Source organism: Arachis ipaensis, chromosome B4, assembly GCF_059453495.1.
Source record: "Arachis ipaensis isolate K30076 ecotype BB chromosome B4, ASM5945349v1, whole genome shotgun sequence".
Taxonomy (NCBI): Eukaryota; Viridiplantae; Streptophyta; class Magnoliopsida; order Fabales; family Fabaceae; genus Arachis; species Arachis ipaensis.
In genome coordinates, this window is record NC_142439.1 from 131,182,430 (window position 1) to 131,254,518 (window position 72,089).

Genomic DNA, 72,089 nt, shown 5'->3' on the forward strand with positions numbered 1-72,089 from the left:
GAAAATAAAACTTAACAACAAGTTTCTTACATTATTTATTTACATGAATACTTAACAATCTCACATATTAAACTCTTCCATCATTAATCAAATGACCAATATTTCCTTCAGGATCCTCAAAGAAATCAGATACATCATAATGAGTGGTGGAATTTTCAGTATCATTTGAAACAAAATTCGACTTTTTTCCTTTATCGTCCTTTTTCAAAAATGCTTGATAAAGATCGACTAGATGCCTTGGGGTATGACAGGTACGTGACCAATGGCCCTTTCCACCACAATGGAAACACTTATCCTCTGTTGATTTATTTTGCCCAGAGTTTCTTTCTTTATCCCACTTCTGGTGAGATCCTTTCTTATGACCATAATTCATTTTCCTTCCATAATTTTTCTTGTTACTAAAACCTTGCCATTTACCTCTTCTGGGATAATTTGCCGTATTTACTTCAGAAAATGGGGTGGCGCCAGTTGGGCGCGCTTCATGATTTTTTAAGAGCAACTCGTTGTTGCGTTCAGCAATAAGAAGGCAAGAAATTAACTCAGAATAATTTTTAAATCCTTTTTCTCGATACTGCTGCTGCAGGAGCACATTCGAGGCATGGAAGGTTGAGAAAATTTTCTCCAACATATCATTATCAATTATCTTTTTCCCACATAATTTCATTCGTGAGGTGATTAGAAACATTGCAAAATTATATTCATTAATAGACTTAAAATTTTGTAGACACAAGTGCGTCCATTCATATTGGGCTTGAGGAAGTATCACCGTCTTTTGATGATTATACCTTTCTTCAAGGTCTTTCCACAGATCTGCAGGATCTTTTAATGTGAGATATTTATTTTTCAATCCTTCGTCAAGATGACGACGAAGAAAAATCATGACTTTGGCTTTATCCTTCTGGGATGCATTATTTTCAGCCTTAATGGTATCTCCAAGATCCATTGAATCAAGATGGATTTCAGCATCTAGTATCCATGATAAATAGTTATTTCCAGATATATCAAGAGTATTAAATTCAAGATGAGAGAGTTTCGACATAATGAAAATTGTTACCTAAGTCTTCCTAAAATTTGATCAAAGTCTCGTGCTGATAACGTGTTGTAAAATAAATAAATAAATAAATATAAAATAAAGAAGACTCTAGTATTAATATTCACCACAATTAATATCTCAATATAATAGATATGATTAATGTATTTACTAATATATTGTATATATTACTAATATATGTAGTATCTTATATATAAGAGAGAAGAGTATTTAATAGTATAAAGGAGAAATAGAGAATTTTTATTACTGTTCGTGTGTGTATTACTACTGCCTCCTATTTATACTTGTGTAAGATTAGCTTTTTCAAACTTTGAAAAAGATGGCACCATCTATATTAAAGATTTGTGCTAGTCAAGTATCTTTAATTGGACGAAGGGTTGGTGGTCATCCATATTATAACAAAAAGTAAGTTATAAAATAATAATAATAATAAATCAAAAAATATTTTTGATGGATGTTAAAAAATTTGATTTACAAAAGAGAGAAAAAGTGTAACAGAATTAACCAAAAAATGTAAAAAAATTTTATATTCACTTACAAAATTTAGATCTTTTTAAACTGACATTTAAGGTTGCAAAGCGAAAAACTGTTTATTTTTAAAGAATTATTAAGAGAAATCATACCACGAAAATTATTAATCCAAATCAAATGATTTACCTTTTATATATTTATTATTTATTTATCCGTCAAATTGAGAAATACTATGATAAATCAAAACATCAATTATATTATATATCGAAACTATTTTAAATTTATAATCTACACATAAAAGTAAAAAAAAAATTAATTTTAATATATTATCAATATAACTTTACACGTACATCGAGTTAAGCCCCTCTTTGATTTTTAAGATTGGCAAGTTACACTGATTTAGTCCTCAAGATCCCAATTGTATTAAATTAGTCCCCCATATTTTAAAAAATGCACTACATTAGTCTTTCTCCTATTTTCCGTCACCGGAGCACTGACGCTATCAATGACGTGGCCAGTTCTTGCCACACTGGACAGAGTAACAGTTAGATGACATGGCATTAAATTTGATTAGCTCCAATTTGGTCCTTGTCCCCTTTTATAACCTAAATTTCTGTCCTACCTTCTTCCTTTTCTTCTTCTACCCATTTTTTTCTGGTTCTTCGTCTTCTTCCTCGCTGTGCACCTTTTTTATTTTAGAATCATGAGTGCAAGTGGAAGCCAGAATTTTATACGGTCAAACAGAAGAATCTCCAGAGGAATCAGTAGAGCATCGAGTGTTCCAGAGTGGTGTGGGTGTGGCTGCCGCCCTGTTCTCCGGTGGTCCACAACAGAGGCTAATCCTAACAAATCATTCTTTGGGTGTCCTAACTACAATGTCAGCAGGAAGAGGTGGTGTGGATTGTTTGTCCGGGCTGACATTGGAGAAGAAGACATTGGTGGTAAGATGACTTCTACTGAGGATGTTGATGAACTGAGGGTCAATTTGGCTTGGAGAATTGGAAAGTTAAAAGCTGAAGTTAGGACCCAAAAATTGTACATGTTATTGGCTCTGTTTACAATGTTTGTTGCTGGTTTCATGTTGGTATTTAAGGTTTGAGGATGATTATGTTTTAATGTGATTAGGGTTATTGTAAAGTAGAAGAAAGAAAAAGTGTCATTGTGAACTGTTGAAGTTGCTAGTCTTGTTATAAACATAAACCAAGAACTTTGATTTTGTCATCCAACAAAATGATGAAAAAAATATTGCAAAAAAAAAAATCTATAGTAGCATAATTAAAGGTAGAACAATTTGTCATAATAATAATAAGATATTACCATAACAATGAGTTTCCAGAAAAGTAACCATGAGTTTTAACAAGTTTATAACACCTGCCATAGCAGTGACAACTCCCCCACAAAATTAAAAGCTAGTTCTAAATTCAAAATACACCAATAACAAGGATAAAGAGTGCCATCAAACCATACAATGTATCCAAATATAACAATTGGTCTACTGTCATATACTGAAGCTAAAAAATAAAAATATGATTCACAAAAATATTCTTAAGTCAACTACATCTTCATTTCTTCTTCCTTGGAGGGTTGAAGCCGGGCATTGGGACAAATTTCAAGCTGACCAGTCTGGAAGCTGTGGCTGAGCTTGTTCCTTGTAGTAGATTCATAATGATCAATCCTGATGGTGGTGAGTACTTCCTTCTCGTCTGCAACTTGGATGGCCTCGGAGATGGTGCCTATTCCAATTAAATAATACCTAATTTTAGACTGATTGTAAACTAAAATTTTAAATGTGGCTTGTTAAACTAAATGATTTATCTTTTGAGACTCTGGTGCACTAAAAAGTTGGGTTGAGAAAGGTCGATCTCAACTTTCTAAACATCAACGGGTTGGGGTGCAGGATCTGGAGGAGCTTGACTTGGGGGTGCATCTTGGTTCGTACTAGGTGGAGGAATATGTATAGCTTTTGGTATGACAGTGTTTGGATCAGCAGTTGATCATGGTGCTACATTTCTTTGCGCATTGGATTTAGTCTTAGCAGCATCGGCAGCTGCAGCTGCAGCAACAAGAGCAGCGGCAACATCAGCTGCTCTCTTCTTTGGACAACCCCTCTTTGTGTGCCCCTTTTGTAGGTAGTATTTGCAAGTGAAGGGCTTCAGTTGTCTCTTTAGAACTCCATTAGGCTTAAATTTTTTGCTTCCTTCATTACCCTTATCTGTATCCTTTCTTCTTTTCTTTGTAAGTGGTCCAGTCTTTTTCTTGGTCTTTGGTGCTTGTGGCCTATTGGACTCAGATTTTTCCCAAAGGTTTTGTCTAGGTAAAGAATTTATGTAATGGGCATAAGTGTCTCTATATGAGTCCATGGTGAGCCACTTATGACAGAAATCTTCAGGTCTCCTGTTTACCCTTGCAAGAGCCGCACAAGCATGTACACAAGGCATTCCTAAAGAAAATAACAAATATATGAATCATTAAAGTATTTAATTATTCAGAAGAAAGAGGATATAAATGCTTGTTAATTACCTGTTAACATCCAAAACTGACATATGCACAGCCGCTTGCCCAAGTCCACCACCATGTTTGTTGGATATCCATGCACTTCAAACTTCTCATAATCATCATCTCTAGTCCAGACTGGCATCCAATTTTTAGACTCCTTTCTAATCTTGTCCAGTCTACTTTGAACCACTCGTGGTAGCTTTCCTACATGGCTGGCAAGCTTAACCTTGTTTTTAGTTATCGTTCTCATCATGAACATCCTGACCTCCTCAAATAGAGTGATGATTGGCTTGGCCCTTGCTTCTTTAATTCTTGCATTAAAGACCTTTCATGCATTATTGCATATGTTGTCAGGCTTTGGGCTATGACTGAATGTTGACTTTGTCCATGACTCGCTAGGCCACTTGTTTAGATAATTCCATGCATATTCATTAATTTTCTTAATCTTGTTCATATTATCAGAGAACTCTTGATATGTGGTTGATTTTGCGCTTTCCAGAGTAAGCCCTTTAATTCTAGATCTTTCCACTGCTTGTTAAAGTTTCTCCATAGGTGCCACACACATAATCTATGGTGAACATGCGGCAGGACCTCCTGGACAGCGGAAATAAGGCCCTGCATGCGAAGACAACAACTTATTTCACTTTTGTTGTGATACATAATAGTCCTATGGATACAATTATTGAACCCATAATAGTCCCTAACATTTGTTTAATGAATCTGAAATGGTCCCCTACCTTTAAATCGTTCCCTGCTTTGGTCCCTATATTACACTACTCACATCGAATAATGACAATTTCATGCAAAATATTCCAAACAGAACGTAAATCCTAATCAGACCAACATGTTATACAACAGTAAAGAACCATACACAAATTCTATTCTGGGAACAAGTACAACTAATTTCAACTAAATAACAAACTTCACAACTGATCAATTCCATTTAGGCAACAAGTACAACTAAATTCAACTAAATAACAACAATAAATAATAAAATGTACTATCAAAACATTCAAGAAATAGTAGAGCATGTCAGAATACCTTTTGCATGTCACTCATAAAGCACCATTTACTTTCTTTATAGTCTTCGAGGTCCTCATAGAGCAGCTCCAGAAATCACTTCCAATTCTCCGTATTCTCCACATCCACAATTACCCAAGCTATAACATATATGTGATGATTTGCATCCTGACCCACTGCAGAGAAAATCTGGCCTCCAATTTATGTTTTGAGACATGCCCCGTCTAATCCAATCAGTCATCTACACCCTGTCTTAAATCCATTCTTACAGCAACTAAGAGAAACATACATCTTCTGAAATACCATCCCTCCATCTGGTTATGGAATGGTGCCGATTCTCACTGTTGATCCCGGATTACACTTTAGGAGTGTTTCACCATAGTCCCTCACCATTGCATACTAGGCTTTCTCATCTCCGTATACTACAGCTCTAGCATTTGCCAAGGCTCTAGAAATTGAATTTCTATTTAAACCAAGTCAGACTTAGACTTGAAGTACACAGTTGCCTCACATTGTCTAAAGTTAGGATACTTCCTAACCTTTTTCACTAACTTGCTAGTCAACCAATTCCTATTTGCAGCTTTGTTGGTGGCTTTTCTAGGACAGGTGTGGTCGTCATTGAATGTTTTAATTTGCCAACATGTTTTCTCATGATTCCTTGAGGCATAAACCACCCAATTGCACTCCTCAACCTTGCGCACAGCTCTACATCTGACAGCATCATTCTTAATAAACTGAATCCGTCTACCTTCTTGAATTGTAAACTCACTCACTCCCTCCCTGAATTCATACTTTGATTTAAACTTCATTTCCACCTCAAGTTTCAAATCGCCAAACCGAATTCCATCTCTAAATACTGGAAAAACATCATCGGGATCTTCTTCTGAAAATTCATCTTTTGAAGGGGGAGGAGTCTTCAACTCCTCAGAGTGCCAGGAGTTGGCCCCATCAGACTCTGCTCCTGGGTCCAAAGCGTTGTCCAGATCTTCATCCCCTGTCACAGGGACTCGTAAGAAACTTAAGTCTACCTCACACTCCTCATCATCCACCACCAATGCATCATCATCATTAATTAACTTTCTTTTAGACTTTGAAAAAGCCTCTGCGGGTGCATGCCTCAACTTAAAAGTCTTTTCTCTTGGCTTTATCAAATTTTCCAACTATGTCATCACCACTTGAGCTATCATCTCTCTCAAGTTCATATGAACTGTCCTCTGTGGTGTGTTCATCTTCAGAAGAAGACAATATCGGAACTTGTTTTTTCTTTTGTGTAATAGAATTTAGTGTTGGAATTGGGCTTCAAGTTTCTTTTGGGCTTGGACATACATTTGGAGCTGGACTTGGGCTTGGAAGAAGATGTACTGTTAGGTTTTAGCTTTGAGATGGCCTTTGCCTTGGGTTTAGTCTTTGGACAAGTTGGAGGTGTCTTGCTATTAGGCTTTACAGTAGTAGCTTGGTTAGGCTTAGTGTTGGATGTGGTAGTGGGTTCATTGTTGTGGGATATTGGGTTATTAGCACCATGATTTATTGGTGCTGTGTTGTTGGGTGGTAAGGTGTTATCAGCAGGGGCAGTGGACTTATTACCTTTCTTGGGATTAAAATTGGTTGTGGTTCTGGGTTCATTATTGTCAGACAAAGGGTAGTTAGCTTGGTTTAGGATCTTGCTTACTAGGGGTTCATTGCCAGGCATTGTTACATCTTTCTCATTAGGCTTGGCAGGGCTATCTGGCATGGGTGATTAAGTGTTGGTTTCATTTTCCATATCAGCACTGAGCTCACCAACCACTCTAAGCTCATCATGCTCATCATCAACATAAACAATAATTTCCTTCACCTCTAGAATTTTCGGTAATGACATTGCATGCTCAAAGTAAATATCAACTAGTCCATCATTCTCTTGAGCCATGAAACACATCTCTCTTAATTCATCATCAGAATTCAGAGCTCTTAAATCACTGTCTAAACTCCTCCTAAGAACATGCCACCAACATTCTTCTATCTTATCATATCCTAGTTCTTTATAATAATTCCTCACCCAAAATAAATCCAAAGTATCTTGATCAATGTCACCAACACATGCCTTCTTATCAGGGGAATAAATAGTTATCCCATTCTCATCTTTCTGAAACTTTTCCCCATAGTGGAACATAATATCTAATTGCACATCCATCTACATGGTTCAAAAGAATTTATTTTCATTAACAGTAACACACACTGATCATCTTAAGATAGTTTTCCTCAATAACATTGATAAAAGCCATAGAAAATTTGTTAAAAAAAAACTATCACTCATGCGAAGGTACTAATTGTTCCACCATCGGAATAGAGCATAAAAAGAAACCCCTAAACACAATCCCACAAAATATCAACACAAAATCCTAGCACAAAATCAGCTTCAAAACTTGTGGACTGAAAATATACAAAAATTTAACCATGATCAACAATCATCAAGGCATTGCTTTAAATTTGAAAAAATAATTTTTTTTATCCTCACTAACCTCGGTGACGAAACAGAACGTCTCTATAGTGGCAAACAAACTCTTCAGACAACTGTACAGTGAACGTCGTGCTCCAATTGTCTCCAGAAATCCTATTGCAGCTACCAGTTGCTATTTTGGGTCACTCATGGAAGAGAAACTTTTTTTTCTCTGTGTTACTCATAGAGAAGTAGAAGACGAAGAGTGGAGACAAAATAGGGATGCTAGCATTTTATTTCCCATCACATACAAACGATGTCGTTCAAAGGGGTGTTTAGTGCCAAATTCCAAACGACGCCGTTTCTTTATGTCCAGCATGGCAAGAACTGGCCACGTCACTGACGGCGTCAGTGCTCTAGTGACGAAAAATGGGAGAAGGACTAATGTTGTGTATTTTTTCGAATCTGGGAGATTAATTTAGTGCAATTGAAATTTCGAGGACTAAATCAATGCAATTCGCCAATCTCATAGACTAAAGTGGGGTTTAACTCTAGGTACATCTAATTACATAACGACATATAAGTGTGAATATATAATTTAATTTATTTATTTTTTAACAATCCTAAAATAATAAGATATCAAAGGAAACTTAATATAATATTCACATATTTCGAAAGAATAAGAACAAGAATTAATAGAATAAATGATAAAGAATAAATGTATGGTAAACAAGGTTTTTCAAAACCGAACCGTAATCAAATTAGTAGAATTAAAAATTCAAAAATTTAAAGGTTTAACCAAAATTCATCTAAAGTTGAACCGAATATAATAAAATAATATATTTATGTATAAAATATAAAAAAATAATAAATTTTTTCATAAAAATTTTTCATTTTCTATCCCCATATTCTTATAAAAATTCCTAATAAAAAATATTTTAAAAATAAAAAAGTTTAAATATGTATATATATAAATATACAAATACACTTTTTTTTAAAATTTAAAATAATAAATTAATTAAAGTTCAACATCCAAATCTAAAAAAATAAAATAAAATAACATAATATAATATAAAAAATAAAATAAGTCTTAACACAAAAAATATATATAATACATGAGATTATTACTAAAATACCTATAATAATATCTAAAATATTTAAGATAATTAAATAAATTCTTATTATTCAAAAACTATGGGGACGGAATCGAAATTTATATTTGGATCTCCACAGTTGTCTCGGGATAATTCTCTTTTTATCTTTATTCTTGCAGAAAAAAATTCTCTATCATTAATTCTCTATTTAAAATAATATCCAACATAATTTTTGCATCTCGAAAAATTTTGCCACCTCTAAATAAAAATGATCCTTAAAATCCTGCTTGAGAATGGATGCAAGTAGAGCTTGTTGTTTCCAAGTGTGATTATTGTTCAACTCACTTCTCACTCAAATTATCACCAATTGGATTATAAAAGAATCAAGGATTAAAGTTGTTGTTATGGATCTTTAAATCAGAGCTCTTGATGTCATGTAAAGATTGTACCAAACTATGAATGTGAACAATGAAGTATATTTTGATTATTAGTTGATTAAGAAAATAAAAATTATATCTATACACTCTGCCAAGTACACATTTATAGTACAGAATCAAAACAAAAAACTAGCCTAACACTTGTTAATTAATATACTACCAATAACCAAACAATAGAATTTCAGCTACAATTATCCATACTAATAGAATCTATTTTGACTTGACAATTATCCTTCATAATCTGGTTATATCCTATCCAATATTTAAATTTTATAATTTAAAAAAATTTAATTATTATTTTTTTTAAATCAAATTATGTTCAATTCAAATTTCATATTTTAAAAATTTATTATACCTATTATATATTACTAAATTCATTACTAAAATTAAATATGCCACACGTCATTATTTTTTCTTTACGATTGAAATTAAATATTTTTCTTTAAAATTAAAGAATTCTCTCTTCCTTTTTTTTTTATCTCTTTTATTCTTTCAGCTACTCTATCTCCTTTATATATTATTATTAATGACTAATTACAAATTTGACAATCAAAATGTGCAACATGACATTCTCTAATTATAATTAAGATTAAAATTAAAATATAGTTATATTATATTACTAATTTAACAACTAAAATGTGTCACATGGCCAGCGACGAATCTAAAAAATTTTGTCCGTGGAGGCAAAGTATACATAATATAAAAATAATTTTTATAATTAAAATTTGTTATTATAAACCATAATTAATCTTAAAATTATCTAATTAATAAATTAAAATACTAAAATAATAACATATAACTTCAAATTCTATTCTTTTAGGTTTCATATTTTGAAAAAAGATTAATTAATATTTTCGTTGTCAATATAATTGATAAACCACTATTTTATGGTTTATATTGTGTTTAATTATGTGGTTTTATCATGATCCTTACCCACTTATTTATTAAAATAGCATGCATTTATATTTCCTTCCTGAAATTATTACATGATTGAAAACTGCTTCCTAGAGACTTTTAATTATACATTTTACTTCTCCTTTATTCCATTCGATGCCGTGATCTGTGTGTTAAGCGTTTCAGGCTTTATAGGGCATGAATGAGTTGGAGATTGGAAAGAAAGCTAGCAAATATGGAAGGAACACAAGAAATTGAGGAGACAACCAGCGAGAAGTGACGCGGCCGCATGGCTCACGCGACCGCGCGGAAGAGGAGAAATCGCAGTGACGCGGCCGCATGGCTCACGCGACCGCGCGGAATGGAAAAGCACAAGCGACGCGGAGGTGTGGACGACGCGAACGCGTGGCAGGGAAAAACGCGAATGATGCGTCCGCATGGATGACGCGATCGCGTGACATGCACCCAGTTTTCGGCCCAGAACAGCAGACTAGAGCCAGAGAACATGCAGAAACCAACAACAACATCCATTCTACACAGTTTTTAGTTTTAGATCTAATTTTACTCCTCCTCTAGGTTTTCTCTCCATACATTCATAGTTCTTAGGATTAAATTTTCTCTTACTTTTTGGCATTGGAACACTGAGAAGAGTTATTACCTCATCAAGACTTCGTCATTCTAGTTCGTTTTCTTTACTTGGCTTTACTCTTCCATGTTCTTTGCTTTGTTTAATTTTACCATTGGAATATTTTTAGGATTATTTAATACAAGGATCACTTTTATTTTTAATTGACTATTTTGATTTTATTTACAATGTCTTTCTTTAATTCCTTTTTATATGCTATGGATTTTACATTCACAATGAGCGAGTAGTTCCCTAACTTGATGGGGAATTGATTGAAAGGAACCCTTGAGTTGGAAGGCTTGAAAGAAAAATTTTAATTGGGTTTATGGTTGGATTGCCTTCTAGTCACTAACACCAATCCCTTTTAATTAAGTGGATTGCAACTTGTGAACAGACGTAGCATTCCAACTTGTTTGACTTTCCCTTACCTAGTAAAGGATAACTAAACAGGACAGCCTTTAATTGTCAATTAATCCTGAGAGCATTCCAACAATAATAGGGATTCCAACTAATCAACTCCCAGTCAAGGCTTTTATTTACATTATTCAAATTCATCAATTTAATTTCCTGTTTACTCAACTCAAACCTTTTTGAAAACATCTGATTAATAAAATAGCACACTTTTCTGCAACTCGTTAGGAGACGACCTGGGACTCATACTCCCAGTATTTTAATTTCAATTTTCTGTGACACCTTTTTAAATTGATAGGCAGATTTCTGGCGAGTTAAGAATTATACTTGCAACGTATATAAATTAACAATTTTTAATTCGCCAATTTCTGCTCGCATCAATTTTTGGCGCCGTTGCCGGGGAGTTGCAATAGAGTGCTAAAGTTATTAATTAGAATTTATTTATTTGCATTTTATTTTATTTTGCTACTATGAGCTGCATGTTTCTTTCGTCAAATGACGCGTTCACTTCCTGATCCAAGCTTGCCAATATTCGATCCTGAAATTGAAAGGACTATTTCACGAATAAGGCGAGCTCGGCGTCGGTTAGTCCTCTTTGAGGGCGGATCTGAAACGTCAGTTGAAGAAGAAACCAGCCCCCGTTCTACTGATTCGGTTGATTTACGTACAGGTAACATGGCGACAGCCAGAAGAGTTACTATCCAGGAGGAAGGAGCCCCTGATTTTACAATGCAATGGTTTCAAGCGCATCACCCAGCGGTGGCTACAGATTTTGAAATAAAGACCGCACTGCTCAATTTGATGCCCAAGTTTCATGGCTTACCTGCTCAAGAGCCTATCAAGCACCTGAGAGATTTCCAAGCAGCCTGTTCTACTGTCAGACGTGATGGTGTTGATGAAACTTCAATTTTGCTGAAAGCTTTCCCGTTTTCTCTTGAGGGAAAAGCAAGAGAGTGGTACTACACTCAACCTCTAGCAAATGTATCCAACTGGGATACGCTCAGAAAAGAGTTTTTGGAGAAATTCTTTCCATCTGAAGTTACTGATAAACTGAGGAAAGACATTTCCACGATTGTTCAAGATGACAACGAGACTCTCTTTGAATACTGGGAACGCTTCAATAATCTTCTGGAAGCATGTCCCCACCACATGATTGACAAGATAGTGTTACTCAGCTATATCACACAGGGTATGAGGCCCCAAGATAAGACCACATTGGAAAGTGCTAGCAATGGGTCTATGAAGAAGTACAAGACCACTGATGAGGCATGGCAATTGATCAGCGACTTAGCTGAATCTACTAGGAACCACAGGCAGAAACAAGGCCGTTCAAAAGCCGTCACAAAAGTATCCTCTAGCAGAGAGACTGCTGCTCTAGCTCAGAGTATCTGTGAAATGACCAACTTGCTGAAGCAGATGCAGTTGAATCAACAACAAGTTCAGCAAGCTCAACCTTCTCCAGCACAGCAAAGCCAACAGTTAGTCCCACAGAGAGTCTGCGAAATTTGTGCTGATTATAGCCATTATATTGATGAATGCCCGCAGCTCCAGCAGGAAGACAACATGGTGGCATCCACTCATAACTTCTATGACCGCCCCAACCAAGGGTACAATCAAGGTGGAAATCATATTCATAACCATGGATGGCAGGACAATTCTAACCAGAATTGGAAGGACAACAATAACAGAGGAGGCTCTCACATTCACAATTTTAGGAGTAGATGTAGTTTTTAGAGAGAGAGGTTCTCTCCTCTCTCTTAGGATTAGGATTTAGGACTTCTCTTAGTTTTAGGAGTGACTCTCAATCCCAGGTTCAATGTTCCTTTTTATTTATTTTTCCAATTAAATTTATGAACTTTTCCATGTTATGATTTGAATATTTTATTTAAGATAATTGAGGTATTTCAGTTTATGATTGTTTTATTCTATTTATGAATGCTCTTAATTTAATTTAGATATTTTCTTCCTTTTGGCTCTGGTTAAGTAATTGGTAACGCTTGAGTTATCAGACGCGAGGTGTTGACTGAAAATTGGAATTCTTCAAGAATTAATTCGAGTTCCAATAACTCTAGCCTTTCCCAAGGAAAGACTAGGACTCGAGGAATCGAAATTAATTCATCCACTTAACTTACCTTCATAGTTAGAGGTTAACAAAGTGGGAGAAAAATCCAATTCTCATCACAATTGATAAGGATAACTAGAATAGGACTTCCAGTTCTTCATACCTTGCCAAGAATTTATTTTTATTATTATTATTTTATCTTTCTTGTCATTCAACTAACTTTTTACCTTAATCCAAAACCCCAAAACACACTTTTTCATAACCAATAATAAGAACACCTCCCTGCAATTCCTTGAGAAGACGACCCGAGGTTTAAATACTCGGTTATTAATTTCAAAGGAGTTTGTTACTTGTGACAACCAAAACGTTTGTATGAAAGGACTTTTGAAGGTTTAGAAGCTATACTTGCAACGAGAATTTATCCGCAAATTTCTAGACCACGCAAAGGTTTCTCTCATCAATAATCAAATGCTCTTTTTCTCTATATATCACTAAAAAATATTTAAAATTCATCTCCCATATAATTAGAAGCCGACTCTTTATTATATTCATAGTTGAAAAAATTCTTTCAACTAATATCATTACTAATTAAAAAAATAAATTCATGATATGTAATGGTGATATTCTTTTAAATATTTCAATAATACTAAAAAAATAAATTTATAAACCTAAATTAATTATTAATAAATATATTATTTTTTAATTATTTTCTATTAAATATTTAAAATCAAATTTTATATATTTATAAATGATTAAATCAAATATGACAAGGTAATCAATAACATTGTGGGTTTGTAGTTGTGAAAAGTTCAATAACATTATGTCCTTGTGGATATGGACTACAAGAAATTACTAGAATAGCAACCGATTTTAGCGACTGATATAAGATTTCTAGGACAAAAAAAGTTAGTCGCTAAATCAGTCTCTAAGTTTCATTTAGCGACCGCTTTTAGCGACCAACAAAATGGTCACTAATAGTAATAAATTTAACGACCGATAATATTTTTCTTTGACCAGAATGAAGTTGGTTGCTAAAATTGGTCACTATTTTTTAATTTAACGACCGATTTAGCAACCAAAATAGAAAAACTAGTCTTTGGTTCTTTTGGTCACAAAATGGGTTGCTATTTTTAATTTAGCGACCGATTAGTAACCAATTGAGAAATAGGCTAAAAATAGTTGATCGCTAATTCGGTCGCTACACTAAGTTAATAATCGATTTTAGCAATCAATTATAAACTACTATTTTAAAGATGTTGGTCGCTAAATTGGTCGTTATTTCTAAATTTAACAACAGATTCAATGACAGAAATATGAAAATCATCTTATAAAATAATAATCGGTTGCTAAATCGATTTCTAATTTAAATACACTAAGTTATCCTCACTAACCCTAACGCAATTACACCATCCTCACACTTCTCACTAACCCTAACGTGACCACCATTAGAAGCACTGCACAACACAACAACCTTTTCCATTTGTGCCGTCGTCGTCATCTACCTGAAGCCTTGAACCTTCTTCTTTGCTAGCTCACTGTCTCTCGCCTTCTTCATCGCTGGCTCTTATGCCATCTTGCCGAGCTCCGTTGCTGTCTCTGTTGCAATGTTACCGTCTTCTGCCACTCTCATGCACGCATAACAGCCTACCTAACTACTCATCAAAAATCAAAATGTGTTTATATTCATTGTCATTGGTACCTCTTGAAAATTTCTTCCCATCGAGAGGAACTAACATTAGGTTTCTAAATCAGTAATTAAATGCAACAAAACTATGCTATTATATATTGAGGTACGTTACCTTAAATGCTAACACATTTGTTATTTTTTGTTTCGATACAAAGTTTGCTAATCTGAAATTATTATTATTATTATTATTATTATTATTATTATTATTATTATTATTATTATTATTATTAGAACTGAGTATATAACAAGACATATTCTTTTTTTTTCTCTTCATAGTTCATACAACCTATCTGTACTCAAGGCTGTGATAATAGAAACGAATATTATTAAAGCTGCATAAAAAGGAAAAACAATAATGCAAGAAGAGACAATTAGGATTTGGTTTAGCACACCCTTGTTGTGTTGTGAAATGCGATGAGAAAGCGTTATTGTTGCTCATGCTGATCGATGTGATGGTCGATAAGGACAAAAGGGGAAGAAGATAATGATGATGCCATTTACTTATTTAGGGATAAGTACTTTTTTTGTCCCCAAGGTCTGGGGTCAAAATCAATTTCGTCCTGGATCTTTTTTTGTTATTAAAATCATCCTCAACGTTACAAAACGTTATAAAATCTTTCTTTTCTACATCAATTTTATTTTTTTTACCAAATTACCCTTAATAATTAATATAATAATAAAATAATATTAAAAAATAAAAACAAAACCCTCCCCCACCCCCACCCCACACCTGCACCCCCACTCCGTGTCTCTTCCCTTTCTTCTTTCCCCACCCCACCCCACTCCACTCCCGTATCTCTTCCCTTTCTTCCCATTCTCTATGCATGCCACCAATGGACTCACCATACTGCCTCAACCATAACTCACCACTAATTCCTTACCTTCACCTCCCTGACCCAACCCATATTCCTCATGCCCACCACCGTTACAAGACACTCCTCTGTGACGACGCCGTTTCTGAGCCGTTAACCGAAACGTTCTTCCCGAGGGACATCCGCTCTTCCCTTCCGCGGCAAGTTCTCTCTCTACCAGGCAGTTGATGCCTTCGACAACGACGATTGGTGGTCCGGCAAGATCACCGACAGGCTTGGGCCTCACCATTACTATGTTTATTTCCGTACAACCAACGAAGAGATCGCTTATCCTTATAATAAGATTAGGGTTCATCATGAGTGGGTTAACGGCGACTGGATTCTCTCCCAAAGAAAGCAACCACAGCCACAGCCACTGCAGAATCAGCAACAATAGCTAGGTCACCAAGATTAAAACCTTGAGCCCTGGCCCTCTGCCTTCTAGAGGCCGTGCGCTCCCACATCTCTGCCACCGCGAGGTCTATAGGATCTTCACATGCAACCGCATCCTCTTCAACCACGCGCAAAATCACATGGGCCATTGGCCGGATCAAGTTCGGGTCTGCAGAGAAAGCTCTTCTTGTCAGCGTCGAGCTCCATCACCCACAGCTGCGACAGCGCCAGCGCCAGCAGCAATAGGAGGAATTTTTTTATTTTTGTCACTTCCTTCATCTTTTCGTGCTTCCTTTTTTATTTTTTTTATTTTTGAAGAACATAAAAAATTTCTATTATTGCTGATTTTGATCTGAAGTTGCAACTGATGATTATTATTAAATTGTTAAATCTAAAGTTTCTGTTGATTTATTTTATGGTTGTTGTTGTTGAATTGGCTGAAAATACTGAATTTGTTGTTGCTAAATCTAAAGTACTTAACCATTGAAATTTATTTTGTGGTTGTTGTTGCTGAATTGGCTGAAGGAGAAAGGTTTTTTATTTAAGCTGAGAAGAAGAATTGGGGTTTGGGGAAGGGAAAATTCGAAGAGAGTAGGAGAAACGGCATGGAGAGGGAACAGGGAAGAGATATCGGGGTTGTTTTGCAGGTGTTTGACTTAATGCGAAAGCAGGAACAAACCCCCTTACAATTCTGTTTTAAATTATAGATTTCTTCATTTTTGTTTGGGTTACGGTTTTAAGATTGTTTTTGGTGCTGATTTTGTGGGGGTTTTATTTCTCTGTTTGGGTATTGCGTTGAGAATTCAATTGATGTTGGTGCGGGGGTGTTGATTTTGTTCAACCGATTGGGTGATATTGTTCAACCATTCAGATATTGATTTTAATGGATGAAGAGTTAGCAGGATTGGTGTTAGAGTTAAGGGTAGTGGGTGGTATGATGGTGGAGGTGGTGGTGGTGGTGGTGAAGAGAGAGAAAGAGAGAGAGAGAGAGAGAGAGAGAGAGAGATAGAGAGAGAGAGAGAGAGAGAGAGAGAGAGAGAGAGAGGTGGTGATGGAGAGGGAGAAAAAGATGGAGAAGGAGGTGGGGGCAGCGGTGGTGGGGTGGCGGAAAGGGAGAGAAGAGAAAGACTGAAAGAGAGTGAGAGATACGCCAGGGATGGAGAGGGTTTCTTTTGTTTTTTAATATTAGTTTTAATATTTTTTATTTTTGTAAAAGGGCAAAATTGTCCAAAAAATATTATTTATGGACAAAAGGATGATTTTATAACGTTTTCTAACGTTGAGGATGATTTTAATAAGGAAAAAAGGTTGGGGACGAAATTAATTTTGACCCCAGACGTTGGGGACGAAAAAAGTACTTATTCCACTTATTTATTTGTTTGTTAGTGAATACTTACATATAGATATCTTCATGTGAAGTGGATAGTTGAGAATCGTCAGATAATGATTTAATCAAACTTGTTAAATAATCTAATGATTCTCAAATAACAACTTCACGTGAAGAGACATGTGACGTTGATAGTTGAGAACCGGGCGTTAGATGATAATTTATGTATATATGTCAAATTGTCTAACGACTCTCAACAATCAATTTCACATGAATATAATTGCATATGAGTTTTTGTCTCATTTTAAATTCTACAACTATTAGTAACAATCAGGAAGATAATTTTATCCAAAAATTAAAAAAATAATTTTAAATGCTAAATTTAATATTAAAATCAATTTTAAAAAAAATGTTAAGACATTTTTAATTTTTATCCCAAAACATAATAACCAACGATGCTTATTCCTATTAATAAATTTACTTAATAATAATGTGTTACATGTCAAATGAAATCTAAATATGACCTTAAATATAAATAATTAACAAGCACAATTACAGTATTTTGTAGCTATTAACAGTAACATATATATAGTTAGGGCCATATATTTTTATTTTTGCTATAAAAAAAAGACTATTAATAAAAAAGTTCAACAAACATAAAACATAGATTTTTATTTGAAAGAAAGGGCCAAGAGTAATTGATAAACAATATAGAACCACTACTTTATTATTATTTGATAAATGAAAAATAATAGTACAATCACGCACTTTGTTTTTTGTTTGATGTGTTATTTGGTTCACCATTATTTTACTCAATAGAAGGTGAATACATATACCCCACAAAGAAAAAGGTGAATTATGTATGTGACGTCGATTTATAACATTGATTACATGGTTGTGGATAAGTACCAAGTACGTGCATAATTGTGTTACTCAATCACATATTCCTGTCACTTCTTACATGGTGGTGGATAGATACAAGTGCATTCTTTTGTTAATTTATTACATGCTCCTGTGGCTGATGAATTACCAAGAAAAAATATGCACTTTTTATAGCATGCATCTGGTTTTGAAGGTGGAAGACAATCACTGCTGCCTACTGGTGTAATGCAATATTTGTTTGCTTGTCCTACTACTTGCAATCGATTATTTCCTACAAATATTCAGACATAAAATATACTATTATTAGCCAAGAAATTAGAATCATCATAAGACAATTATTGAAAACAATATATGTTGAATTTTATTGATTTGATGTATACCAAAACCAACGGAAAGAACTAGTAAGAGGATGGAGAAATAAAAAAAGATTTTCATGATGTTTAATTTCGTATGAAAATTTTATTTTCGCCGTGCTTTTAATGGTTATGCTTTATAAAAAATTGGACCTTAAATATTTATAGGTACTTAATGATAAACAAAACATTATAAACTTTTTTAGGAAATTATAATTTTGTATTAGTTTTAAATAATATATTATTTTATATGATTTTTCGGTTTGACCTATTTATTTACCCTTCGTGTCACAATTTTTATTTTACAAATTAATCCTAATTTAATATTTTCATATTTAATGGTTTTGTTGAGTATTAATTTATTACCAAGATTTATGCTTCTTAAGGATGTCTATCCATTATATATTATTAAAATCAAATTTTATCGATTAACAGTATAACTAATATGGTATATTTTTTAAAGTATTTTTTGATTTATTTTATTTAATTTATTTAAATATATTTTATTTATTTATTTGATTTAATTAAGATAAATATTAAATTATTTAAATTATGTTTGACTATATTAACTATAACTAATTAATTATATTAATTATTTAATTTGATTGGAATAAATAAATTAATTTTATTTTAATTTGCATTAAATTTTTGTCTTACGAAATTTAGTTAATGATTTTTAAAAATATTATAATTAATTATTTATTTAATTAGATTAAGATAAATATCAAATTAATAATATTTTGTTTGATGACATTAACTAACTACTTTTTATATTGACTGCATAAATTATTATCTAAAAAACCGAATGTAATTATACAACAGTGTAAAATATTTTACACTGTTAGTGTATCAAAATTAAACTCAAACCAAAATATGTTGAATTTTTATGACAAGACACATTTTCATTACAAAACATATTGAATTTGCGACAAAACAACTTCACGTTATAAAACATATTAAACTTTTAAAACAAAACAACTTTTCATTACAAGACGTTTTGAACATTTGCCACAAATTAAAACACCTTTAATTTTCGTTATAAAACATTTTAAACTTTTGTAATAAATTATCTTTTTTTTTTTTAACCAAAGATATAAGACTCGAACCCGCAACCTCTTAATTGAATATGGGGAGATTATGCCATTTGAGCTATTACTCATTGACTTGTAATAAATTATCTTGTTACAAAAGATCTTTATTTTATAACAATAACTAATTATTGTTTATAAAAAATTAACCATTTGTAACAATTTTAAAATTTGATACAAAGAATTTGTTACAAATATTCAATTTTTTTATACTGCAATATTTTAATTTGTCTCATACAAAGTACATTCTACATATATCTCTTTTTTGCCTTTCATGTGATCCAATGTATTTGAGCTTCATTACAAATCTAGCCACACGAAAAATAGATTTTTTTATTTTATAAATTAAATAAATATAATAATTACCGAAATAAATAATTTAAAAAATATTTACCGAAATAAATACCCATCTCTTATCTCGTTTATAGTGTAAACAAGATACATGTATTTTAAAAAAAAAATTTAAAAATAATAAAAAATATTAATAATATTAATAATCCAAACTTTTAGCATGTAATTAGTACACAAAAAGATTGGTAGAAGAGATTAAAATGGATATGTTTGATAAATTAGTACTAAAAAAGAATACATAAAAAATTTTAGATTAAATTATGATTCAATTGGATTGATTTAAATTTGAAAAATAAAAAATTCGTACGTGTTCAAAGAAAGTTCCATGATGAGAATAAATACGGTAATTGTGCCCACTTCTAAAAATTGAAAGATGAGAAGCGCGAAATTGATGCACGATAAATAAAACACAAAAAGATGAGATAACCGTTTGCGCATTGTTAGGAGAGGTTGATGGGGATAGTGGGAAGAAAATTGAAACGGTTATCTGGATAGTGAGAGATAATGTGAGAGATAACCGTTTCAGTTCTCTTCCCACTATTCCCATCAACCTCTCCTAACGATTGACAAACGGTTATCTCATCTTTCTGTATTTTATTTATCGTGCATCAACTTTTCGCTTCCCATCTTTCCATTTTAATATCTTCTACCAACCTTTTCATGTACTAATTACATACTAAAAGTTTGGATTATTGATATGATTAATATTTTTTATTATTTTCAATTTTTTTTTAAAAAATACATGTATCTCGTTTACACTGTAAACGAGATATATACGTGTTGCGTCCACCTGTCTTATCTCGTTTACACTGTAAACGAGATACATATAAAATTAACTCGTTTACAGTGTAAACGAGATAAGAGAAAAGTATTTATTTTGATAAATATTTTTTAAATTATTTATTTTAGTAATTATTATAATTATTTTATTTATTAAAATAAAAAAATCCACAAAAAACAATTCTTAAAATGCAGCCATTTTTTTCTTTTTCTTCTTCTTCCTTCTTGTCGTAATAATTTCAGTGTCAATTGCATCTTTTTTTTTTCTTTCACAAAGTGATGAAGATTGGAAATAAATATTTAGAGTGAAAGTATTGTGTTATCTAGCACGAGCAAAATGTGTTAAAAAATTGATTTGAGGGTGCTAGCTAGTATAGTAGTGAACTTGATTTGAGTTTGGCATGAACATAGTAATAAAAAAAAAGGTTGTTATTTATTAATGGTTTTTATAGATTTGTTATAATTAATGTGTCTCATGTGGAAAAACATAAGTTTCAAGAAATTGTTGGCATTTTTTATTAGGATGAGTTTGAGGCTGAAAATTCATGCATTTTATTTTGGAGTAGTTATAATAGTCGTTTTACTAGGACGTTAAATAAAATGGTGAAATTAAAGATTTAATACTATCCAAAAGTTTGTGAGTTGTTTCTTAAATGTTAATCTTTGATGGCAATATTGGATATATGCTTACTTAATTGATCTAATTTTGATATTGACATGATAAGTTTAAGAATGCTATGTAATAGGCTACATAAAAAGTGTTTGAAAAAGAAAATAATACACTAAATAAAATAGATATGTGGTGTGAAATAACTGGAGTTAAAAGGAAAAGAATTTATGGATTTGGAATAGAATTCACTATAGTTGAGAAAGTGTCTAGTTATCGAATTCTAATTCTCAGTCATCTGATTAGTTGCGAAAGTCGGAACATAAAAAAATAATCAAGAAAATACAAGAGGAAAATGATGAGTTATTTGATTATTAGAGAAGACAAAAAATTTGAACTTAATAACCGTTTGCTTCAACAAATAATGAAAAAGTTTATTTTTAAAATTCTAATTTTTCAACTAAAAGGTAGAAAAACAAATATAAGAAAGAATGAAAATAATAAACGTACTTCTAAAGAGTAATTATTTTTTTGTAGTTTTAATTCTAGTTAATAGTTAAAGATTTTAAATGATGTGATTATTAATTAAAGACGTTAAAATGATATAATTAGTTTTAAAAGCAATACTTTTATAAATCTATGTTTGATGATTTTTATATTTTGTTGAGTTATATATAAATGTGTCACTAGTAATTAGTTTTAAAAGCAACACTTTTATAAATCTATGTTTGATGAGTTTTATATTTTGTTAAATTATAATTATATATAAAAATTAGGATTTAAGAATAATAAATGTAAAATTTAATTAAAAAATAGGTAATTAAAAAATTAGGATCAACGACCGATTTAGTCATCAAAAAGCCTGGTTATTATCAGCGATAGAAAATTTGGTCACTAATGCTTGGTGATCAATTTAGTGAGCGATATATTGGTTGCTAGTTAGCGTCTGATACCTTCAATGATCGATTTAGTGACAGAAACTTTGGTAAACATTTAGCAGTCAATTTAGTTAGTGACCGATTTTGTTTGGTAAGGGTTTGATAGTTTTGGTTGAAAATCGGTCACTAAATCAGTCGCTAATGATTAGCGAGCAACATCGATTGCTATTTCAAATTTAGCGACCAAAATTTTAGCGATTACCAGAATCAATCGCTATACTGATAATTTTCTCGAGAGTTGAGCTATCGGGTCAAATTTATTTATATAGTGGGAGCAAATAAAATTTACTACTAAGTATTATCCGAGAGTTTTCTAAAATTTAATGGGGCACTTGCCCCACACCACTACAATTACATCCGTTCCTGCACATCATACTCTCCCATTAAAATTGAAATGAAATATTTTTCTCCGAAATTAATAAAAATTATGTTCCTGTCCTCTTATATACCTTTCTCTCTTTATCTATTTCTCTCTATCCTTCTCATACTATATATAACTTATAATTTATATTTTATATTACTAATTTGACAAACCAAAATGTGTCATGAGATATTCTTTTATTACAATTAAAATAAAATCTTTTTCTCAAAAATTAACAAACTTTCTCTCTCCTTTTTATTTATCTTTATCTCTCTTTTTTCTCTCATTCTATCTATCTTCTTTTGTAAAACCCGGTCAAACCGTAATTAATTAAATAATAAATTAAATAGGAGCAAATATGGTTAGAAAATTTAGCAATCAGAATTTGATAATTTAAATATGATATTTGGACTCAGTGAATTTTTCTTAGTCGAAAAATATAGTTTTCTGAATAAAAATGCGCACTGAAAAATTTGATCGACAGTACCGACTGTGATCTGTCCGGTACTGCGGCTGAGAAAATTAATTAGAAGTGAATAATTTTAAGAAATAAGAATTTATAATTTGGGAAGATAGAAATATTTAAAATGCGATTTAAAACTCTAATCTTAAAGGTTTTGGCCAAAATTGGGCCAACGGACTAAACCAAGTGAACCAGGCCCAAGTGGGCCTAAGACCCAACATATATAAACATTAGTTATGAGCATTTCAGCTTATTTATCCTAGAGAATGAGAGGGGGCGGATAGAGAGAAGAGAGAAAGAAAGCCTAACTTTTCAAACTTCAAATCACCATACCTTTCTCTCCAGAACTCCAATTGACAAGCCATTTATGGCCATGCGTCGCCCTTCTTATCCTTTAAAATTCTATCAAAGTTTTGTGGTGAGTATTCCACTGTCCTCTGCCTAATTTTTGCTTTTCTCTTTAAATTCGAATTTGGTTTAGGTTTTGAGGAAATCTTGTGATTTTGGTTATTTAGGGGTGCTCTAGTATGAGCCATTGGTGATATTCATCATAAAGTACAGTGGGTTAAGGTAAGAAACCCTTCAACCCTTGCGATTTACCATTTTCATGAACCCTAGGTTGATTGTAAGTGTGAAATTGGTTATGTTAGAGTATTGATTGATTTTGGTGTACAATTGGGAGGTTGGTGTTGCTTGTGGAGCTTTGGTGAGGCTTGGAGCTAAGGTTGGTGGAGACTTCCAAAGAAGAGGCTCAATTGGTTTGGCTCCAAGAGGTACGGTTTAAGTTTTATTTAAGTACCGTATGATGTGATGAGAATTCCTAGGCTAGATGCCCCTAGGATTAAGTTTATATTGTATAAATGATTGTTACTAATATGTATAGTTGATATGTAATGTAAATTAATGATTGGGTTGAGAATTGTGTGAATTTATATGTTTGGTGTGTTGAGAATTTGATGAATTGGATATTGAATATTGGTTTGTTGAATATGCATTTAAATTGTGAATTTGGGCCGGAGGCTGTGAATCTTGGGCCGAAGGCCGGAAAGAGGTAAGGAAGGTAAGTGATGTGTGTATTGTGTGATGTCATATGAGATTGAATGGATATTGAATATTGAGTGTGTGAATAAATGGGAGGAATGTGGAATAATAAGAAATTAGGAATTTAGGAGTGGAAGGTGACGAAATTGAATCGAATTGTGTAAATGAGGTAGGTTTGGTTTTGGTTGAGTGTAATTATGTGAATGTGGCTGGGTTGTGGTCATTTGGATGAGTGAAAATGAATTTGGCTTGTGAACATTGGAAAAATTGGTGATTTCTGTTTTTGGATAAAAACTGATTTTTGACCAACTTCGGCGGTCCGTAACTCGGCCCTCGAAGTTAGGAATTCTCCAAAATTGGATTTTTGATGAAAGTTCATTCAACGTTCTTTCCAACGGTTCGGAAATGGTTGAAAAAGGAATTTTGTAGAAGAAGTTATATGTGATGGAAGTTTGAGGTTTGAAAATGAAATTCTATAGCTTTTTAAACTTAGTAAAATTTTTGATAAAACGTACTCCGACGCGCACACGTCACTCACGATTTTTACTCTCTCACGCGTGCGCCTGGCCGACGCATACGCGTCGCTGTATTGATGCGGGTGCGTGGTATAAATTTCAGAGAGTTATGATGGTAGCGTGCCGGTTTTGTGCGAGGAGCACAAAACGCATCCACGCGTATGCGTGGCTGACGCGCACGCGTCACCCTACCTCTCTGATTTCCATGCGTACGCATGGACGACGCTCACGCTTCTCTCCCTTTTCCGCTTTCCACGCGTGCGCATGGGCGACGCCCACGCGTGGCACTATTTTCAACAAATATGAGTTTTGTGTTTTTAAAACCGAATTTCAAACGTCTAAGCCTCCATTTTCATCCTTTTAGTCTTAAATGTTTATAATATGCCTAGTAATGAAAAGAAGCTAGGACATGTGGTAACTTATGAATGAAGTAAAGTGAGAATCAATAATGAATGATGAGTAATGATGATTGTATGAGTTGCTGAGGATGATGGTGAAAGTGTAGACATTGAATTATGGCTGAGTATGTGTATGTATACGATTAATGATTAAATGAATATGATTGATTGAGAAAGCTTGAATATGTGGCGAGTATGCCGGAGATGCATATATGATTAATGAATGAATGTGGTAAATGAATAATGATGGAAAATATTTAATGTGAGTATGCTTGTGTTTTCTCTCTGGTTGTAAGGGTGATAGGGCATTGATACCCTCTAATGGTGACAGGGTACATATACCCTCTAATGATGACAGGGTACAGATACCCTCTAATGGTGACAGGGCACGAATTTCCTCTAATGGTAATAAGGCGCAACAGAGAGACTGTGCCCAGGTAGTAGGCAATGGCGTTGTCCACTTGCTCTGAGTATGATATGGGGAAGGAGAATTATGATAAATGAGTTTAATTATGGAGTTTTGAATGAATGTATGTCTGTGATACCTGGGTAGTAGCAAGGGTCGTGGTTTGTCCCGCTTGCTCTGAGTCATTGTTTGAGAATTGGTAATAATGAATAGTGATTATGAATGAATGTGTATTTGTAATACCTGGGTAGTAGCAAGGGTTGTGGTTCGTTTCGCTTGTTCCAGGTTAATGTTTGAGATTTGATAACAATGATGATTGATATTAAACTGAATGAATGTATATTCTGATATCCTGGGTAGTAGCAAGGGTTGTGGTTCGTCCCACTTGCTCTAGGTCAGAGATTGTGACGCCTGGGTAGTAGGGGCAGTAGTGGTGATTCCACTCGCTCCAGGTTGAGCTTTTAAACACCCGCCTGAGTAATAGCCGCAGTAGTGGTTGTTCCACTGGCTCTAAGTTAAGCGGGTAGTATCAAAGGGGTTGTAGCTCAATCCTACTTGCTCCGCATGGGTGTTTCAGTCCATGGTTAGCTACCAGGACGTGTCGGGTTGGCTATATAACTAACAGATGATATCATCAGCCATAAGGCAGGCATTCATCATTTGCATATGTTTGAATTGTTTGGGTTTGCCTATTTATTTTGGATTGCTATATCACATATGCTATGTTACCTGATTTTGTGCTACTTGTTCTACTTGTACCTTATTGTGTATTACTTGTCTGTATTGCTTGTGTTTGTACAACTGAGAGGTCCCTCATGCTGGTGTCGGTTGACGCTGAGGGCTGTTCTTGTTGAGATTGAGTAATGATATGATTAATTTAAGCTGATGATTATTGAATGAAGTAATTTGAGTTCCCTAGGTAGACGCAGTGGAGTGATTTCACTTGCTCCAAGTTGATAATGAGATAATATGAGCTCTCTGGGTAGACGCAGTAAAGTGATTTCACTTGTTTCAAGTGAGGATATGAGGTATTGATATATGATTGTTGAGACAGAATAGTTGGTGGTGGTTTTGTTTATGATTCTGATTCTGATATGTTGGAGAGTTATAAGGTTGGGAAGCATGAGGAAGAGCAATTAGATTTAGCATTCCCTTATGACAGTTGCCTATTTATGGATTACTGAGAATATAGGGTGAATATTGGGTGAAAGGAAGTTTAGGATGCTTAGTGAGTTTTTATTACAATGCATTGTATTTATTTGACACTTTTACTATACTAGGAACCCATGGGTCGAGGGTTTTCATTCCGTATATATCTCTTGTTTTTCAGATATAGATCCAGGTGCTCAGAAGTGAGCCGTGGTTCATCTGAGAGATGACGAAGATCTTTATATTCTCTACTTTATATTTTGCTTAGAACCTCTCCACCTTTATTTTGAAAGGCTTATATTATGTATTAAATTCTTTTGAACTTGCCTATAGAGGCCCTTGTGTATCATTTGGGAGAGAATAGGAGATATGGTTGTCAAACTGCTTTTATATTATACCCTAGCCGGTTTAAACTTCGCGGGTCGCGACTAGTGGCTATTTACTTATGTTATATATCTATATACTGTCCTTCTCTTATTCTCCTTTATGCCCTTATCTATATATCGCTTTCAACTTCACGCTTTATCTTTTAGTTGTCGATACGTGAGTGATACAACTTCGCGATTTTATTTTTACTCTTTTCAGGCTTCTCGATTAATAATCCTTTCAATTTACTTATATTTATGTATTAAAAATCAACCTTGAGAGTCGTACCACCTTATTATTATTGACTTATGACTCGAGCATAAGGATTTGAATATTAGAGTGTTACATCTTTACTTTTCTGTTCTACAACAAATAAAATTAATAAAATAATATAATTCAAATAAGTTCATAAAATTATAAAAAAATATATTAAATTATACTTAAATATAATTAAAAATAATTTTGTAATATTATTCACATAAAAAATATATTATTATTATAAGCATATTTTTTTAGTTTTTTTATTTAGTTTCAAATTTTTACCGCTTATTTGTTTAATTTATATTTCGATTTCTCTTCATTTAAATATTTATTACATATGATTTGGAGGGAATACTAATGTTGTGATTAATAATTAGAATCAAGATTCAATTGTTTTAAAAAAAATTGATGTTGAGTTAATTTTAAACTCTTTCACATGAAAATAATAACTAAAAATCTTATTATTTGATTTTTTTATCTACAGAGACCCTTGTCTTCTTAGCCAATGAAAACTTTTGTCTCCTATAATTTTTTGGGTAAAACACATAATTAAACCAAACCCAACTCAATATTATACCATTCACCTAAATGAAAAAACGTTACATAGATCTCCCCAATCACCTCTTTATGTAAAACGAATGAGTCAGACTAGATTTAACTCTCTATGTAAATCTAATCAGCCTGTTTCGATTTATGCATGCATGGATGCTGTCCTAATAAATCTAATCACCCTGTTTTAATTTACTAGGACAGCATGCCTGCTTGCATAAATCGAAACATGGTGATTAGATTTACTAGTATAACATGAATGCATGCATAAATCGAAACAGGCTGATTAGATTTACATAGAGAGCTAAATCTAATCTGCTTCATTCGATTTACATAGAGAGGTGATTGGAGAGATCCATGTAATATTTTTTATTTGGGTGAATTGTATAATATTGAGTTAAATTTGGTTTAATTGTGTATTTTATCTTAATTTTTTTTATAAAAATAATTTAATTTTATAATTTTTTTGTGCCATAATCTATAATATCAAGACAAAACCTACAAAATTTTAAAAGATTTATATTCGCATAATGTTATATTACGGGTAAAAACACCTAGTTATAATTTAAATTTTAAAAATTTTGTAATTTAAATTATATCTAATCCAAATTTTGCATTCACATTTTAGGTTTTAAAAATGTTAAATAATTATTAATTTTTTTTTAAAAAATCAAATAAGTTAATCAAATTAAATTGCAGTAGTTTGAATTAGATAGATTTAAAGCAAATTCAAATCGATACAATGTAAATTTTGTAATTATTTAAATAAAATTGTATTAGATCGAAAAATAAAACTAAACTGAAACTATCCAAATCATAAGAAATTATATAAAAAATCTAAATTATTGATGGAAAATCTACGTAAATATTATTTTTTTAGTTGTTTTGATCTTGTCAATTGTCATTACAAATGAGATATGTGTAAACATGATTTTTTTTAAATTCTGTTTGTAAATAAGATATTTATATACCTATTTCATTTTTATTGAGAACGAAATAAGTAATAGAGTATAAAAATACATACATATTGATAACGTATCGGTAAAAATACTTTTCTTTACCCTTTACATTATCAATTATCATTCAAAAAAATAATGTAAATGCTTACAACTTTTTTTAGTTTACTTTTTTGGGCGACTAAAATCTCAAAGTGGTCTCTGAGATTGGGCGAGTTACCCATAATCGTCCTTGATTTTCAAAATTTTCTAACAGTGTTCCTCACATTCAGCTCCGGGACCCATAATTGCCCTGCGACCCTTTCCGGCGCACAGTCAGCAAATGGAGTAATGATCTGGCACCTCCCATGCCATGCTGGAGCCTAGTGAAACGACGCAGTATCGATTTGGCGCCCAATGAAAAAGTAAACGACGTCGTTCATGCATTGGAGCCCTTGAAAATGGTTTGCCTTCACCATATTTGTTTGAACACTCTCACACTTCGTCTCCTCTCCTCCACGCTCAGTCTTCGTCTTCCCATTCTCTCATCAATGACACCGAGTTAGCTTCGTCTTCCCGTCTCCTCCACTGTCACACTTCGTTTGAAGAGTTTGGTGTTCCTTTGGAGGCAAGTGGTTTCTCTGTCTTCTCCATCGTTGAAGGTATGTGTTGGTTGAAATAATTTTCGAATTTATTTCCTGAATCAATATATGATGAAGGTGTATCATTGCGTTGTTAGTGTGTTGGGTTGTCCTAGAGTTTTATGGCTGCATTACCCTAAAGAATTGTATTTAAGGATTTTTGTTAGGGCAAAGGGTTTGGTGTGTATATGCTCTGTTTTTTGACAATGAAACAGAGATTTTTTCAATATTGGGTTAATGCATGGTGGTGACTGTGATATTAAATCATAGGTTTTTAATATGATGTTGAAGTCCTCTGTCACGATTGTGTGTGATTTAATGGTTTTGAGTTGTTGGTGCAGATGGATGTGTTATTGGATATAATGTTTCATCATGGAGGAAACTTTGAGAAAGATGATGAAGAAAAATTGAGGTATACCCATGATAAGTTAACTTGCCTAGGTGATTTGGATGAGGATACCTTGGACGTTTTCTTCATAAGGAATTATTACAAGGAGTTAGGCTATGACAAGATCCTTCATTGTTGGTGGCTAGTCCCCAGGAGGACGTTAGAAACTAGATTAAGGAATCTAAACAGTGACGACGAGCTTAGGGAGATGTGTTTCCTTGCTCACAAGAATAATGGATTGGTGGATGTGTATTTTGAGCATGGGGTGTTATCTCCAGATTATTTACAAGATCAGGAGAAAAAGGTAGGCATGAACAATACAGAAGTAAATGTTGCAGAAGAAGAAGGTGCTACGGTCACTCCTAATGACAAAACGAGGAACCCCAGCAATCAATCCCCCCAAAACAAGCCAACGCCTGTCAACACCATTGACATTCCGAACCCTCCTATTAATCCAATACCTCCTACTAATCCAACACCTCCAACTAAGCCAAAATCTCTCACGAATCCAAAATCTCCAAGTCAGGAGAAGCCTCATGCCAATCCAAAAGATCAATCTCAGGCAAAGCCTCCTAATAATCAAAAGCCAAAACTTCCCACTAATCCAAAGTCGAAGCCTCCTACTAATCAAAAGCCAAAACCTACTACTAATTCAAAGCCGAAGCCTCCTACCAAGCCTATTCTCCCTAAAAGTGTGTCAACAGCAACACCCAACTCCACACCCAAATCCACCCTCAAGAAGAAAACGACAACAACCACCCATAATTTTAGGCCTTGTACGAGGAGTGTTGCTAAGGGAAAGGCAGTGATGCAAGCACGACAGGAGGGAGGTGATGCACTATCCTCTGATTCATATGATAGTGACGAAGATAGTTTGTATAAGCCAAGGACCGAAGATAGTTCTTCTAACGATGATGATTATGATAATGATGTTTGTAAGGCTAAGACTGTTAAAAAAGACATCAGATTTAAACATGCTCCTGCTGATGCATTTGTTAAGGATAAAGACCAAGTTACTATTGAGGATGATGCATTTGTTGAGGAGGTCTTAGATGGGGATGTGGACCTATGCTTTGTGGGAGGAACATGGGATGATGCATATAATGCATACGATCCAGGGGCTGACTCAGACAGGGCAAACTCATGGCATTCTGAAGAAATGAAGACTCTCCCGAATTCATAGGATGAGGGGACAGATGAGGAGTCCGAAGATGTTTGTCCTGTGTTTAGAGAAGGTATAAGGTTTGGAGAACTGTAACTGGAAGTTGGCATGAAATTCAACACAAAATGGGACTTTAAGGAGGCTGTTAGGGAGTTCACAATCCAAGAGGGCAGACGGATTAGGTTTAGGAAGAATGACAATGTGAGGATGAGGGCTACTTGTAAAGTGAAAGGATGTCCATGGGTTGTGTATGCATCAAGGGATCATGAAGATACTTGTTGGCAAATAAAGACCTTCGTTAATGATCATACATGCCCAAGGGAGGATAAGAACAGGGCAGCTAACAGAAATTGGGTGGCGAGCAAACTAGTAAAGAAGGTTAGGAAGTGCCCAAATTTCAAGCATTGTGATGCTGCCACTTACTTCAAGTCAAGGTTTTGACTTGTCCTTAAACAAGAACTCAATATCAAGGGCCCTCTTTGATGCAAGAAATGTGGTGTTCGGGGATAAAAAGGAACAATACAAAATGCTGAGGGATTATGGTCTTACACTTCTTAAGACTAATCCTGGATCAACAGTTGAAATTTGTTGCACTCCCCAACCAGAATCTGATCCAGTGTTTGAAAAAATGTATGTGTGCTTGAATGGATGCAAGAATGGTTTCAAAGCCGGATGCCAACCGTTGATTGGACTGGACGGTGCTTTCCTAAAAACTCAATTTGGTGGGCAAATTCTGTCGGCAGTGAGGGCAGGATGCTAATCACCATATCTACATCATAGCGTGGGCAATTGTTGGCGTAGAAAACAAGGAGAATTGGAAGTGGTTTCTTGAGTTGCTACACCAAGACCTTGGAGACTATAGGCAACATGGGTGGTGCTTTATATCTGACATGCAGAAGGTATTTTTTTATTCATGAGTATGTAAGAATAAGGTGCATTGATATCCATGAGTAGAGCTGAAAATTGTGTGCATTGTTATCTCCTCCATGTGTTGAACATCTATGCTGTTTATTCATCAGGGAATTGTATGCATTGTTATTCATGTCTATGCTGAATTTTAATACTTAGGATAAGGAACGATAGATATGATGGACCTATATAAGTATCATTTATCAAAATCAGGGACTATTATGTGTAAATTATCAAAAGTCAGGGACTATTATGGTGAGCGTGAATGAGAGTTAGGGACTATTATGCTGATATGGTATATGGTTTTGTACCCAGGGTTTGTTGTCGGCAATGGAAGAGGTGATGGCACGGGTTCATTACCACTTTTGTGTTTGGCACTTGTGGAGGAATTTTAACAAACAATGGAAGGATTTACAACTAAGATTCTTGCTGTGGGAGTGTGCACGAGTCACCACATATCAAGAGTTTAGAGACAATATGGACAAGATCAAGCGCATCAACGAGGATGCATGGGCATATCTATCGCAGTGGGGAGGAGAACATTGGACCAGGAGTCAATTTAGTCACAGGCCTAAATTGGATAGCATATGTAATAATACGTGTGAGGTATTCAACTCAAAAATTAAAGAGGCTAGGGCCAAGCCAATCATTACTTTACTTGAAGGTGTGAGAATGTTTGTCATGAGAACAATAGCGAAGAACAAGGTTAAATTAGCTAATCATGTGGGTAAGTTGCCGCCGATAATTCACAGTCGTTTGGAGAAAGTGAGAAAAGAGTCAAAACATTGGCACCCAATATGGACAAGTGATACTGGTTATGAGAAATTTGAGGTACATGGTTACCCAGCCAACCATGTTGTTGATCTAGGAAAGCACCTTTGCACATGTCAATTTTGGATGTTGACAGGTTGATTTTATTATGTGGAAAGTAACATTTATTCATACATTACTACCATACAGTAAGTACTAACTTGATTCATTGCTGTTTTGGATGTAGGAATACCCTGTGTACATACCTGTGCTGCACTAGCTAGGGTGAACAAAAATCCAGAGAATTTTTGCCACAAACTAGTTACTATGGAATCCTATAGGGAGACATATCAGCATCATATCAATCCCATTCCTGGGCAGAAATTCTGGGAGGTTTCAGAATCTCTTAAGCCCCAACCACCAAAGATTAAGAGGGGGCCAGGTAAGTTACAACAAAAAAGGAGGATGGACACAGACGAAGCTAAAGGTGGCCATAAGAAATCCAAACCCACTTCCACCAAAGACAACACAAACCTAAAGAGGCAGCTTGCACCATTCACATGCAGCTACTGTGGGGAGAAGGGTCACACAAAGAGGGGTTGTAAAGAGAAGAAATTAGCAGATGCTGCTGCTGTTGCTGCTGCAAAAGCAGAAGCTGCTGCTAAGAATACAGGTGGAGCTGAAGCTAATGTTGTTAAACATGGACCGAATGCTGCTGATGACACCAATGTTGGTAAAGATGCTCCAGCTGGCTCTACAAACACTAATGTCTAACCAGTTGAAGTTGAGCTTTCTCAACCAATTTACTTTGAACCAGAGAAGTCGCAGCAGGTAATTAATTTATTTTTCATCTAATGACAACTTGTAAACTGTTTAGTGTTATGTAATTAAAAGCGCATCCTCTGATATACTACAATTCTTGTAGGCTGCTAAAGTATGTACCATCACTAAGTCAAGACCGGATAAGCTGCCACCAAAGAGAAAATCATCTAACTCGCCAACTTCTGTCCATGCGCCAATTAATCCCATGCAAGGTGCTAGCTCCGGAACAGCTGCAAGACTTGGCAGTATCCTCAAGTTCATTTCCACTCCAGGATTCAAGGCACCTAGGAAGAAAAATTGAAGATTTTTGTATAACATGCTTGTTGTGTTGGAAGTTATTTTGTATAAGACAATTTGCAAGTAATTTTGTATAACATGCTTGTTCGGTTAGGTTCACTTTGTGTTTATGACTACTTTATTACCAGACATATGGTTATGTTTATTTTGTTAGCAGCACCTTGCTTATGGTTTTGTAAGACACTCAAAAACTTATGACTCATGACTTTGTTGATTTAAAATGATTAATATATTTTGCTATTGCTATATTTTGCTATTGCTATATATCCAGATTACCTTTAGTGGTATAAAAACAGTTAATATCTCCAAAAGGTTGGCTAACACAGTTAGATATTGAGCAACTTTTTTTCATTCATGCAAATATTACACATATGATCTCAATCGCATCATTACTCAATATTGAGTTCAAAGTTTGCAAAATACCACTAGTAAGAACAACAACATTACAGAAACAACCAGAAATAATAATTTGATCATAAACTTTTGACTCCTAACATCAGATTCTAATTTTTCAGCCTCCAACCTTTTGCCATCTTCTGGTCATCATTGTAGTTAACACTTTCTGATTTTGCAGGCACAACCTCTTGCCCAACATCTGCCCAAACAAACAAACCACACCATCTTTTACCAATTGTCTGCAATCAACAAATGTTTCAATAACCAAATTAGAAGTTGGGGAACGAATGAAAAATCAGGAAAAATCAACAATTACAGCTAACATTATAATTTGGGAACCCAAAAAAGCGCTTATTTGGGTTGGAATTTGTCCCAGACCACCGGAGCACAGGTCGGCAGCCGCAACCACACCATTCTGGTACACGCGTAGCCCTGCTACGATTTTGGGTCTTCGCCCTGTATCCATTGCTTGTTGACCGTATCGAGCTCCCATTGGCTTGCCTTTACCTCCAAACATTGCTTCAGAGCATCAATGGAATCTCCGTTAAATCACAATAGTGGACCACAATTATGGGACGAAGGAGAAGGGAAGAAGAGATACTACATATAATAATCATTCTTAGCTTTTAGGGTTTTAATGGGATCAGGACCACATTGGGTAGAAAATTAAGATTTGCCACGTCAGCTAGCCGTTGTTGGCTCCAGCATGGCATGGGAGGTGCCAGATCATTACTCCGTTTACTGACTGTGCGCTGAAAAGGGTCGCAGGGCAACTATGGGTCTCAGAACTAAATGTGAAGGACACAATTAGAAAATTTTAAAAGTCAAGGACGATTATGGGTAATTCGCCCAATCTTAGGACCACTTTGGGGTTTTAGTCTTTTTGGGCACACAAAATGCAGTCACTTCCAAATTTTAAAGTCATAGTATAAATCGGAATCCTTTCATTACAGTGACAAAGAAAGAGTGGGGGGTGTAATTATATTATTAATAACAACTCTGCCACTGCCACGGTTTCTCTGTTTTTTGTTTTGTTTTGTTTTTTTTTTTGGTTTTTTCTTCTCCAAATCTTCATTTGCCAACAATGCAAGCAAGCAACCTGCTTTGAAATCGACGCAACCATCTTCTTCATCATCCCAATTGCAATTATTCATTCATTTATTCATTCCATTGTGTCATGTTTAGCGTGATTTGCGCCTCAAAAGTTCCCCACAATTCTGCTCTCAGATCTGACTCTCCCCCTCTCTGACCATAGCAACAGCAACAGGTAACTGATCTGATTCAATCCCATCTTCTTTTTGTTATTATTATTATTTGAATTTCAGATGTAATATGGGATTCTGAATGATGGGTTGCTGCCAAGTTTTGATTTTGCTGCCTCCCATGACCTGGGGTTTTTGTTTTTCATCCCTTGCTCTGTTATTTTGCACTCTGTGTGACATGATGTGGCTGGATAGTGCTACTTGGAGATATGTTGGGATTCTGTTTGTTGCTAGCTTTAAGATTTGTTGGAGGATTGGGAAAATGGATTTCACTGATGTTAAAGTGCTAGCTAAATTCATGAGCTCTTGTTATTGTAGTTATGGAGTTTTGGTTCTTGTTGATTGTGGTGTGTACTGAATAATTGGAATTATATTATAGTGCATGCCAAATTTCTGAGCTCTCTGCATTGATTTTTGATGTGGAAAGTAGGTTGATTTGAGTGGGGGTTTGGGATTGAGATTGGATTTTGTATGATATAATGCAGGGGGCATTCTCTTCAGCAGCTTGGAACTCCATTTCCATGAATTCTGGTTGGATATGATGAACAGTTGAACACCCTGTTTCAAGTGTCCATAGTTGATAATTGATTACTCCAAGGAATTTGGAGTTCTGGTTGGATAATACAACAATAGCCATAACTAGCAATTTTCATGTTGATTGAAGTTGCCCATATGAATCAAACAACATCGTAGTGTTTTACCTGGATAATGCTGCTACTATTTTATTGACTAGTACTGAATCATTGGTATGTATAGTAGGTGTGACTATGGTGGTTGTGTTGTATGAGAAGATTTAAAGACACCTCGTTAGCGGCAGACATCGACCAATTTTCTATATATCCTGACCATAACGTTAGGAGTAGAAGCTTAATAACCGATAATAACTAATTAAACTTTTGAAGCAAATATAAAGCAATTTAGACAAGACTCCGAAAACAATGGAGTTACTAGTTACAGTGGCTTTTCGTTATCATCTTTAGTAGAGCATGCATTTCTAAATGCTTGTCATGGACAACTAGACATGAATCAGAATTATGTTAAAAGTGTGAGCTCCACTAGTGGTGAAAAAGATGCTAGGATTTATGCTGTGTTTGCAAGTGCAGACCATCTTTGATGCACTTAGATTCAATTTTGTTTCTGTTTGGTAACTCCCTCCCCTAACCTTATCCCAAAAGCTTTGTTTTCTTTTCGTTTTATATTCACATCCTCATTTTGATTGCTAATTTTTATAATTTTTTTCAGCTGAAACCTGAAGGTCCTATAATTGAATAGTGCTGATACAATGAAGAACATAGTGGCACCTATGGAAAAGGCTTTGCCTTCTCCCACTTTTCTATGGAGATTCAAGGTCTGTTAAAATATCATCTATAAATTACGAATGAGTTCTAAATACTACTCCCTTAGGCCTTAAGTGGTATGTCTTACTCATTTGTTTTTGCAGATGGTACTCTTTCTGATGTGGGGACTTACTTGCTGCAAGGTCAGAACCTATCTTTTCGCTTTTCTAACATCTATATTCTTCCCTTGTACCAGTGAATTTCTTTACCTATTTCACACCTCTCACTTTTTTCCTGCCCTTGCACCAGGTTGGTTGGGACTCTGTCATGAGAATGGATGCGAATTTGCGAGATCTGTTTTTATATGAGGCATTTTTGTATTATAACCCTCTCCTTCTTGTGGTAAGTTATACATGGATTCTTTTATATGTAATTATGTATATATCATACATTGAACACAATTTTTTTGTGGAACTTTTCCTGATAATTTTATTGTCATTGTTTCAGACTATGATGGTCTGGCTTTGGGGAGTCAATTTGTGGGTATTCCTACAATCAAGTATAAATTATCCGAAGATTTTTGAAATTGATCAAAACCACCTCACTCACAGAGAGATATGGAAGGTAGTTGGATTCTTTTGCATACTTTTGGAAACAAACATTTTTTTACTCAGGGAACATTGTTTGATGATTTAGAGAGAGCTGTTAGTTCATACTAGTACTATGTCATCAGGTAAATGTCACAATTAAAAATAACTGAAGTCTATAAACTATGAATATAATAATATGAGGTGCCAATATCTCCCATGCCCATCTTTCTAATATTTGAATATATATAAGACCCAACAAAACCTTCAAGTCAAGACATTTGCAACTTAATCTTCAGATTTAACAACGGTTATGCAAAGTATTCCTTCATTCAGTTTCTCCTTGATTTAATGACTGTCAATCTCCATCTACTTTGTGCTATCTAGCGATATTGATCATAGCAGCTTTGCCCGTTATTCTTGCGTCAATTTGAAATTTTATGCAAAAAAAGCATCATAGAAGTTTTTGCAGTGGTTTGATTTGGATAAAATTTGTCTAAGTTTCTGTCTATTAACCATACTTGTGTTATTTTCAGTGTAGCACTTGGATGACGATTCTTGTCCCTACTAGCATGACTGCCTATCTGTATCTCTATTCTCACGGGGAAGTATCATTAGCTGCATCTCAACCTGTTAAGTATCTCCTATGTTATTTCCTTCTAGCTTTTAAGTTGAATCTGACTTATTGCTTAAACATGACATTCATAAGCATTTTTTACATTCCTTGTCATCTTTTGAGTTACATAAAATGTATGACATGCTTTCACTCTGTGTATGGGCTGCTTTCTGGTTATGAAATTATGTAGACATAAATTACTTTTTTTAAAAGGCAATAAATAACTTTTTCTAGATTCGAGCAAATTAATTGCTTTCTGTGATCTTCTCATGCGAGAATCATTACTACCTTATGTTCTGATCATATTCCCTTCATATTGCAGGTGCTTCTCTACATTCTGTTTGCTGTTATCATGATCTTTCCCTTTGATATTTTCTATTTGTCCTCTCGGTACTTCTTTTTGAGGACATTGTGGCGGATAGCTTTTCCTTTGCAGGCAAGCTTCTTGACTGCCATGAAAACTATGAACTTTTTCGTGTTATACTTGCATTTGGTTAATTTCATAAGAATCTGCGAGGTCCAACCGGTTTTCTTTCTTCTTCTTTTCCTCGCCTTTTCTAGCCTGAGGCTACTAGTTTGAATCAACGATTTTTCTAGTGTACATAAGTTTTTCAGTTGATTTTCTTTCACCTGCCATTTCTATAGCTTATCAACTTGTCTCACTAATAATGGTTTTACTCTTCATACAGCCAATATCGTTTCCTGACTTCTTTGTGGCTGATATTTTAACCTCCATGTCAAAGGTACGGCAAATGATCTAACAGTAAACTTCTTTCTGCATTTTTCCTTTTATTTCATGTCACCTTAAATGTAAATTTATATCTTAGTTGGGCATTCACATTAAAAATGCTTAGAAATTCATGTATTTATTTGTCTAGATTGCCACCTTACTGCTTTGGTCATATGGTAAATGTTAAAGAAACTTACCGCTGTGGTCTACGATACTCTTTGGGTTAATAGTCTCTTCCTCTTTGTATATTTTTGTTCTTAATTATTTACTTCATACAGGTGTTTTCAGATTTGGAGCGATCGGTTTGTAGGATGGTGAACAAACAGGTAATGTATGGTTTTTAAATCAAATGAAAAAAAATATACCAAATTTTCTTTTTCTTTACTGCTATTTACTTGTGAATCTCTACTTTGTTCTTGTGTCTTAAATCTCACGGTACAATATTTTCTTTTCCCACTCTATGTTAGTTTGTTTGGTGATGTCTATTACTTGAATACATAAAAACTTCTTCGACACGGTATTTGAAAGTCTTTTAACTTTCTATGATATGCAGGTCGCCACAATTGCTTGGCTTGAAGCCGATTCGGTCTGTGGTAGTCACTCTGTTGCAATCCCAATGGCTCTTGTTCTTCCTTATTTGTGGCGTTTATTGCAATGTCTTCGTCAGTACAAAGATACCAAAGACAAAACTTGCCTTTTCAATGGTAATTGATCTTTTTGTTTTCAACCCTGCCACCGCGAGCACACTCTTTCATCCAAGTCACATCATTTTTTCACTTTTGTGCTTATTCAACACAACGGTCGAAATTTTTACATTTGATAGTATTCTAACTCCTTTCTTACTTGCTATCCAGCTCTAAAATATTCAACAGCATTCCCAGTGATTTTTCTCTCGGCGCTGAAGTATCACGTCTTCCCCGAGAAATGGACAACTATTTATCGGCCACTGTGGCTATTCTCGAGTTTAATTAATTCGCTCTATTCATTTTACTGGGATATAACCAGAGATTGGGATTTAAGGTACCAAATCTACCTTCTTTCAAATTAATAGTGACAAACATTACAAATTTGCATAGTCACTTTATATCTTAAGCTTAATAAAGATGTTAAACAAATAGATTGAAATGAGCATATAGGTGTGGAACTTACTTCTAATGCCAAGTTTGTGTTATATTGAGAAATTTTTCTCCTTGTCTTCAGTGGCTTTTCGCGCATTTTCAAGTTTAACAGACCAAGTGCAGTTTCGAACGCGCTTCACGGACGACAATGGGTAAGAAAAGCCGATACATCTTATTACAAAGAGAATAGTTCAAACATGTTTAGCCTTGCATAGCATAAGTATCATTACCTTGCACTTGCATATGTTCAAGAAGCATCATTCTTTGAAAGATACAACACGTTTTTATTTCACAAATCTGACTTCTGAGTTGCAGATATACTTTTGGATGATTGGAAGCAACTTTATTCTGCGCGGCTCGTGGACGTACAAACTATCTGCGCATCTCCGGCATAACTACCTGACAGTGTTTGCAATCACTCTTTTGGAGATGTTCCGACGGTTCCAGTGGATCTTCTTCAGAGTTGAAAAGGAGGTGAATAAGACAACACGATCCGGTGGCATTCAACTCGTCGAAAGCGAAAAAGAGGATGAGAAATTGTTAGGCACCACCAACATTCATGATGTATAGAAAAATGATTTAAAAAAAACACATTCATCCAACCAAATTTTGGCAATGTCATCTTCATATATTAGCATCAGCTCTAATTCAATTTTTTATACCAACATGAGGGATTATTCATGCATATATATGCATGAATGTGTAAGTGTAAGATTCATAGAGATATCTCATTCCATTGATGAAGCAGCACTTGGTTGAAACTGAAATGCATGCAAAGATGTTTACTAATGAAAATGAGTTTTAGCAGTTCCCTGAAGAGGAGGAAGCTTGAAATTGAGTGCACATTCAAGAGCTGCAACAAGGTCTACTTTGAGATTGAAGAACATGATGATTTATTTTTTTTTTTAAAGAAAAAAAGGAAAAAAAATTATACATAGTATATTCTTTCCATTTTTTTTTTGTTTAAATTAGATTAGCATTTTTGTAATTAGAAAATGGATACACAAAAGCTTTGTTTGCTTGATTCATCTAAGAGGAACTAGTTAGTATACTTGATATTTAGTTTGAATTTCATAATTTCTACAATATTAAGCAGGTTTTAATTGTCTCAGCATGGATTTGCATACATCATCATGCAATAATAATGCTAATGTTACTCAAAATTTGCTTAGTGCTTGTTTGAGTGTCATTGTGCTTGTTTGGGTGTCATTATTTTGATAAAAAAGATCTTTTTAATGAAAAAATATCTTTTTTTTTTATTTTATTTTTTAGCGTGTTTGGCAAATTTCTAATAGTAAAAGTAAAAGCACTAGAAAAATAAACAATATCTTTTTTGAGAAGTTGTAATTTACATCTTTTTTAAAAAATCTTTTTTCTTTAAAAAAAATGTTTTTCATGTAATAAATAAACAAAAAAGTATTTTTATATTATTATGCTCAAACATAATTGATATATATATATCAAAGATCTTTTTTTACTGAAAAAAAAAGTTTTTTTAGCGTGTTTGACAAATTTCTAGTAATAAAAGTAAAAATACTAAAAAAAAAATAAAAAAATATCTTTTCTGAGAAGTTGTAATTTATATTTTTTTAAAATATATTTTTTCTTTAAAAAAGATTTTTTCATCTAATAAATAAACAAAAAATATTTTTATATTATTATACCCAAACATAATTAATAGATAAAAAGATCTTTTTGTATGAGATATCTAAATATAAAATTACTTTTAATTTTTTATAAGATCTTTAAAAAAAAAAACTCAAAAAAAAAGATCTTTTATTAGAAGCTCATTCAAATAAGCCGTTAGTTTATCCTTGTCCATTGTTCCATATCTATCTTGCTGGTTTGGCCATAATAATAGTAGTTCTTTTTTATTTCTATATGATTCAGGTCTGTTTGGAAAGCTTCAAAAGCTACTGTTTTTAGCTTTTGACTTATAAAAAGTCATATTAATAGTGTTTGGTACAATTTTTTAGATATGCGTTTAATTTCCAAAAAGTTATTTAAGACCTTTTGAAGAAGTTAAAAATTTTGACTTTTCTTCTTTTCAAAAGCTATTTTATCACTTTTATTTAATACACAATTTTAAAATAAATATTTCTATAATAATTTTTCAAATACAAAATAATTTATTTATAAGTTGTTATTAATAAAAATCCTTATATTTTAACCTTTTTTCAAAAGAATTTATTTAAAAGTTTACCCAAACTGATCTTCAAAGTGGTTTGATGAGTCTCTTAAAAATTTGAAATTATTAATAATGTATGAGATTTGGCAATAAAGCATAATTTTTCCTACATTTGGTGATTGGTGCTATTTATTATTAAATTTGACATATATAAGTATAATGGCAAGAGAGATTCTATTTGGTGAAGAATAACAAAGCTATTTTTAATGTTTTATGGAAAGATGTAATAAAATTACATGTCTAAAAATTTAAACTCGTTACTAAAGGTATAAATTATGGCCGAAAATTTTAGATATGGATCGAAATTTGGTGTAATGCCTCAAAATACGATCTGAGTGAAATACGAAAGTATATGTTTCAAATTCCTCGCAATCTAAGAGAAGTTTTTTTTTTTTTTTTTTCTGTTATTTATATTTTTTGCTTTTTGCGCGAGAAATTTTTTCGTTTTTTTCCTTGTAGGCTATGAAAATCCTTTTTGCGGTTCAAAATATGATTTGTAAGTGAAAATCGAGAATATAGATTTCAAATTTCTCGTAATCTAAGAAATTTTTTTGTTATTTTTTGCTTTTCACGTGGAATTTTTTTTCATTTTTTCTTCTTATAATCTACGAAAATCCTTTTCGCAATCCGCAAAAAACAGACCAATCTAGACACATGATAGATTGATAGTGCTGAACTTGTTTACGCCAAATCAATCTCATTTCAAAATTAATTTCTAGCCAATACATAGTAATAAATCTTCCAATTGAAAATTGTACTTAATTATATTAACCGTTGTACTATATATGCACACCACTTTTAGCCACTATTTTAGTAATTATATTTGTATACGTATACGAATACAAAATTTTAAAATTAAAAATAAGCCCCACTTTCACTATTTATAGAAACCCTACTCACTCTTTATACACACTAAAACCTACCTCCCTCTTTCTCCTACCCTCACTCTCACTCTTAGGCACGATTCTTCTTCCTTATTCTCACTCTCAAGCGCGATTCTCCTTCCTTCTCTCTCCGATGGCACAATTCTCCTTTTTTCTCTCTCTGACGGCACGATTCTCCTTTGCTGTCTCTCAAGTGCGGTTGCGATTCTCCCTCTCTGTCTCAATCGCGAACTTCTTCGACTGCATTTTTCTTGTTTGACTCTGCAAGGTAAGCTTCTACTCCTTGTGCTTTCAATTCTTCATTTTAAACTTCTTCACCTTGATTACACGATGATGAGCAGGAACGGATGATTAATGTTTAATGTTTGTAGTGATATATTGATTTTTTTAGGTTTTTGAATTCTACTCGAGAAATTTCAACTTAGCTGATAGCTCTATGTGTTCTAGTTCTCTAAAATTTTCAATGCATGTGGAGTTTATTTTCTGTATTATCTTGATTTTTTCGGTTTTTAAATTCTACTCGAGAAATTTCAACTTAATTGATAGCTCTGTGTGTTCTAATCCTCTGAAATTTTCAATACATGTGGAATTTATTTTTTGCATTATCTTGATTTTGTTTTGTTTTTGAATTCTACTCGAAAAATTTCAACTTATCAAGCTCTGTGTATTTTAATTCTCTAAAATTTTCAATGCATTCGGAGTTTACTTTTTCAGACACAGATGTTGAAGTAAAACTAAAGATTTGTTTCTAGCTGATATACCTTTTTACTTGGATTTTTAAGTTAAGGGTTTCGAAGTGAAGTGTAAATATGCTAATTTTAATAATCGATTGATAGTATAATTGTTTTGATCAATTTAATGATCACCTATAGATGTTAGCTATTCAGATTTGTTTCTTTTTTTGGTGTGTGTTATGTGCAAAGTAGATACTTAGTTTGTTTTGTTTAATTTTATTGAGTAGTTTGATTTATTAGGAGTCTGATAATATAGGAGGTATATTTTGATAGAAATAGTTCTGATCCTTAAGGTTGAATCATATACATAAATGAGTTCTTTGGTGATTATTCTTTTGAGTTTTTGCCTAAATATGATTCTATAGATTGGTGTTTACACAGGTATTTTCAATAGATATGTATTTACTATCTAACTTTAATTTACATCTAAATCGAGATATTCATAATTGTGGAGTTAAATACATAGCATTGTCATTAAATCATTAATTTTGTTGCATATACTTACATTGTGTTATCTTAGGACTTATATTTTAAGGGATTTTGGCATTTGATTTTATAATGAAACTGAAATATATGCTGTCAATGTAGCTAAATATTCTAAATTTAGATAGATATACAATATAGCACTTAAGAGTGTGCATTTGGTGATGGATTGCCCATAAATAAGATGTTATATTGTGGGCAATTTACGTAAATAAATTGATACACTTTTAAAATTACGTAAATACATTGTTTCCAAAATGAAGACGCAAATACATTGTTTTACGTATCTATATAAACCGCTCTACCAGTAGCGGTTTACGAATATACAGAATCCGCTGCTGCCAGCCGCGGATTACGAGCAAACGTGGCAGAACAGAAACCGCTAGAGCCTGTTGCGGTTTCTGTTTGATTTGGCTTGGTCATAAACCGCTATTGCCAGTAGCGGTTTACGTTCAGTATGTGTGAGCATTGCTGCCTATATAAACCGTGGATGGGCCAAAGGTGGAGGAAGAGTGTTATTTCTCACAAATGGACGGTGAGAAAAGTTTTGTGGCTCTGGTCTATTGCTCTGGAAAAATTCAAAAGATCAAAAGTCATGGTGTGAAATTCACAGATAGAGAACCGCTTAGTATTTTTATCCGATCTTCGAGTACGTTGGCAGAGATTAAGCTCAGCATATTACGGAAGCTCGGTGCGTGTGGGATGACGTGGGTAAAAAAGTTGTTTTACAAGATTTCCATTGCCGTTGTGTCAGCTGGTGTGAGATATGAGACCTTTGTGATAAGGTCGGATGAAAACCTGCAGGTCTTGTTTCACTGCCGACGTAGTTTTCCCGAGGTGAGAATACCTGAGCTGCTTGCGAAGATGGAAGATGGTGTCGACAACTCTGGGGCATCGGCACCGAATCCTCAGTCGACCACGGTCGGTGGTGCCTCGACATCGATGCTTGTGGTAGCAGCGGCAGTTCTGATTCCTGAGCCCCAACGTGCTGGCGCTGTTCATGCTAGTGTGCCTCCTGTTGTGCCTGATTTTGAGTTTGAGGCTGGACCGGATCGAATTGAGAATGCGTTGCGTGATGATGATTCCGATGAGGAGCCGGTCGATATTGGTGGAGACAGTGATGATGATATTCCAAGAGGTACACCTACAGCCCATGGAGGTTCCGATTCTGGAACACAAGAGTACCCTCTGCACCTGTCGTCCTTGAACTTGGAAGCCATCGGCCAACAGCAGAATATAGAGGCAACCTTCGGGGGGGCAGGGTATGCATGATGCGAATCCTTTGACAGAATTCCAAATTGGCCAATCGTTCCAGAGTAAGGAGGAAGCTGTGCTGAGTGTAAAAGATTACAGCATTCGACATGGAGTTGAGTACAGAGTTATGGAGTCAGACAATCTGAAATACCAAGGGAGATGCAAAGAGTTTGGTAACGGGTGCACGTGGTTGATTCGTATAGTCATGCGAAAAAGGAAGAGCACGTGGGAAGTTAGGAGGTATAACGGACCACACAGTTGTATGGCCACATCGATATCGAGCGACCACAAGCAACTTGATTATCATGTCATATGTGCGAGGATCTTTCCATTGGTTAGAGCTGATGCGTCGGTGTCAATTAAGGTGTTGCAAGAGGTAACACAGGCGACATATGGTTTCAGGCCTAGTTATTAGAAGGTGTGGTTGGCGAAGTAGAAGGCAGTAGCACAGATCTATGGCGACTGGGAGGAGTCATATGGGGATCTGCCCCGCTGAATCCTTGGGGTCACATCTACCATGGACGGTTCCGTTGCTCTGCTGAAGACCTCCCCAATTAAAGTGGGTGATCAAGTTGATGAAGATAGAGTCTACTTTCATCGCATGTTCTAGACATTCCCTCCATATATTGAGGCATTCCGACACTGTAAGCCGCTCGTCAGTATCGACGGAACACACCTTTATGGCAAGTATGGAGGGACGTTGTTGCTGGCGATTGCTCAGGATGGAAACTCGAATATATTTCCTGTTGCATTTGCACTCGTGGAGGGGGAAAATGCAGAGTCTTGGTCATACTTTCTATCCAACCTTAGAAGATATGTTACTCCACAGCAAGGTATTCTCGTGATTTCTGATAGACACAATGACATCAAGGCTGCACTGGAGTCTGCAGATAGTGGTTGGCGACCTCCACATGCTTATTGGGCATTCTGTATTCGGCATGTTGCTGCAAATTTTGCCCTTACTTTCAAGGGGCAGGATGCGAGGAGGTGGCTGGTAAATGCCGCTTATGTGAAGACGGAAGCAAAATTTGACTATTAGTTTGACATAATAAGGAGAGAGAACCCGGCCATATGTGATTGGACAAACAGGATGGAGTATGAGAGGTGGACACAGCACAAAGATGGGGGGAGACGATATGATCACATGACGACCAACATTTCTGAGTGTGTGAACTCTGTTTTGAAGGGCACAGGAAATCTACCTGTGACGTCCTTGGTGAAGTCAACCTATCTCCGACTGGCTGAGTTGTTTGTTGTCCGAGGGCAGACGGTAAAGGCACAGTTAGGATCTGGGCACCGGTATTCGCAGGCACTTGTTAAGGCCATTGAGCGGAACTTGAAGGATTCGAGGTGCTTCACCATGACCGTGTTCGATAGGCATCAGCTTGACTATACAATGGCAGAGACTACCCCCACAGGCAAATTCTCGTTGGGTAGCTACTGGGTTTCCCTAAGAGATCGCACCTGCGATTGTGGATACTTCCAGGTGCTGCACTACCCTTGTTGCCATGCCATCGCATGCTGTGCGCAGTCACGACTAGATTGGGCCACTTACGTCGATGAAGTCTACAGCATGTCTGAGGTATTTAAGGTCTATCAGATGTCCTTTGCACCTTGTATTCTAGAGGGGCTTTGGCCCCCGTATGACGGTCCGACTTTCATTCCCGACCCGAACATGAGACGGGCAACAGAAGGACGACCGCGGTCCACCCGCATCCACAACAACATGGACGAAGCTGACACCAGTCGATCGAAGCGGTGTGGCCTGTGTAGGCAGCCCGGTCACACCCGAAGGAGTTGCCCTCAGCGAGGTTCTACCAGCGGCATCTAGGTTTATCATGGTTTAGGTCCTTTGTATTAGGTTATGTGTCAGTTTACCAGTTATCAGTTTGTTGGTTGTTCTTATGAATGTGTTACTTTGTGTTACAAGTGACCTTTAATTGTGATCAATTTATTAATTACCCTTAATTTAAGTAGTTGTTTATCACTTTGCTACTTTGTATTAACGTACTCGGAACTAAATCAATTCGACGATATGAAGGAAAAATCGACATTCCTTTATACAAATGATCATATAGTCATGAATATATGTATATAAATAGCCATATAGTAGTCGATGAAGATCCCAAATAACAGTCATCCATAACAATTAAACATAAAGTCACTAATAAGTAGCTAAATCACATACCCAAAATAAAAATACAACACACCAGACTAATCATCGCGATCATCCTGGGCGGCAGCATCAAAAGAACCAAGCAGATGGGATCCCATCCCATAGCAAGCGGGACGCCTGACTCTAATCGGTCGGGCTGCCTCCTGTGCGGCGTCATCAACCGGAGGGTCTACCCCAAACGCAGACTGGCGAGTCCCTCCCATGGTGAACCAAGTATCCATCGGCTACCTGCAGGCTCGTTAAGATCCGCCACATACTGTCCTTAGTAGTTAGGTGCCTGGTCTTGCATCTTTGTCATATGTGGGTGGTAAGCTGCGGTATCAAACTGCATATCCGGCATCTGCGGGTGGTAAGGCGGGGCATCAAATTGCACATGGGACAGGCCAGCATCATCCCTAATCATCACAGCGAACTCTACATAAAACTGTGAGCTACCCATCTGATCATTTAAATCCACAGTCATCGTCGCCGTAGCGGGATCAGCATACATCTGTGAACTGGGCTCAGGCAGCGGAGAGTAGGATCTAGTGGTGAATGTCCCGCCTCCAGCCTCAGTCGATGTGTTCCCACTAACTCCACCATGAAACTGGGTGGCACCCACAGTGCTCCTACGTCTCGCACTGGCCCGACGAACACGGTGATCGCCCCCATCTCTAGCATCCTCTCCTGCATCATCCTCCTGCATCATGTCATCTAACCATCGCCACTCTCGACCGGTGGCCTGGGTACCAACACGACGGCGTCTCTCAACACGCCGGTTGTCCGGCATATCATGTAGTCGTGATCTGCGTGGGACCTGAGACGACTTCTCTGAAAGGCCTTTGACGGTATCTCGGTGCCCCTAGGATCTGCGAATGCTACCCCTGGGCTAAGGAACCTATGTGCCTCAAGGTACCACCAATCTAAGTAATCAAAGGAGGGACCAGGATCTGCCACTCGCTCGATGGCAATGACGGCATCAAGTCTGTTCCCCCAGTGTAAATGCCAGGCCTGATAGTAATGGGGGAACCACTTATCTCCTCCCCTCCCGTCCTTAGCATGCAGCCAGTCTATGTTCAAAGCATCCTCGGGGATATGCTGCACTCTACCAAGCTGTGGGACAATCCTATCAACCTGATCCCACTCGATGACCACAAAGTATATCAAAGTAGTGACCGCTCGCCATATGCGACAATGCTCCTCTGTAAGTATCTCCGGATGGACCACAGCAAGTATATCAAGCGCGGAGTAGGGCTCCCATACAATCTGAAAATTTAAAACCCATCAGACATTACCACAACAATTATATATTTAGTCACGACTCGAAAGCATACCACAAACAAAAAGCCTAACACTTATAATACTTACATCGCGAGCGGTCAACCGATCCAACGCAAGGCGATAATTGATGACCCTTTGTTCCTTGCCATCGTTCGTAGGTAAGTAAGCAGACCACCTAAATAGAAAACATATGAGACACAAACTTAAAAAATCCGGCCATAACATTTTCAAACTTTCGAAAACATAACCAATACCTGGATGCTAGCGGAAAGGATAAAACCTCAAACCCAGACGGCCTCAGCGACGGAAACCACCAGAATATCCAACTCTGTAGCAACTGGAGGGGACCTGCAAGGTTGGTCACATTTCTGTTCGCTATCCGACACATGCATCGGTACAACCACGCCAAAGCGGCCGACCCCCAGCGATACCTCCCCATGTCATCAAGGTTCGCCACAAATGGCAACCACCGTATACGTACCCAGTTCGCACTCTTGTCCCCAAATAACTGAGTGGATAACAACATCATGGTGTACGCACGTGCGTAAATGCGGACAGTCTCCTTGGTCGCATCTGCTGGTAACACCCTATCCTCTCGTGGAACCATGTAAAGTGGACTGTCATCTGCTTGACCTTATTCGGTGGTGGCAGCTCAGCGAATAGGTCTTGAAACCACTCCCAAGCTGGTCGGCCACCCTCCATGAATTTCTCAAACTCACCAAGGCAACCACTCACAGCCTCCCCATCGACAGGCAACCCTAGCTGAAACACCACGTCTTGCAATGTCACTGTGCACTCTCCGAAAGGCATGTGAAATGTGTGCGTCTCAGGATGCCACCTCTCAACGAACGCACTAACCAAGGGCTCATCCAACCAGAACCAGTGGCTATTTAGCCTGGCCAAATGGTACAATCCAGCCCTCTCTAAATACGGGATGATCTTTTCATGCATGGGCATATTTTGTTGCCTTCTCACACTATATATACACCTAGATGGCTGCACAGAACATGAAAGATATACAGCAAATAATTAAATTCTGCTATCCACAACAAATCCCCCTATCTAACAATAACAAATATCTTAAACCGTCAACAAACAAGGAACCAATAAACCAATTAATCTATGAACCTATAACTCAGTCGTCAAATCAAATTAAAGATTCATATCATAAAAACTTATTACAATAGTAAAAATAATAGAACTCTAAATCGAATATTTAACAGCCACAATTATAAAAATATTATAATACCGAATATAAAACTTCATATCATACAAATATATCAACCGAAATAAAATAAACAACCAGCACAACTATCAAACTTTGGCAACTTAAAACAAAAATATGTTCAACAAAATAGTTGTAAAAAATAAAAAAAGGACATGTATAAAAACATTCATCGACGGGAACTAAATTCAGTTAACTAATCATTTTTATAAATTAACGAAAAAAAAACCCAGCCCAAACCGACTAAACTAACATCCTAACATGTGAAGCCTAATTTCAAACTAGAGGGATTAATCTATAAATTCTAATTCATCTGCCTTACATACCATTTTTCTAATTAACAAATGCTAACGCTAATAAAAAAAATTAACTTACCTCGTCACCATTGGAACCAGCAATATGCGCAACACCGTTCAGTCGGTACAAGCTCCTTCCGTTTGCCATGATATCCCGCCGGAGGTCGGCACTCAGATATCCCGGACCCGCTCTCAACTTGCTCTGACCTCTCTCTACAATTTCCTCTCTCTAACTAACCTATATATCACTCCAAATGAGTAATCCGCGGCTTCCTTCCATAGTTTATATAGGCAGCCACCATCAATGTAAACCGCTATAGGCTCTAGCAGTTTACACACGCACACCAACGCACATAAACTGCTACTGACAGCAGCGGTTTATGACCAAGCCAAATCAAACAGAAACCGTGACAGGCTCTAGCGGTTTATGTTTTGCCATGTTTGCTCGTAATTCGCGGCTGGCAGCAACGGATTCTGTATATTCATAAACCGCTACTGCCAGTAGCGGTTTATATAGATACGTGAAACAATGTATTTGCGTCTTCATTTTGGAAACAATGTATTTGCGTAATTTTGAAGGTGTAACAATTTATTTACGTAAATTGCCCTTATATTGTAGTTATTGTAATAGGTAATGATAATTGGTGAATTAGTAATATCGTATATGTATATCTACCTATAAACGCTATCCATCTGTATAGTTCATTCTTTTGTGGGATTAATAAAATTTCTAAGGTTATAGGATTAACTCAAACCAGGCCTTACCAGGAGAGCCTTATACATTAACCATCTTTGAACTATGGATCACTCTTAAATAGGAGAAAGAAAAGAAAGAACATTTTTTTTATTTTTAATTTTCATAAGAGAAAAAAATGAGTTGGAGTCTATTCGTAATATGAGTTGGAGTCTCATTTTTTTAATTTTATTTTTAATTGATTATAACTAGATTTTTATGACATGAATTGGAGTCTGTTTGATTATTATATTAAATAAGTTTGATTATAGCATAGTTGATGTTACCTTTGGCATGTTTGATTATAACTGAATTTTCGTTATTTGATTTGGAGTCTGTTTGATTATGCTTAGGTTTTAAAACATGATAGATATTAAAGCATGTTTGATTATAGCATACTTAATATTTGATTATTGCATGAATTTTAACTTTTTTTTTTATTTTTTGAATTTGATTGGATTTTGGTTGTTTAATTTGTTAGTTTTGAAAAATGCAAAAGAAGATTGCACCAAAACGAATAGAAAGAGAACCAGAAAACTAGGACACTAAAGAAAAGAAAGGAAAAAATATATTCAAAGAAACTTCGAAGAAGATGGCGTGGATAAAAGTATTTTGTCTTTAGTTTTTTGTTTTTTATTTGGTATCTATATTTTGATTATCTTGTTTCCTATGTTGACAAAGTTCATTTTTATTAATGGAGTGTTATGTTGACACGAGATATGCACCAAACTTGTTAGTGACATTTTCTTCCGACTATTTGAATGATGCGCAACACAATAAGGTCCGAGCATTGGGTTTTGGATCCCTCTATTGGGTATTCCCAAGAAAAATTTAAACCATGATTTGATTTTGGCCCTTGTAAATGCCTATAATCCCTCCAAGTTTCATCTTTTCACTTCAATAGAAAAAGTAGATGTTACTTGAGAATCAGTTGTAGCTGTCTTGGAATTGTGTTTATACGGTAATAATTAAAATTTCTTTAAAATTATTTAGTTTTATTAGTTAGAATTGACTGTAAAAATTTGATTTTTAGTATCATTTGATTGGTATAGGAGTATAACTATATATTAAATCTGAATCTTACATTACTGATGACTTGGTTGTTGAACTTTTTACATATTGAAGTTATTAATCTTAAAAATATCGTGCTATGCTGAGTTTGATTATCATGTTGAATGAGTTTGATAATACTCAGATTTTAAAACATCTTATTGCAACATATTTAATTATAATCATATTTCTCTCATTATTTTTTTTTAAAATAGGTGACCCATTCAAGAAGGTAATTGAAGAGCATGAGCCCATACTTTTAGAATTTAGAAAAAAACTCCAACCTCTTTGAGAGAAATCATGTTAAAAAATTCGAGAGAAGGTCCCAGATTTAAGAGAGCATTCTTGTTGTATGCGTTGGTAACATTTTTGTTGCCAATAAATACAACAATGACTCGGGATAAAATTTTTCATTTATAATTGATGCTGATAATCCAGCGAAGTACAATTGGATTAGATGCATTGTTGATGACCTTATTGATGGAGCTAACAACTTCAAACAAGGAGTGATGTCAAAGTTTGAATATATGCATGTATGTGCTTCAGGTATTTTTTTATTTAAACTAATTTTGTGTTTGATTATTATCTAAAGCATGTTGGATTATAATATAAATTTAATTAATTGAATTTAGATTTTATACTTTCGTAAGCAAAAATATGGACTCTTTGATTTTGAGAAAGAACCACAATCGCCTTGGCTTCTCCATTGGACAAATGATAGAATTTCTGACTAATTAGCATTAAAAAGAAAAAGTTTATCGGTACTTACATTGTCCACTCTCTAAAATGTTATTTTCTATCTATAAACTAATTATGCACGTATTATGGGGGCTGGTTAAGTCAAGGGAGGAGCAATCTTTGCCTAAACAGCCAGTCCGAGTCCGACCAAAGAAAAAAGTTGTGAAAGAGGCTGTCAAAGTGAAAAAACAGTAAAGTGGGAAGAGGAAAGTGGTAGGCAGTCCTAACAAGGACAAAAAAGACCTAAGGCAAGAAGATTCTACAAAAATAAAGAGAGAAAAAAAGCAAGAAGCAAACACAACTTCCAATGAAAAGTAAGTTAATTTGGTAAATAATACATGTTTTGTTTATTGACATCCTTTGTGTTTGAAGTAGCAAATAATAGTAATTTATTTTGTGTGTGAATGTGATAATTTCTTGGTTGCTGAATATGTTTTTAATTTGATACATCCTTTGATGAACCTGCTTGCTAGAGGATCCAAACCACAATCAAAATTTTCAATTCTATTACATTATAGACACCAATCTTGTGCATAATTCAACCTCTGAATTTGATAAGCCATTGCCTATCATTCTCATAGTTCTGCATGTAATTTCTTAGTTGTTGAGAATTCTTGTTTCAGATTCTTTCTTTTGGTTTTGTTCTAATTTTGGTTTTGCATGGATTCTTTTGTGTGGTTTTGATATAATTGATGTTTATCATATCTGGATTAATATTTAAGTTTTTGATGAAGATCCAATATTATGTTATTTATTGTTGTTTATTTTTCAATCTTATGTTATCTATTTAGTATTAAATGTAAAATTTTCACCAAAAAACAATTGACTAGATATATAAAAAAATAAGAAATAAATTAAACTATTTATTTAAACTCATAAGTTGCTGAATATGTTTCTAGTTTGATTATATCCTTAGTTTTTCTTGCATTATTCACAGCTGAAATGTTGAAACTGAAAAGGAAACAGGCTGGTCATCAAGACGGAATATTGAAATTGAAAAAAAAAACACGCTCACCATCAGTGTCTAACTTCTACCTTAAAGTTGAATTTCCTTCAACACCTCTAACACCTTTGACCTTAGATTCAATTGATGTTCCAACGCAACAAGTATTGGGTTCAAAAACTCCATTTCTAAATCAAACAACGGATGTGCCAATAGATGTGTCAAAACCAATTGTTGAAGAATTAAAGTTGAATTCTGATATGATCGAAAAATTATACGACTGGGTGATGGACGAATGGAAAGATGGAGAGAAGATTGTGGCAACATTTATTGGGGAGCGCAATGTCTTCCTTAGAAGGACTAATGCGCAAACAATGAAGCCACAAAGTCATAGATAATTGAGTTAGTAATACAAAATATTTTGTTTAGTTAGTATAAAGTATTTATTCTATTTTTGAATTTGATTATTTGGTTACTAATTGTTTGCTTTGCTTGTATTAAGGTGGTCAACTATTATTCATGCATGCTTAATGAGTTAAAACAAACAAGATTCAAGAATGATATATATTGCATGAATTCAAATCCAATGGTAAGAAATTTTACTATGTATCTCTTCCTTTTTTTTTATTTGACAGATTTTGTTCTATTTTAATTTATGACCAATTTGATTCTAACTGCAGTTGTTGAGTTTTTATAAAGATTGGTAGGATGGGAAGAGCTATACATAAGTTGACGTAGGATGTGTATCTAGGATCCCAAATTTTGACAAAATTAGGATGCGAGGAAGAAAACTTGTTTTCTTACTTTTTTTTTTCTATAACCGTCATTGGTAGTCATATGCATTAGATATTTGTAATAACAAGGCTTATGTCCTAAACCCTTTGTTCACATCTAAAACTGCTGAACAGCAAAAAATAGATCAATATGTTGTAAGTTTGTTTTGTTATAACAACTTTTATTTAGGTATGAATATTGGATTATCATTTAAGTTTGACAATTTCATAACTTTTTTAATAAGTTATCTTGACAACATGATAGCAATTGCGGATCCTGAATATGTTCAAATTTCCTCAACTCCAACAATTGAATATATGAACTTGCCCAAATAACCAAACCTGCATGACTGTAGTTTGATTTGAATAACAGAAGGATTGCCACAGATTAAAGAAAAAACAACAATTTCATCCATTTCATTACAAACCAACCACAATTATGCAGGTTTGGTGGTTTGGGCAAGTCTATATATTTAATTGTTGGAGTTGAGAGAGTTTAAACATATACAGGAACCATAATTGCTATCATGTTGTTAAGATAACTTACCTATAAAAAAGTCATGAAATTGTCAAACTTAAATGATAATCAAATATCCATCTATTTTTAATATATAAAAGTAGATGCATGAGTTTACCCACATTACTTTTAAGACATTTTTCTCTTCCTACTAATGACATGTCAACAACATTGCTTACTTGGCAAAATTTTAGAATCAACCACTCAATTTTTGCCAAATCATTTATTATTTCCAAATCAACAAAAAAATAAAATATATAAAAATTTGTAACCAAATTTGTAACCTACAGACATATTGAATTCATATTCCTATATTTATTATATTTCACCATTATAATAATACAATAAATTTATAACCCCAATAATTAATTTATTAATTTCTATAAATAACTCATTAAATGTAATAAACATCTATATTACAAATGTCATAATAATATTATTAATCATAATAAATTTTATTATTACAAATATTCAAATTCCATACTACTTGAATTACTTATATAAGTCTCTTATCACTATTCCTTCAAATAACATAAACTTTAGCACAAAAAATTTATTTTTGAACTACACATCTCAAACTTACTCAATAGAATATCATTCTTTGGACAATATCACCAAACAAACAAACAATTAGTTTATCAAAGTTCGCGTGGTTCGTCTATGAAAAATATTAACACCCACAAATGAAGAGGAACCTCTTTGCTTAGAAATGATTATATTAGATGAAAAGATACATAATAAACATATTTATTGTATTTTTAAATTGATTTACAAAAAATACTTTAATTATTTTTGCTTTTTATATTATTTTATAATACTTTATATATAATTATATTTTAATATCGTTAAACTTATATTTCTTTCAATATGCTATTCATTAAAAGAAGTATAAATGTAATCAATTTTTTTAATTAATTATTAACTATGATTTACTAACATTACAAGGAACACCTCTTCATATAATTGTAAAGAAAAATATGATGAACAAATACAAACATTTGTTACAAGAAGGAAAAGTCACAAAAAATTTGAAGACAAAAATGAGATACCAAGCCAAGACAATGCCAAGACAAATCTTCAGAGCAGAATGATTAGAAATCAAATAATTATCCAAGATCTAATGGCCATACGATAAAAATCTGATTATTAGATATGACAAAAAAAACTCACAACATGCATCATACATTCATACTTACTCAAATATCATATACCTAATGATAACATAAATTGAATACTAGAATAAGAAAAGATCTTCACAATTTTAGCAACTGTAAACGAAATTGATGACAAATTTGGATGGAACTATGTTGAATGTGAAAAGTGTCAGAAGAAAACATATAAAAAAAAGAAGACAACTATATTTGTGGCACATATAATCAAACACTACAATATCCAACAATAAGGTAACTCTATATACTTTTCATAATCACATCTATCAAATTATTAGTTACTAATCCAATAGTTATTTTAGGTTCAGAAATCAATTAAAGGTTTCAGATCAAAGTGCTACAACAACTTTTGTACTATTTGATGGCAAAGAAAAAAAAATTGTTAGGCACAACTGTTTTAAATCTAATGACACTCCAGAAAAGTAATGACATTGAAGCATCAAACCAATTAAAAAATTTGTGCAACCTTACACTTATATTTGAAGTCAAAGTAAATTATTTTAATCTCAAAGAAGGTTCTCAACAATACACTGTTACCAAGACATTTGTTCCAACCAAAAACACTGAACTTCAACACCCATTATAACAAATAAAACAGGTAATACTCCAAAAAATTACTTATTTAACACCATTTTTATTTCTAATTTAAATTATTCATTGATTATAGGAACCAACTTTGCTAACACTAATATCATCAGACGAAGATCACATACCCATCAAGAGATTAAGGAAAAAGAAAATCATACAAATTCAAGACACATCTTTGGAAGAAGAATATACATGCAAAGATGGAATAAACAACACAATAGAAAGTGCATACAATTCAACAATTCATAAAGAACATGCCATCACAAGAACTTACGACAGAAAGAAGAAATCAACCACTCTAACAACAACCAATAAAGAAAAAGGAGGATGAACACCACATAAGAAGACTAAGACCATCAACTAAAACGAATACAAAAATCAAACCACCAAATAAAAATGTCATTTTGTATAACTCCAACATCCAAATCTTTTGTACTACAAATTATTTTAAATAAAACACCTTTTAAATTTAGCTTTAGTTTACACATTTAATTTAATTCTACAAAACATAGCAATTTTTAATATTTATTATATTATCATTAATTTATCGATGCGCGGGTCTCATTCTAGTACATAAATAAAAGTTGTTATAACAAAACAAACTTACAATGTATTGATCTATTTTTTTCCATTGAACAGTCTTAGATGTGAACAAAGCGTTTAAGATATAAAACTTGTTATTAAAAACATCTAATGCATATAACTACCAATGACGGTTATAGCAAAAAGGTAAGAAAACAAGTTTTCTTCCTTGCATCCTAATTTTGTCAAAATTTAGGATCCTAGATGCACACTCTATGTCAACTGATGTATAGCTCTTCCCACCCTTTCCATCTTTATAAAAACTCAATAACTGCAGTTAAAATTAAATTGGTCATAAATTAGAATAAAACAAAATCTGTCAAATAAAAAAAAAAGATACATAGTAAGATTTCTTATCACTGGATCTGAATTCATGTAATATATATCATTCTTGAATCTTGTTTGTTGTAACTCATTAAGCATGCATGAATAATAGTTGACCACCTTGATACAAACAAAGCAAACAATTAGTAACCAAATAATCAAATTCAAGAATAAAATAAATACTTTATACTAAACAAAATATTTTGTATTACTAACCCAATTATCTATTTGATTTCATGGCTTCATTATTTGCGCATTAGTCCTTTTAAGGAAGACATTGCGTTGTTCACTAAATGTTGCCACAATCTCCTCTCTATCTTTCTGTTCGTCCATTATTCAGTCGTATAATTTTTCAGTTATATCCGATCCAACTCTAATTCCTCAACGATTGGTTCTGACACATCTATTAGCACATCTATTGTTTGGTTTAGAGATGGCGTCTTTGAACTCAACACTTCTTGGGTTGGAACATCAATTGAATTCAAGGTCATAGGTGTTGGAGGAAATTCAACTCCAAGGTCGAAGCTAGACATTGATGATGAGCGTGTTTCTTTTCAATTTCAATATTTTGACTGTGGATAATGCAAGAAAAACCAAGGATGTAATTAAACTAGAAATATATTCAGCAACTAAAGTTGTGAGTTTAAGTAAATAGTTTAATTTATTTTCTATTCTTTTGTATATCTAGTTAATTTTTTTTGTGTGAAAATTTTACATCTAAAACTAAATAGATAACATAACATTGAAAATTAAACAACAATAGATAACATAACATTGGATCTTGATCATAAACTTAAATATTGACCCAAATAAGATGAACATCATATATTAAAACCACACAAAAGAATCAATGCAGAACCAAAATAAAAACAAAACCAAAAAAAGTTCTGAAAACAAAAATTCACAACAACTGAGATAATACCTCGAGAACTTTGAGAATGATAAGCAGTGGCTTATCAGAGGCTGAATTATGCACAAGATTGGTGTCTATAATGTAAAAAACAGAAGAGAATAATAGAATTGAAAATTTTGATTATGGTTTGGATCCTTTAACAAGCAGGTTCATCAAAGGATGTAATCAAACTAAAAACATATTCAGCAACCAAAATCAAATGATGTAATCAAATTAAAAACATATTCATCAACCAAGAAATTATCACATTCACACACAAAACAAATTACTATTATTTGCTACTTCAAACACAAAGGATGTCAATAAACAAAACATGTATGTTTTACCAAATTAACTTACTTTTCATTGGAAGTTGTGTTTGCTTCTTGCTTTTTTTCTCTCTTTATTTTTTGTAGAATCTTGTTGCCTTAAGTCTTTTTTGTCCTTGTTAGGACTGTCTACCACTTTTCTCTTCCCACTTTGCTGTTTTTTCACTTTGGCAGCCTCTTTCACAACTTTTTTCTTTGGTTGGACTGGCCGTTTAGGCACAAATTGCTCCTCCCTTGACTTAACCAGCCCCCCATAATACGTGCGTAATTAGTTTATAGATAGAAAATAAAATTTTGGAGAGTGGACAATGTAAGTACCAATAAATTTTATCTTTCTAATGCTAATTGGTCAGAAATTCTATCCTTTGTCCAATGGAGAAGCCAAGGCAGATTTTGGTTCTTTCTCAAAATCAAAGGTTCTATATTTTTGCTTATGGAAGTATAAAATCTGAATTCAATTAATTAAAGTTAGATTATAACCAAACATGCTTTTAGATAATAATCAAACATAAAATTAGTTTAAATCAGAAATACCTTAAGCACATATATACATCCATTCAAACTTGACACCATTCTTTGTTTGAAGTTGTTAGCTTCATCAATAAGGCCATCAATAATGCATCTAATCCAATTGTAATTCATTGGATTATCAACATCAATTACAAATGAAAAAATTTTATCCCGAGTCATTGTTATATTTATTGGCAACAAAAAACATTACCAATGTATACAACAAGAATGCTCTCCTAAATCTGGAATCCCTTCTTGGATTTTTTAACATGATTTTTCGTAAAGCATTTGGAGCTTTTTTCCTGAATTCTAAAAGCATGGGCTTATACTCTTCAGTTACCTTCTTGAATGTGTCACCTATTTCAAGGGGTTTTGACATTTGATTTTATGATAAAACTGAAATATATGCTATCAATGTAGCTAAGTATTCTAAGCTTAGATAAATATATAATATAGCACTTGAAAATGTGCAATTTGGTGATGGATTGCATAGGAATAAGATGTTATATTGTAGTTATTGTAATAGATAATTGTAATTGGTGAATTAGTAATATCGTATATGAACTTTTCCAAACAATCAAATCTGCATGATTGTGGTTTGTTTGTAATGAAATGAATGAAATTGTGGAAACCATCCAAAGACATGTCACAATGTAAGTTTCTTTCTAAAACCTGTGCATTGTTTGGTGTATTTTATTGGATTTTGGTTGCTGAATTTGGTTGTTGAATTTGTTTGATTATAGCATGAGTTTTAGCTTTTTTTTTTGTTAAAGTCATGTACTTGATTATTATAGTTGCTGAAGTTTGATTTTGGTTGCTGAACTTATTTGTAGCTTGAGGATGTGACTAAATCTTAGATGCTGAAATCAGTTTAGTGTGTATGGTTTGATTTAAATAACAGAAGGATTGCCATAGATTAAGGAAGTATATCATCATGCAAAATTGCAAATGCTTCTATGCCCACAAAATGATTGCGGAACTAAGATTTTGGAGCTAATAAAGGATTATAAAACCCATGAAAAAATGAAAGGAAAAAACAAAAAAAAATAGCATAAAGAAGCCCCAAAGATTGCCAATAAAAGAAAAAGAAAGAAAAAAGAAAAGAAATGCTTGGATACCACAAAGGAGGCAAAAGCACCAAGACAAGGAAAACTAGGAGCCTCCCGTTAATCTGTACGCAAATGTCGAGACGACAACCTTGGAAAAAATAATTTGAGATGAAGGAAGGAAAGTCCGAGAAAATTTTGGGACACATTGAAGAAGAAGGAATTGATTATAAAAATTTTCTTTAAGATTGATTTTTAGGGTAATGAACAAGAAAAATTTGAGAAAAAATCAGTTAGAATGATGTAGTGAAAAGCTAAATAGGAGCAAATTTATTGGTACACAGATCAGTTAGCAATTTTTTGGCATCATATTTGTTCTTGTCTTTGACTACTGAATTTAATTATTATGTTTATTGCGTTTGATTATACTCAAATTTAGTGTCATATTTGCAAGTTTCTCTGTCTTTGCTTATAAAAAATTAATTGTAAAGAAGATTAAAATTGCAGATTGAAACATAGTTTAGTATTATATTTACAAGTTTTTACCTTTGCTTATTCAATTACATCTGATCTGTGACATTGCAAGTAGTTTAGTTTGTATCATAATTTACAGAGAGGCAACTTGGTAGTGTGAGTTATAGTTTATCAAAGGACATTTTTATGTCATGAAAATTCATTGACTAAAGAACATAAAGGACAGTTAGATGGGCCATTATGAATAGTGAAAGAAGGTTTCTTACATATTGAAGTTATTAATCTTAAAAATATCATGCTATGTTGAGTGCAAAGACTTTACCTGCTCCCTTCCTACTTTATTTTTTGGTATTATCATCTTGTCCAATCAAATATATAGCATTTTCCACTCATTAGCTCCTTTCAATTTACCAAAATTTGTTTATTTTGAATTCAATCATCTTCTATCTTTGACATTTTGCATCACTGGGATAAAGAAATACTCGAGTGGCTCACGTTGACACTATGTTTCTCTTTATTCTTTCATGTAAAAATTAACTACTTTAAAAAAACTTATAATTCCTTTTAACTTCAAATTAGATCTTTATAATTTATTATGAATAAACAATTAAACTAGTTCTTAAAAAATTTTATATCTGATACTTTTTTTTAGACCAATTTTTATTTGTCAGAAGTTCGTTAGATAGATTCATTTTTAGTGGTTTTGATAGAAGGTTAATTTATCTTATAATAATATTTTTATAATATTGTGTTATGTGCTGAGTTTGATTATCATGTCGAATGAGTTTGATTATACTCAGGTTTTAAAACAGGTTATTGCAGCATGTTTGATTATAATCTGATTATACCATGAATGAACCAATAATAACCCAAAATCTCAGATAACTCAGAATTTTGAGTGCAAAAGCACTAACCACATGTAAAATCAAAACTAAAACTATTACAAAGGAAAAAAATGCAAGAGTTCTATTGCAACATGTAACAAATCTATTACAAAAATAAATAAAACTATTGTTCTTCCAAATGGTGACTTTGTTTCATTGAGTTCAACAAGGATACAAAGTCCTATGGTTAGTTAGAGCTAATGCTCAACTCTGAAGATAATTCCACAGGTGGCTAAAAAAATATAGCAATCAACAAGGTGATAATAAAGCATTTTAGCAATAATAATAAAATAAATCAAACATTGAACTTGTTTGTGATCTTTCTTTTACATTCTTGTATGTTTATTTCTACCTTGTTCAACAATTTTTTCTACAGTAGATTGAAGCCTTTTCTGCCTACGACCTTTTCGTGATACTTGTTGGGGGTTGTAAATTTCTAAATCATTTGCATTTTCATCTATCTCATTTGAATGTTGATTATCTACATTATCCATTGAAGTGGTCTTTGGTTCCACCAACATAATCCAAACCGAGTCTAGTATACGATGTAAGATTTCAGTGAGCTCCTCGTATGTAGCGGCTACTTCAACAATATTGTAAAATTACTTTCATATTTTATCATAATGTTTCTTTACGGGCTCTAAATGACTTGGATCATGGCTACACTTGATGCTACTGTGCTTGCGCTTTAAAGGTTTCTTTCACCGATCAAGAATGTACTTATCTGGCAATTTCTTTACTCTTTCAAGAACAAGGACCGAAAGAGTATAGTGGCATAAGATTCTCTTTGACTCAAAAAGATGGCATTTGCAAGAAATATCTGAAGTTGAAGAATCAAACAACACTTCATGCGTAGAATCAAACATCTTATCACCATTCTCAATCTCTTATATAACCTTGTAAGTAACAATATATCCCTCCTCATGTTCTTTTGTTGAAAAGTAATTAGCTTTTGCACTAAATTCCTTTTGAAGCTCACTAAACATTCCATGAGTATATTCCTTTTGAAACTATTTCTCAATAGCAGAGGCAAGAAAGGGATAATGGTATTGAAAGTGGCAGCATCCAATTCATTTTCTTTCTTAGCTTTATTCGCAAGACAATTGTCATATTGTGTTACAAAGAAAAAGTATAGGTAAACAACTTAAATCAACTAAATTTTTAAATAATTTTATTTAATAATTAATTTTAAATTTTTAAAATTCAAAATTTGAATAATTAAAAACTGATTAAGTAAATCCTAATAAAAAATTATAAAAATCCTTCCCATTCTCTCCCACTCCCACTCCCATAGTCACACACAAAAACCCTTCCCCTTCTTTCCCATTCCCACAGCCACGTCGTCCACACTCCTCTCCAGTTGGTGTAACTGCTATGACACCTAACACCGCGCCGTTAGGCAACATCTCACAGCCACCTCTTCACCACCGTGAAGGAAATCAGAAGCAGCTCCATCGTCCCCTCTCCTTCGCTTCATCGTCGCACCGCCGCTTCGTCGTCCAAAGTGTCAATTCATCGCTACTCCAGTGCGCTGCCAGTCTTGCCGCCATGACCACCGTTTCGTTGTCTCCTTGGTGCGCCACCTTTCGTGCTGATAAGTAGTTTGTTCACCACGCGATCGCACCGCCGGTCCGCCGCTATAACCATCGCCCCGCTGCCATTCTCGCTGGTTGAAAGTTTCTATCTAGCCATTTACTGCTGCTTCTTATATTCTTGCAAGTTATTTTTCTTGTCTTCTATAAGCATGTTCTTTTTGATTTCATAACTATTGCTAATGCTTACTTGGTTTCTATATTTTTATTTGTTTTTTTTTTGGTATGAATTATTCCATAAATTCAAAAAGAAAGACAAGCAACTTTCAGGAAGGAACAAAAGCATATATGCGAAGATCTAATTCTTCGCAAAAAGTTCATGTTTGGTCACTATGGCCATTAACTCTCATTCTCCCACTATACTTAGATACATTCTTAAATAATGGACCAATCAACTTGCTATGCATAACGCATATAGATAATAGACTTATGTTCATTGCCATGGGCTAGGTGAAAATTGAATAATTGATGGAATATTAATTAGACTAGGGTGAAATCTGCCGTTGTAAACTAAAGACGAATGTGAAAAATTGAATAATTGGTATTTATTTTTATATTTTTTGGATGTTCTTTTTTGGTACATTTTGGATGTTTTTTTAGGGATGGTATTATGTGTTTCTATTTAAACAATCTATGATTTAGTTGTTCTCTTTGCAGAGTGAATTGAAAAAATAGACTTATAAGAGCAAAGGGCAACCCACATTTCATTAGGGATACATGTTTCCTATGCTTGTTAGCAAGCAATTGGATAATTGGCCAGAGATAAACTTTAGGAAAAGAAGATGGATGACTGTGGTGGAAGTAAAAGAATTTGTCCTTGGACGAAGGAGGCTTTAGATATATTGGTTCAAAGACAAATTCAATTGTAGATTGTAAAAATTATAGGCATCACTTGCTTTTGGAACATGCAAAGGTGTGGAAGATCAATAAATTAGAAGGGGATCTGAGATTTTTGGAACTGAATGAGTCAAAATTGAATATCAAGTTGGAAAATTACAATTCATGATGGTTGCAACATGCAATTTGTCCCCTGTAGTTTGTTTTCTTTCTTTATATATCCAAGTTTGTACAGTCAAAATCGAAGATTGAAATTGAATATAGAATGGAGAATTAGTTGAGAGATGTAGTAAGTAGGAGTGTACAAAATATAATTCATTCTTTTATTCATTTGATTATTTTTGTAAGAATGACAGACAAATAACTAGAAGTGTAACAAAACACTTCTGTCAAGTCTCTTTGGCAGAAAGGGATTGTGTTTCTTATCATTTGTTACATGTTTAAACATTGAATTATATACACAACAACAAAAATTTTATTCTTATTACTAATGATTGCATTATAAGCGTGTCTTAAGATTCAAAAAAGAGTGTATACTAGTTTAACAATGTTCTTCATTGCTCTTAGATTTTTAGCAAAATCTTGTAACAAAATTGAGTTTTAAAGTCACATTTATGCTAATGATTAGGAATAGGTCACAATTAGATAGTTTCTTGAGCAGAAGCTACTCCATTCTTTTCTTTTCATTTCATGTTGAAGAAGTAACAAGAAGCAATTACTACTTATTGTGAACAATTTTGATTCCATCATCAAAATAGAAGAATCAATGATGCCAAAAGCTGTGTGATTATTATTGGTTAAATTGAAATTAGTTTAGACAAATCATCATTGTTAATCATTCTATTAAAAAAAGTCATCATTGACTAACACGCGTGTGATGTTCTATTTTTTGGTTTTGTTTTTTACTTATGTGGGATAAGCTTTTTTTGATTTGTCATTCACATGGTTTCTGTTAAAGTAACATCCATTTAGTATGAAAAAGAAACATTTTGATTCTTGATAGAAGTAACATCCACTTAGATCTTTGTAAAAACAATCATGTACCTACACGGAGAAACATGCCGAGTTGGGCTTAAAAAAAAAGGGAGTCATGCAATTCTTAAAGAAATGCAGTTATCCACAACTGTAACACAAGAAAACTTGAAAAATGTATAAAGTACATCTAGTTAGTATACAAAAGGAACATCTTGATGCTTAACAGAAGTAACATCCATATAGATCTTTGCAAAAACAATCAGGTACCAATACGGAGAAACATGTTGAGTAAAATTAAAAAAAAGGCCATGCAATTCTGAAAGAAATATAGACATCCACAACTGTAACACAAGAAAACTTGAAAAATGTATAAAGTAACATCCAGTTGGTATGCAAAAGGACATCTTGATGCTTAACAGAAGTAACATCCACTTAGATCTCTACAAAAACAATCAGGTACCTACTCGGAGAAACATGCCGAATAGGATTTAAAAAAAAAAAAGGAAAATGCAACAGCCCCAAACTCAATAAAGAATCACCCGCATACAAAGCAAAACGAACATCCTTTTTATGTGACCAAAAACATCTAAAAATTGGAGAGAGACAAAAAAGGTTTTTGATTCACCATCTTTAGATAATTGAATCAATTATGATTGACATACAACATACAATTTGGATGAGCATGTACAAGTAGAGTCAACTAAATTACAGCCATTCCCAATAAATTTGAAAACCATCCGCATACATGTTAAACTTCACATCCATGTTCTTGATAATTAAAAACCAACAATGCCAAAAATAAATTGACTCTTGCACCATATTTAAGACCAAACATGAGTTAAACCAAAATTAACCTAAATTTAATCTAATTTTGGTATCGAATGCCTAAACCACCTTTACAAAATAAAAATCATGTGCAACGCGTGCATGCGGAATCCACAAATTCAGGGAACAAACAACAGTATAGAAAACAATTTAAATTATCAACTTTTTGAATCGGAAAGAATGATTCTAATCTAGTTCATGGCCTATTAAAAGTAGAAGGCACTCTGGTGGGATCCTCACGGACAGAAAAAGATTGCAGTCAGTTTGATAATGATCGAGTGACATTGCTTCTTCGGTCCGAACCAAAGAATCCCTTAAATATGATTCAAAGAGGATCTTGTTTCGGTCTTTTGTTGAATCTTTTTCAAAACTCAATAAATAATTTGATAAGCCAATGATTTTTTTCATGTTTCAGAATACGGTTAAACCATTGGAACCTCTTAGAGGTTCTAACCATGGAGCACGTAGATCCCAAAAACGCATAGTTTCTCCCCCAAAAATTACTTTTTCGGTCAGGGTTAGAATCCCTCCTCACCTACAACTGGCCAAAAGGGTAAGGACCCTTACCTCTGGGGGTAGGAAAATCATGATCGGGCTAGCAGTTATGAAACTTGGGTGTGGGTATTTTGTTGAAATGGAATAGCCATACTTCTATTTCTTTTTAGTTTTTTTTTAGTTATCTTTTTTGAGTTTCACTTTTAGTTTGAATAACAGAAAAAAGACAAATTCTCTGCTGTATCCACAAAATTTCTTCTTAAAAAAAAGCTACAATCTATAATAATAGTATCATCCAATCTATAATTTCATACAATTCAGCATTATTAAACACAAATCAAATGAGAAAAATCCCAATTACTTCTTCCCTCCAATATAGGGTTTGAAAAAAAGAAACATATACATATTGAAACGTGGTAAAACAGGGACAGGGGACTCACGGTGGGAGGGTAGCGGTGCAGCGGCGAGTAGCGCGGCAAGGAGGAAGGTCGGCGACGACGTTGGGCACGGACGTCGCTCAGAATTCGTGTGGAGTGTAACGCCCCAGCTTCTAGCACGTCATGACCAATGCAAGCCGTCAGGCGCTACTACACGGCTTCTCCTAGAGACTCTAGACCTTATATTAAATATATACATATGAGCCTATAGCGCTAATCGAGATCGCGTGTCAGATATATAGACATAACAAAATAGGTAATGGTTAAATAAAAAAATATATACATGAAGCATAGAAAAAATAGAAAACATAGTAATATCATACATATATGTACAAAGGCTCATTTAGTACATCATAATTCACACCGGGTTACGTCGTTGCTTATTCATGAAAATATTTACAGACTCCATATTTATACTAACAGGCCACGACTCACAAGAGTCACCTTAGTCTGGGACCCATTCTAACTTGTTTATATAGGTATTTACAAAATCACCTAGCCCTCTAAAAGTCTATACAAAGCGAGGGCAAAGACAACTACTACTACTTCTACTATTATAAATACTACTGGTCATCAATCCCTAGTAGCTGAAGAAACACAGAAGTACTGTGTGAAAGTCAAAGAAGTCGTTCTAACCCTCCGATAATGCTACTGCTGCTCGCTAGTCCCAAGGCTGAAACTCAAAGAAGATTTCACCGGTTTGCATCTGCAGAATGGGGAAGTAAGGGGTGAGAACCTAAGGTTCCCAGCAAGGTACTACACAGGAAAACTTAAGGGGTTCCGCAACCTAAGTCTAAGACTTTGTGCAGTTAACTCAGTAAGTCACATAAACAAGTACAAGCACAAGTATATAGCAGAATAGTAACTAAGCACAGAATACAAGAAGCAGGAATAAAACATAATCACAGGTACAAGTAAGCAATCACAAACATAGAGAATGCAGTAACCAAGTATGATGTATGCATGGTCCTATGCAGGCCATGAGCTCATTTGTTAGTTGACTACCTGCAACCCGACGTGTAACGACCCAGCTTCTAGCACATCATGACCAATGCTAGCCGCCAGGTGCTACACCACGGCTTTTCCTAGAGACTCTAGACCTTATATATATACATATGAGCCTGTAGCGCTAATCGAGATCGTGTGTCAAATATATAGATATAATGAAATAGGTGATAGATAAATAGATAATATATACATAAAGCATAGAAAATACAGAAAATATAGTAATATCATACATATATGCCAGAAGGCTCATTTAGTACATCATAATTCACATTAGGTTAAGTCGGTGCTTATTCATGAAAATATTTATAAACTCCAAATTTATACTAAGAGGCCTCAACTCACAAGAGTCACCTTAGTCTGGGACCCATTCTAACTTGTTTATATAGGTATTTACAAAAGTACCTAGCCCTCTAAAAGTCTATACAAAGCGAGGGCAAAGACAACTACTATTGCTACTATTATAACTACTGCTGGTCATCAAATCCTGGTAGCTGAAGAAACACGAAGTAATGTGTGGAAGTAAGAGAAGTCACTCTGATCCTCCGGTAATGCTACTGCTGCTCGCTAGTCCTAATGCTGGAAACTCAAAGAAGATCTCGCCGGTTTGCATATGCGGAATGGGGAAGTAAGGGGTGAGAACCTAAGGTTCCCAGTAGGGTACTGGTGCACGAAATTGTGATCTCTGAAACGGCGCCAACAACTTGGTACGCATAATTGTAATCTCAACTCTTTTTCACAACTTCGCACAACTAACCAACAAGTGCACTAGGTCGTCCAAGTAATAAACCTTACGTGAGTAAGGGTCTATCCCACGGAGATTGTCAGCTTGAAGCAAGCTATGGTCATCTTGTAAATCTCAGTCAGGCAGATTCAAATGGTTATGAGGTTTTGATAATTAAAATATAAATAAAATATAAAATAAGATAGAAATATTTATGTAATTCATTGATGGGCTTTCAGATAAGCGTATGAAGATGCTTTGTTCCTTCTGAATCTCTGCTTTCCTATTGCCTTCATCCAATCATTCATACTCCCTTCCATGGCAAGCTGTATGTTGGGGGATCACCGTTGTCAATGGCTACCGTCCGTCTTCTCAATGAAAATGGTCCAAATGCGTTGTCACCGCACGGCTAATCATCTGTCGGTTCTCACTCATGTTGGAATAGGATCCATTGATCCTTTTGCGTCTGTCACTATGCCCAACACTCGTGAGTTTGAAGCTCGTCACAGTCATCCCATCCCAGATCCTACTCGGAATACCACAGACAAGGTTTAGACTTTCCGGATCTCAAGAATGCTGCCAATTGATTCTAGCTTATACCACGAAGACTCTGATCTCAAGGAATTAAAGGCTCTGTTGTCAGGAGAGACAATCAAACGCATGGACCAGGAATCCAAGAGATATGCATTCAAGCTTGTTTTCATGTAGAATGGAAGTGTTTGTCAGGCACGCGTTCATAAGTGAGAATGGTGATGAGTGTCACTTGATCATCACATTCATCATGTTCTTGTGTGCGAATGAATATCTTAGAATAAGAATAAGCTTGAGTTGAATAGAAAAACAATAGTACTTTGCATTAATTCATGAGGAACAGCAGAGCTCCATACCTTAATCTATGGGGTGTAGAAACTCTACCGTGAAAAATACATAAGTGAAAGGTCTAGGCATGGCCATGAGGCCAGCCTCCAAACGTGTACAATGATCAAAATAATAACATCTGATGTAAAATAAATCTCTAAAAGTAGTTTTTATACTAAACTAGTAACTAGGGTTTATAGAAATGAGTAAATGATGCAGAAATCCACTTCTGGGCCCACTTGGTGTGTGCTTGGGCTGAGCATTGAAGCTTTTACATGTAGAGACTTTTCTTGGAGTTAAACGCCAACTCTTGTGCCATTTTGGGCGTTTAACTCCAGCTTTTATGCCAGTTCTGGCATTTAACGCCAGAATAGGGTAGAAAGTTGGCGTTCAAACGCCAGTTTGCGTTATCAAAACTCGGAAAAAGTATGGACTATTATATATTGTTGGAAAGCCCAGGATGTCTAATTTCCAACGCAATTGAGAGTGCGCTAATTGGGTTTCTGTAGCTCTAGAAAATCCATTTCGAGTGCAGGGAGGTTAGAATCCAACAGCATCTGCAGTCCTTTTTCAGCCTCTGAATTAGATTTTTACTCAGGTCCCTCAATTTCAGCCAGAAAATACCTGAAATCACAGAAAAACACACAAACTCATAGTAAACTCCAGAAATGTGATTTTTAAATAAAAACTAATAAAAATATAATAAAAAGTAACTAAAACATATTAAAAACTACCTAAAAATAATGCCAAAAAGCGTATAAATTATCCGCTCATCACAACACCAAACTTAAATTGTTGCTTGTCCCCAAGCAACTAAAAACAAAATAGGATAAAAAGAAGAGAATATACAATAAATTCCGAAAACATTTATGAAGATCAGTCTTAATTAGATGAGCGGGGTTATTAGCTTTTTGCTTCTGAACAGTTTTGGCATCTTAGTTTATCCTTTGAAGTTCAGAATGATTGGCATCTATAGGAACTCAGAATTCAAATAGTATTATTGATTCTCCTAGTTCAGTATGTTGATTCTTGAACACAGTTACTTTATGAGTCTTGGCTGTGACCCTAAGCATTTTGTTTTCCAGTATTACCACCGGATACATAAATGCCACAGACACATAACTGGGTGAACCTTTTCAGATTGTGACTCAGCTTTGCTAGAGTCCCCAGTTAGAGGTGTCCAAAGCTCTTAAGCACACTTTTTTTTGCTTTGGACCACGACTTTAACCGCTCAGTCTCAAGCTTTTCACTTGACACCTTCACGCCACAAGCACATGGTTAGGGACAGTTTTGGTTTAGCCGCTTAGGCCAGGATTTTATTCCTGTGGGCCCTCCTATCCACTGATGCTCAAAGCCTTGGATCCTTTTTATTTTACCCTTGACGTTTGGTTTAAAGGGCTATTGGCTTTTTCTGCTTGCTTTTTCTTTTTCTTTCTTTTTCTTTTATTTTTTCGCCATTTTTTTCTGCAAGCTTTTCACTGCTTTTTCTTGCTTCAAGAATCAATTATATGATTTTTCAGATTATCAAATAACATTTCTCCTTTTTCATCATTCTTTCAAGAGCCAACAATTTTAACATTCATAAACAACAAATTCAAAAATATGCACTGTTCACGCATTCATTCAGAAAACAAAAAGTATTGCCACCACATCAAAATAATTAAACTATTTTAAAATTCAAAATTCATGTACTTCTTGTTCTTCTGCATTTAGAACATTTTTTTATTTAAGAAAGGTGATGGATTCATAGGACATTCATAGCTTTAAGGCATAGACACTAGACACTAATGATCATGTAATAAAGACACAAACATAAATAAACATAAAGCATAGAGAACGAAAACAGAGAAAAAAAATAAATAGACAAGGAGATTAAGGAACGGGTCTACCTTACTGAGGGTGGCGTCTTCTTCCTCTTGAAGAACCAATGGTGCTCTTGAGCTCCTCTATGTCTCTTCCTTGCCTTTGTTGCTCCTCCCTCATAGCCCTTTGATCTTCTCTAATCTCATGGAGAATGATGGAGTGCTCTTGGTGCTCCACCCTTAGTTGTCCCATGTTAGAACTTAATTCTCCTAAGGAGGCATTAATTTTCTCCTAATAGTTTTGTGGAGGAAAGTGCATCCCTTGAGGCATCTCAGGGATTTCATGATGAGGAATTTCCTCATGCTCTTGTTGAGGTCCATGAGTGGGCTCTCTTGTTTGCTCCATCCTCTTTTTAGTGATGGGCTTGTCCTCTTCAATGAGGATGTCTCCCTCTATGACAATCCCAGCCAAATTGCAGAGGTGACAAATGAGGTGAGGAAAGGCTAACCTTGCCAAAGTGGAGGACTTGTCAGCCACCTTGTAGAGTTCTTGAGGTATAATCTCATGAACTTCCACTTTCTCCCCAATCATGATACTATGGATCATGATGGCCCGATCCACAGTTACTTCGGATCGGTTGCTAGTAGAAATGGTAGAGCGTTGGATGAACTCCAACCATCCTCTAGCTACAGGATTAAGGTCCGGTCTTCTCAATTGAACCGGTTTGCCTCTTGAGTCACTTTTCCATTGAGCTCCTTCCACACATATGTCCATGAGGACTTGGTCCAATCTTTGATCAAAGTTGACCCTTCTAGTGTAGGAGCATGCGTTTTCTTGCATCATTGGCAAGTTG

At 34.4% G+C, this 72,089-nt stretch overlaps 6 protein-coding genes and 1 pseudogene across 11 annotated transcripts; 4 read left to right on the forward strand and 3 right to left on the reverse strand.

Annotated features, from left to right (window-relative positions):
• Positions 1 to 67: 67 nt before the first annotated feature.
• On the reverse strand, positions 68 to 1,039 carry LOC148569241 (uncharacterized). The gene has a single exon (XM_088483746.1). It carries the CDS (start codon positions 1,037 to 1,039, stop codon positions 68 to 70), a length of 972 nt encoding a protein of 323 aa, XP_088339872.1.
• Positions 1,040 to 3,076: 2,037 nt separating this feature from the next.
• Positions 3,077 to 3,960, reverse strand: LOC148569242 (uncharacterized; annotated as a pseudogene).
• Positions 3,961 to 32,255: 28,295 nt separating this feature from the next.
• On the forward strand, positions 32,256 to 33,302 carry LOC107637065 (uncharacterized). Its single transcript, XM_016340517.1, has 2 exons — positions 32,256 to 32,685; positions 32,776 to 33,302. The coding sequence occupies exons 1-2, from the start codon at positions 32,256 to 32,258 to the stop codon at positions 33,300 to 33,302; spliced, it is 957 nt and encodes a 318-aa protein (XP_016196003.1).
• Positions 33,303 to 35,000: 1,698 nt separating this feature from the next.
• Positions 35,001 to 40,744, forward strand: LOC107634956 (uncharacterized). Of its 6 annotated transcripts, none has more exons than XM_088483933.1 (14): positions 35,001 to 35,310; positions 35,791 to 36,051; positions 36,548 to 36,653; positions 36,747 to 36,785; positions 36,892 to 36,984; positions 37,090 to 37,206; positions 37,706 to 37,801; positions 38,108 to 38,221; positions 38,475 to 38,528; positions 38,794 to 38,841; positions 39,069 to 39,219; positions 39,370 to 39,535; positions 39,716 to 39,785; positions 39,949 to 40,744. In XM_088483933.1, exons 3-14 carry the CDS (start codon positions 36,588 to 36,590, stop codon positions 40,201 to 40,203), a joined length of 1,269 nt encoding a protein of 422 aa, XP_088340059.1. In that variant the 5' UTR covers positions 35,001 to 35,310; positions 35,791 to 36,051; positions 36,548 to 36,587; the 3' UTR covers positions 40,204 to 40,744. The 6 variants fall into 6 exon arrangements, with proteins under 6 accessions (XP_088340059.1, XP_016193775.1, XP_016193776.1 ...); XM_016338290.3 differs by having other exon boundaries at positions 35,048 to 35,310; positions 35,791 to 36,449; XM_016338289.3 differs by lacking the exon at positions 35,791 to 36,051.
• Positions 40,745 to 44,450: 3,706 nt separating this feature from the next.
• Positions 44,451 to 46,215, forward strand: LOC148569243 (uncharacterized). The gene is made up of 3 exons (XM_088484959.1): positions 44,451 to 45,164; positions 45,238 to 45,552; positions 45,787 to 46,215. Exons 1-3 carry the CDS (start codon positions 44,451 to 44,453, stop codon positions 46,213 to 46,215), a joined length of 1,458 nt encoding a protein of 485 aa, XP_088341085.1.
• Positions 46,216 to 46,266: 51 nt separating this feature from the next.
• Positions 46,267 to 47,007, forward strand: LOC148569244 (uncharacterized). Its single transcript, XM_088484960.1, has one exon. It carries the CDS (start codon positions 46,267 to 46,269, stop codon positions 47,005 to 47,007), a length of 741 nt encoding a protein of 246 aa, XP_088341086.1.
• Positions 47,008 to 48,045: 1,038 nt separating this feature from the next.
• LOC148569245 (serine/threonine-protein phosphatase 7 long form homolog) lies at positions 48,046 to 49,141 on the reverse strand. The gene is made up of 3 exons (XM_088484961.1): positions 48,867 to 49,141; positions 48,700 to 48,787; positions 48,046 to 48,597 (listed from the first exon to the last, which is right to left on the reverse strand). Exons 1-3 carry the CDS (start codon positions 49,139 to 49,141, stop codon positions 48,046 to 48,048), a joined length of 915 nt encoding a protein of 304 aa, XP_088341087.1.
• Between the last annotated feature and the right edge of the window lie 22,948 nt (positions 49,142 to 72,089).

Excerpts from the sequence above, each read along its gene's own strand:
- LOC107637065 (XM_016340517.1), top strand. The coding sequence starts at position 32,256 with ATGGACAAGATCAAGCGCATCAACGAGGATGCATGGGCATATCTATCG. Across the intron at positions 32,686-32,775 it reads TCAATTTTGGATGTTGACAG|GAATACCCTGTGTACATACC; the intron begins GTTGATTTTATT and ends TTTTGGATGTAG.
- LOC148569244 (XM_088484960.1), top strand. The coding sequence starts at position 46,267 with ATGGAGTATGAGAGGTGGACACAGCACAAAGATGGGGGGAGACGATAT.
- LOC148569245 (XM_088484961.1), bottom strand. The coding sequence starts at position 49,141 with ATGATGTTGTTATCCACTCAGTTATTTGGGGACAAGAGTGCGAACTGG. Across the intron at positions 48,788-48,866 it reads TCCTTTCCGCTAGCATCCAG|GTGGTCTGCTTACTTACCTA; the intron begins GTATTGGTTATG and ends TTTTCTATTTAG. Across the intron at positions 48,598-48,699 it reads ATCGGTTGACCGCTCGCGAT|ATTGTATGGGAGCCCTACTC; the intron begins GTAAGTATTATA and ends TTAAATTTTCAG.
- LOC148569243 (XM_088484959.1), top strand. The coding sequence starts at position 44,451 with ATGGACGGTGAGAAAAGTTTTGTGGCTCTGGTCTATTGCTCTGGAAAA. Across the intron at positions 45,165-45,237 it reads GCCAACAGCAGAATATAGAG|AGTAAGGAGGAAGCTGTGCT; the intron begins GCAACCTTCGGG and ends CAATCGTTCCAG. Across the intron at positions 45,553-45,786 it reads CAATTAAGGTGTTGCAAGAG|ACATTCCCTCCATATATTGA; the intron begins GTAACACAGGCG and ends CGCATGTTCTAG.
- LOC107634956 (XM_088483930.1), top strand. The coding sequence starts at position 36,588 with ATGAAGAACATAGTGGCACCTATGGAAAAGGCTTTGCCTTCTCCCACT. Across the intron at positions 37,207-37,705 it reads CTCACAGAGAGATATGGAAG|TGTAGCACTTGGATGACGAT; the intron begins GTAGTTGGATTC and ends TGTTATTTTCAG. Across the intron at positions 38,842-39,068 it reads GTAGGATGGTGAACAAACAG|GTCGCCACAATTGCTTGGCT; the intron begins GTAATGTATGGT and ends TATGATATGCAG.
- LOC148569241 (XM_088483746.1), bottom strand. The coding sequence starts at position 1,039 with ATGTCGAAACTCTCTCATCTTGAATTTAATACTCTTGATATATCTGGA.